Source organism: Ambystoma mexicanum, chromosome 6q (genome assembly GCF_040938575.1).
Source record: "Ambystoma mexicanum isolate Mex_15411 chromosome 6q, UKY_AmexF1_1, whole genome shotgun sequence".
Classification (NCBI taxonomy): domain Eukaryota; kingdom Metazoa; phylum Chordata; class Amphibia; order Caudata; family Ambystomatidae; genus Ambystoma; species Ambystoma mexicanum.
In genome coordinates, this window is record NC_090937.1 from 1,256,507,123 (window position 1) to 1,256,579,211 (window position 72,089).

Genomic DNA, 72,089 nt, shown 5'->3' on the forward strand with positions numbered 1-72,089 from the left:
ACCAGATTCGGATAAAACAGAACAAGATGCTTCAGAGACTCTTTTGGAACCTTGCTAAATCTACATGATTGATCTACCTCTTGATTTTCTTTTTTTGCATAGTCGGTTTCTTTGGTCTTAAATAAGTTTAATCTAAACTTTAGAAATGTAGTTCTTTGTTTATTGCATGGAAATCGTATCATGTATTTCGGTAACATATTCTATTTTTTTGCCTCCGACAGGGCGTTCTTCATACGTTTATGTTGGATTCTTGAGTCATATGTTTCTATCCAATCTTGTTCTAGAAGTTTCTTCTTTACAGCATTTGAGTTTTGTAAGAGTGTATCTCCATATTCAACTGTTCCAGAATTACCTCACAGTTTTGTCTCCATTGGATTAGGAGAGTATCGATTCCAAAACTCTATCAGCTTTTTTAAGATCTTAAATTGGGGTAGATTGTCCACTCCTATCACCTTTCTGTACATGGCCAATGTATTCCATGTCACAATGGCATTAATGGAAGTCACACTCATCTCATATCTCATGCAGGCAGTTGGAAAGCCCTTTGGCAACTGGAGAATTATCTTCCAAATATGTGTTCACATTGCGACCAGAGCTTCTACAAACAGCCAAACAATGCTTCTGCTCAATGTGTGAGCGCTGGGATAACTTTATTTCTATAGAAGCATACAACTGGCTTTATTTTTTGTGTATCGTCACGGCTTGGACAGCCAGTTGTCTAGATTTCAATGCAATTTTTCTTGTCATGGGCTCATCATTAATGTCCGAATTCAATGTAGTTCCTAAGTATTGTGCTTCTGGTACACATTTCAGAATGTCTTTTCCCAGCTTCCATTGAAATTGTCTATTTTTCTTTTTCTGGTTGATCCTTGTAGGTTCTTTAATATGAGGATATCCGTCTTTTGCACATTAATTTCCAGGCCATTAGCATCTATGTATTCTTTTAACTCTGAGATCTTACTCTGTAGGCCAATACACGCCCCGTGATGTATTCATGGGAGATGTCAATTCTCCATTTTTGTCCAAGCGGATTTGTATTTGGTAGTCTGAGTACAGCACTCTTATGGCACTAATTAAACTAACTGGACAACCTCTTTTCGCCATGTTCATCCAGAGCATCTCTCTATCAACACTGTTAAAAGCGTGAGCCAGATCTTTGAAGGCAAGATATATAGGTCTCCTCTTTCTAATTGCCTCCATTTTTAGTATGTTTAAAATAAAGAGGTTAAGACTACACCCCACGCCTTTGACGAAGCCTGTCTGCCACAGATTGACGAAGCCTGTCTGTCAGAGCACTAGACGTCAATAGGAAAGTGTACAGACCTGAAGGAGTGACTTTTACTCTAGCCAGAAGAACGAAGACAGATTCTGCGAGAATAGTCTACCCCTACTTGCAGGAACACCTTAAGTGGTGCTTGGTGGCCTGCATAAAAGAATATGAACATAGGACTGCAGAAATGAGGCAGATGGGGATGATGCAATTGCTTATAGCGCGTAGAAAGCCTCACAGGGCAGTAGAGACAGCTACCATAGCAAGATGGGTGAGGGAAGTGATGCAGTTAGCAGGAATAAATATGTCTAAGTTTGAAGCGCATTCTGTTAGGGGCAGGATGGCTTCAAAAGTGCTAGCACAGGGCGCGATGTTGCAAGATATCATGCGTGCGGCTGTCTGGGCCAGTGGTACTACCTTTAGAACATTCTATTTTAAGCCTGTACATTCAGTGGCAGAGACAGTGATGACAAGCTTTCAACATGCATAATGCGCGCCTCCATCTTGACATAGAATGAAGAATATCCCTGCTAATACCGCAGGGAGTCTTGACTCTATTAAAGACAAGGAGGCGAGCATACTTTCCCTCCCTAGATACACAGGAGAGTTAATGTTGATATATAACAATGTATCTATGGTGAATTTTCTCCCAGAATAAGGTGTGTATCCGCCTCTCTAATATGCTCTGTTGTATCATTCATTAGGAAATGATCAGAAGAACAGTTGAGCCAAGTTATTGAGAAAGACGAGCTGTTTGAGAGCAAGACCGCCAGTTCTAGTGTGGAAGAATTGCAGAACAAGACAGTGGAGAGAACAGAAAACATGTTTGGACTAGTTCAGAGTCTTTTAAAAATAATAATTATTATTCTTTTTTTGAGTTTATTACAAACTTTTAAGAATTCTTACATACGTGTACTTTAATATATTCCTTAATTAAAATCACAATTTAAACATCATAAATTGATTATTCCAAAACATAGTTGATGAATAAACTTAGCATCAAAAGTGCAAGAATTTGTTCTAGGGAGTGTATAGTATGTTCAAATGCTAGTTCAAGTTAGAGGTTTGATGAAATTCAAACGAATGCATCTAACTTAAATTGCATGATAAGCATTGATGGACTTCACTATATTTTGAGCCCATATCAAAAGGCTATTTTCATATGCAGTTGATTAATGGTATGATTCTATACATCAGTGTGTTGACCTTGTTCTCTATTTAAAAATTAACTTAGCAATTGTTTTTTTCCCCAAATCATCAAGATAGAAAGACAGAGCAAACATCAGCTTGTTAGTCCCTCCTTCATGCAGTATCGACCACCAATGTTCTGCTGTTCATGATGAGTTTTTTTTTATTTCTGTCCCCCATTCTTTCTTTAACCAGATTCGGATAAAACAGAACAAGATGCTTCAGAGACTCTTTTGGAACCTTGCTAAATCTACATGATTGATCTACCTCTTGATTTTCTTTTTTTGCATAGTCGGTTTCTTTGGTCTTAAATAAGTTTAATCTAAACTTTAGAAATGTAGTTCTTTGTTTATTGCATGGAAATCGTATCATGTATTTCGGTAACATATTCTATTTTTTTGCCTCCGACAGGGCGTTCTTCATACGTTTATGTTGGATTCTTGAGTCATATGTTTCTATCCAATCTTGTTCTAGAAGTTTCTTCTTTACAGCATTTGAGTTTTGTAAGAGTGTATCTCCATATTCAACTGTTCCAGAATTACCTCACAGTTTTGTCTCCATTGGATTAGGAGAGTATCGATTCCAAAACTCTATCAGCTTTTTTAAGATCTTAAATTGGGGTAGATTGTCCACTCCTATCACCTTTCTGTACATGGCCAATGTATTCCATGTCACAATGGCATTAATGGAAGTCACACTCATCTCATATCTCATGCAGGCAGTTGGAAAGCCCTTTGGCAACTGGAGAATTATCTTCCAAATATGTGTTCACATTGCGACCAGAGCTTCTACAAACAGCCAAACAATGCTTCTGCTCAATGTGTGAGCGCTGGGATAACTTTATTTCTATAGAAGCATACAACTGGCTTTATTTTTTGTGTATCGTCACGGCTTGGACAGCCAGTTGTCTAGATTTCAATGCAATTTTTCTTGTCATGGGCTCATCATTAATGTCCGAATTCAATGTAGTTCCTAAGTATTGTGCTTCTGGTACACATTTCAGAATGTCTTTTCCCAGCTTCCATTGAAATTGTCTATTTTTCTTTTTCTGGTTGATCCTTGTAGGTTCTTTAATATGAGGATATCCGTCTTTTGCACATTAATTTCCAGGCCATTAGCATCTATGTATTCTTTTAACTCTGAGATCTTACTCTGTAGGCCAATACACGCCCCGTGATGTATTCATGGGAGATGTCAATTCTCCATTTTTGTCCAAGCGGATTTGTATTTGGTAGTCTGAGTACAGCACTCTTATGGCACTAATTAAACTAACTGGACAACCTCTTTTCGCCATGTTCATCCAGAGCATCTCTCTATCAACACTGTTAAAAGCGTGAGCCAGATCTTTGAAGGCAAGATATATAGGTCTCCTCTTTCTAATTGCCTCCATTTTTAGTATGTTTAAAATAAAGAGGTTAAGACTACACCCCACGCCTTTGACGAAGCCTGTCTGCCACAAGTCAACCACTCCAGCCTGTTTGATCCATGATGTTAAATGACCTAACAGCTGAGAGGCAAATATCTTTCCTATTACAGTTAGTAGCGCAATTGGGCGATCAGTTTTTGGCTCTAATGTTGAACCTTTTTTGAAAATTGGCACAATTATTGCACATTTCCAAGAGCTCAGTATTCTGCCCTCCTTTATTATGTTCTTAAACAATTTGTTACAGAAGTTGGCCCATTCCTCTGGCTTCTTTTTTAGCATGTGATTCGTCAGGCTGTCGGGCCCCGGTGCTCGGGATGAGCTTAGCCTCTTAATGTTGTTATATATGTCGTCTCTCGGAAGTACAATATCCCATTGCCTTCAAGTTATCAGATCATGTTCAGGGCATGTATGTTGCTTCTGGAAGAGGTTTGTATAGTGTAGAATCCATTGTTCATCAGTCACACTGTTACATTGACTCACATTCTGTGGCCTTTCCATTTCATTAATAATGGCCCAGAAATCTCCGGAATTTGTCTGCCCAAGACTTTGTAACATGGTTTCGGCATCATGTTAGTCCAATGTGCTTTTATGCCACGTAATCCAATGTTTATATTGCATTTTCTTTTTTTTCTTTCTCTTGGTTTAACACTTAATTTTAGTGATGTTTCTCAAGTTCATACGTAGTTCTCGTTTTTTGTTGACTACTTCTGGATCATAAACATGTTTTCTTAACATTGGCTTTGTAGTTCCATTATTTTTTTTCTTTGTATATTTGAAGTAGGGTATCATATTATATAGTGTTCTCTACTTGCCCCCTGTCCTTATCATACAGGGCCTTTGTCAAATCCTAATTTTCATGCAGTCCAATCTCAATCGATTGCCCCCTGGTTCTATATTAACAGGATGGCTCCAGGTTGATGTTGATTTTGTTGTTTCATTTTTGAAGAACATTTTTACTAGATTGTGGTCACTTTGTTTTGTTCTAATTACTCTTAACTCTTTAATGTTCTTTTATCATTTTTTTGAGGCAACAAAATAATTCAAGATTGATTTTTAATACCCCCTTTCCCCAAGTTGCTTTCGGAGGGATGTCACCCTAGATATTTCCATTCAATGTGACCATACTTCTAGCATCCAATTCTTCAGTCCATGTTGTTTTTAAGATGTTTCTTATATTCTTTTTTAGGCTTTCACGTTTATCTGATGATTCTATGGATGCTATATCCATATTGAGATCTCCGCATAAGATGATATATTTATTAGGCTGAGTAGCTACGATATTATCCATCAAGTCACATATCCCTTCTTTCCTGTGGCTTGATGGCGCCAATATACGTTAAGAATATGGATTTTTCAGGGGGCGCTGTTGAGTGGCCTGCAAGATGGCAGCCTAGCTCTCTTGCTCCGTGGCCCAACGGCTGAATATCCACCTGAATCAGCGGTTCCCTGCATCATCCAGAGCTGAGGCCGTGGGCATTGTGCTGCTTACCGACTGAACAACATTTTGGTCTTCGTCGGGGTGAAAATCGGAGCTCTGAGGCCGCTCTGCTCCCGTGCTGGGCGCCCGACGACTAAGGCCTCCTGGGCCGCGTACTCCAGCTGCGACCCCAACCCCCTGTGTCCTGCGAGAGTCCGTTCTCTAATGCTGATTGGCTGCCTGGCTCCTTCGCCTAGCTGTGCGGTGTGCTGCCGCTTAGAGCGGCGGGCCTGATCTCCTCTCTGCCCGGCCCGCTTCGGGGTTCGGCTCTCACGCGCCTCTGGCCGGCGCTTCCTTCCCCAGCCTTGCTCTGCCTGCGGCGGGGTGCACCTGTGCTTGTGGCTAGCCCGCGCGGCTCTCCTCTCCGGCCTTCCCCTGGGGGAACGACGGCGGCGGCGACATCACTCCTGCAGCTGGCGGATCGTTTCCATCACACCGCGGGGGCTTCTGGAGCGGTCCCCCGCAACGAAGACACCGAGTTGGATCCACCTGGCAGCTCCCCTGCCAGGTTCCCCGGACCCGCGGTGGCGGCGGGGGTGGTCCTGCTGCCTCTGGGGCGACGCGGCTCCCCGCTGGTGCCTCGTGGTCCGGCTGCCACTCTCGATTGGGGGCCTGCTGCCACTCTGACTGCTGCCTACATCCTCTGCTGAAGGCTGACACTTGCAGGTGAGGAGCTGGGGGCCTGAGATTGCCGCGCACTGGACCCCTTGAAGACTGGCTATACCTATGGGCTGCATTTACCCCACTTCATAGGGCACCGTTGCCCCCACACTTAACAGGCTGCCTCGGGACTACGTGCCCTTAACCCCAACGAGGCTGCGCGACCCCCCTGGAGGTCTGTGTGGCGCTGCTCCTTTTCTGTGTGTTCCATCATTGCCCTCTCCCTATCGCCCTGCTGCCTGAGGCACCTTGGCAGCTTCCCCAATCTGTGCATCCACCCACCTGTGCCCTGCATCCGCCAGGCGCCCTCTGACTGTGCTGCCCTCCACAGCTGGCACTGATGCCTGCGGCCCTCCTGGCCCTTTGGCGTGCCCTGCCCGACAGTATCCCCACCAGATTACACTGCCGCTTGGGACTGCCTGACGCACTGTCCACCCTTGCACGGAGGCACCAACGCCCTGAAACACACCTGCTGTCATGATCTCTGCTTCCAAAAGATCAGGACTTGCCCGACTCCCTTGGAAGCAGACCCAATACCCCGGTTCCGAGTGCCAGCCAGTCCCAATTGGGACCTTTTGGACCCTGTCCTGGCGCCAGTGGCACCAGGCTCATAAAGATGCCCAGTCCCAGCGCTGGAAGCGCCGGGCTCATAATGCTTGGGTGGACTTACCTGCAGCAGACCATGCTGCTTACTTACCTGCCAGTTGAACCCCTGATCCTCTTCTGTTTGGGACTACTTTTCCTGTTGGGTGGGGCAGGAGCCACTCCCTAGGTTCAGAACACTGGAACTCTTCTGGAAAGCAGGAACTCTTTTCTTACCTAGGCGTGGCTGTGGAAGGAGACACCTAAGCACTACAGGAGGCTATTTAAACCACACCCGATGGATGAATCTTGCTTTGTGTTATTCTGCATTCTCTGCAGCAGAACGCTCATCGTGTCTTCTGCTTCTGATCCTGGGCCTAAGGGAACAAAGGCTTACCATCCTGGAATCCAGTCTTCAGCAGCACCTGTAAAGACAAAGAAAGAACAGGTTAGCACTACGGTCTTCAGTGGCAGCGCATCTCTTACCTGGTCCATCGGCTGTCACCAACGCCTCGCGCTGCATTCCGGCATCTGAAAGACAAAGGCTTACCTACTCTTCGCATGCTCCGGAGGTCTTCGCACTGCATTCCGGCATCTGAAAGACAAAAGCTTACCAGCTCTTCGCACGCTCCGGAGGCCTACGGCGCTGCATCCCGCATCTGAAAGACAAAAGAAGGTGCGTTTAAAGACATTGGGCAACTTTATTACTCACGTGCCATTACTCCTTCCCACGCCGAATCCAGTGGGTATTCCAGCACCCTTCAGCTTCTCTAAAGCTCCGAACTTGTACCTGCAAGATAAAAGGGACAGTTAGTGCGCATCGTGAAGCAGGCTACAAGCGCTTACTTACGTGCTTCCAGGCGCTTCTATTCCTCACGCGGGTTCGATCCTCAACTCTCATCAGCCCGCCATCCGCCATCGCCGGAACCCTGCAAAACAAGAGATATCATTACAAAAGACTTTTAAGACATTTGAAGTGCCCAGAACTTACCGTTCGTGCAGTTAACGACGGACAGCAGTCCTCTGAGGTCAAGAGGCCTGCACCCTTATCCAGTGAAGAAACTGGTTACGGCACCCTGCCCCGAGGCAGATGGAGAGCTCGGCGTTCACTTACCTAAGGTGAGGGCGTTAACCTTTGGGGTACTACAGGAAAAGAGAAAGGGAAGAGGAGAGAGGCACCCAATAACCCCAGTTCATTAATCCCATATTTTCTATCTGCAGACATCTTACTCTTCGAGTCAGACATACAGTTCACAGAGGTCCAGCCCAAAGAGCCAACCGTGTGTTACACATCACCTTTGAAGATACGGCATTCACCCAGTCAAGACCGGCGCCTCTGCGGGAATCAGGTGAGCGTTACAGAACACAAAGCCTACCGCAAAACTCCCACCCAGGCGCTATGGAAACCTCGGATACCGACCAGCTAGCCCAGTTACTTGGGGAACTAAGAGCAGAAGTGCATGCAGCCCGTCAGGAAACTAATGCTCTAAGAAGGGAACTGATTATTTCCAAGGAGCGAACAGACGATCTCGCTAGACATTTGCTACAGTCACAAGCCGGACAAACTCCGTTACCCGCATCAGGGGCAAATCTTCCTTCAACATCCTCTACGAACCCAGTGCAGATCAACCTACCTGGGAATGTACCTCTGGCTCCGCCCGAACGATTTTTTGGTGACCCAAAGAGGTTTGCAGTATTTATTAATCAGTGCCGGTTGCACTTCTTATGCCGGCCAACAGCCTTTCCAACTGATCAAGCTAAGGTAGCTTTCGTGCTTTCGTACCTTAGTGGCAATGCGGCAGACTGGTCGATCCCTCTAGTTAATCAAGATGATCCGGTTCTCCATGATTTTCAAGCTTTTCAGCTCAGTATGGAAAAACTGTTTGCAAGACATTCACAGGGGCAGGCCTTGGACAATGAGCTCCTTTCATTGCGACAGGGTAATCAAGACCTTTTGGCTTATATTGCGTCTTTCAACAGACTGATAGTGGAAACTCGATGGCCTGAGGACAAAAGGATTACGCTGTTTTATAGAGGTCTACGTGGAGAGCTCAAAGATGTGTTAGCCCAAGTAGTGAATCCCCCGCAAGACTGTTCGGACTATATTGACTTAGTCGTTCAAATTGACCACAGACTGCAGAACAGGAAGGCCGATCGTTCCAAGTTTGATGCTCGAGTATTTTCCAAACCACCAACTCCTACCAAAGGAGTAGACTCCGGGGAACCCATGCAAATAGGGGGCCTGAAAGGACCACTAACACAAAAGGAGCGGGAAAGGAGAAAACAGCTGCAATTATGCCTCTATTGCGGAAAATCGGGGCACTTTCTTCGAGACTGTTTGGTGAAACCAGCCAAGAAGGCAGTAGGAGCTGCAGTTACCAGGGTCACAAACTCTGAGCAGGGAAACAACCTCGCCTGACAAGAATAGAGGTCCTCTTGCCGAGCGTTAAAACCAGTTCCGTGACCTCGCATTTCGTGATACCTATGGTCCTCATTAGCCCTGAACATCCGGATCGATTACATGCGATTGAAGCTTACGTCGACAGCGGTGCCATCGGCAATTATGTGGATCATGAAATGGTTTTGAGGATGAATCTGACTCTTTGTCCAAAGGCTGTAAAGGACGTCATTACTACGGTGGATGGTACGGAGATAGCCTCCGGACCAGTAACGCATACCACCCAAGAAGTGACGCTAGTAAGTCAAGATGGACACTGTCATGATCTCTGCTTCCAAAAGGTCAGGGTTTTCCCAACTCCCTTGGAAGCAGATTCATAACCCAGGTTCCGAGTGCCAACCAGTCCCAATTGGGACCTTTTGGACCCAGTCCTGGCGCCAGTGGCACCAGGCTCATAAAGATGCCCAGTCCCAGTGCTGGAAGCGCCGGGCTCATAATGCTTGGGTGGACTTACCTGCAGCAGACCATGCTGCTTACTTACCTACCAGTTGAACCCCTGATCCTCTTCTGTTTGGGACTACTTTTCCTGTTGGGTGGGGCAGGAGCCACTCCCTAGGTTCAGAACACTGGAACTCTTCTGGAAAGCAGGAACTCTTTTCTTACCTAGGCGTGGCTGTGGAAGGAGACACCTAAGCACTACAGGAGGCTATTTAAACCACACCCGATGGATGAATCTTGCTTTGTGTTATTCTGCATTCTCTGCAGCAGAACGCTCATCGTGTCTTCTGTTTCTGATCCTGGGCCTAAGGGAACAAAGGCTTACCATCCTGGAATCCAGTCTTCAGCAGCACCTGTAAAGACAAAGAAAGAACAGGTTAGCACTACGGTCTTCAGTGGCAGCGCATCTCTTACCTGGTCCATCGGCTGTCACCAACGCCTCGCGCTGCATTCCGGCATCTGAAAGACAAAGGCTTACCTACTCTTCGCATGCTCCGGAGGTCTTCGCACTGCATTCCGGCATCTGAAAGACAAAAGCTTACCAGCTCTTCGCACGCTCCGGAGGCCTTCGGCGCTGCATCCCGCATCTGAAAGACAAAAGAAGGTGCGTTTAAAGACATTGGGCAACTTTATTACTCACGTGCCATTACTCCTTCCCACGCCGAATCCAGTGGGTATTCCAGCACCCTTCAGCTTCTCTAAAGCTCCGAACTTGTACCTGCAAGATAAAAGGGACAGTTAGTGCGCATCGTGAAGCAGGCTACAAGCGCTTACTTACGTGCTTCCAGGCGCTTCTATTCCTCACGCGGGTTCGATCCTCAACTCTCATCAGCCCGCCATCCGCCATCGCCGGAACCCTGCAAAACAAGAGATATCATTACAAAAGACTTTTAAGACATTTGAATTGCCCAGAACTTACCGTTCGTGCAGTTAACGACAGAGAGCAGTCCTCTGAGGTCAAGAGGCCTGCACCCTTATCCAGTGAAGAAACTGGTTACGGCACCCTGCCCCGAGGCAGATGGAGAGCTCGGCGTTCACTTACCTAAGGTGAGGGCGTTAACCTTTGGGGTTCTACAGGAAAAGAGAAAGGGAAGAGGAGAGAGGCACCCAATAACCCCAGTTCATTAATCCCATATTTTCTATCTGCAGACATCTTACTCTTCGAGTCAGACATACAGTGCACAGAGGTCCAGCCCAAAGAGCCAACCGTGTGTTACACATCACCTTTGAAGATACGGCATTCACCCAGTCAAGACCGGCGCCTCTGCGGGAATCAGGTGAGCGTTACAGAACACAAAGCCTACCGCAAAACTCCCACCCAGGCGCTATGGAAACCTCGGATACCGACCAGCTAGCCCAGTTACTTGGGGAACTAAGAGCAGAAGTGCATGCAGCCCGTCAGGAAACTAATGCTCTAAGAAGGGAACTGATTATTTCCAAGGAGCGAACAGACGATCTCGCTAGACAATTGCTACAGTCACAAACCGGACAAACTCCGTTACCCGCATCAGGGGCAAATCTTCCTTCAACATCCTCTACGAACCCAGTGCAGATCAACCTACCTGGGAATGTACCTCTGGCTCCGCCCGAACGATTTTCTGGTGACCCAAAGAGGTTTGCAGTATTTATTAATCAGTGCCGGTTGCACTTCTTATGCCGGCCAACAGCCTTTCCAACTGATCAAGCTAAGGTAGCTTTCGTGCTTTCGTACCTTAGTGGCAATGCGGCAGACTGGTCGATCCCTCTAGTTAATCAAGATGATCCGGTTCTCCATGATTTTCAAGCTTTTCAGCTCAGTATGGAAAAACTGTTTGCAAGACATTCACAGGGGCAGGCCTTGGACAATGAGCTCCTTTCATTGCGACAGGGTAATCAAGACCTTTTGGCTTATATTGCGTCTTTCAACAGACTGATAGTGGAAACTCGATGGCCTGAGGACAAAAGGATTACGCTGTTTTATAGAGGTCTACGTGGAGAGCTCAAAGATGTGTTAGCCCAAGTAGTGAATCCCCCGCAAGACTGTTCGGACTATATTGACTTAGTCGTTCAAATTGACCACAGACTGCAGAACAGGAAGGCCGATCGTTCCAAGTTTGATGCTCGAGTATTTTCCAAACCACCAACTCCTACCAAAGGAGTAGACTCCGGGGAACCCATGCAAATAGGGGGCCTGAAAGGACCACTAACACAAAAGGAGCGGGAAAGGAGAAAACAGCTGCAATTATGCCTCTATTGCGGAAAATCGGGGCACTTTCTTCGAGACTGTCCGGTGAAACCAGCCAAGAAGGCAGTAGGAGCTGCAGTTACCAGGGTCACAAACTCTGAGCAGGGAAACGACCTCACCTGACAAGAATAGAGGTCCTCTTGCCGAGCGTTAAAACCAGTTCCGTGACCTCGCATTTCGTGATACCTATGGTCCTCATTAGCCCTGAACATCCGGATCGATTACATGCGATTGAAGCTTACGTCGACAGCGGTGCCATCGGCAATTATGTGGATCATGAAATGGTTTTGAGGATGAATCTGACTCTTTGTCCAAAGGCTGTAAAGGACGTCATTACTACGGTGGATGGTACGGAGATAGCCTCCGGACCAGTAACGCATACCACCCAAGAAGTGACGCTAGTAAGTCAAGATGGACACTGTCATGATCTCTGCTTCCAAAAGGTCAGGCTTTTCCCAACTCCCTTGGAAGCAGATTCATAACCCAGGTTCCGAGTGCCAACCAGTCCCAATTGGGACCTTTTGGACCCAGTCCTGGCGCCAGTGGCACCAGGCTCATAAATATGCCCAGTCCCAGCGCTGGAAGCGCCGGGCTCATAATGCTTGGGTGGACTTACCTGCAGCAGACCATGCTGCTTACTTGCCTGCCAGTTGAGCCTCTGATCCTCTTCTGTTTGGAACTACTTTTCCTGTTGGGTGGGGCAGGAGCCACTCCCTAGGTTCAGAACACTGGAACTCTTCTGGAAAGCAGGAACTCTTTTCTTACCTAGGCGTGGCTGTGGAAGGAGACACCTAAGCACTACAGGAGGCTATTTAAACCACACCCGATGGATGAATCTTGCTTTGCGTTATTCTGCATCCTCTGCAGCAGAACGCTCATCGTGTCTTCTGCATCTGATCCTGGGCCTAATGAAAAAGGCTTACCATCCTGAATCCAGTCTTCAGCAACACCTATAAAGACAAGAAAGAACAGGTTAGCATTACGGTCTTCAGTGACAGCTCTTCACTTACCTGGGCCATCGGCTGTCACCAACGCCTCGCGCTGCATTCTGAAAGACAAAGGCTTACCTACTCTTCGTGCGCTCCGGAGGTCTTCACACTGCATTCCGGCATCTGAAAGACAAAAGCTTACCAACTCTTCGCACGCTCCGGAGGCCTTCGGCGCTGCATCCCGCATCTGAAAGACAAAACAAGGTGCGTTTAAAGACATTGGGGAACTTTAATACTCACGTGCCATTACTCCTTTCCACATCTAACCCAGTGGGTATTCCGGCACCCTACAGCCGCTCCGAACTTGTACCTGCAAAATAAAAAGACAGTTAGAGCGCATCGTGAAGCAGGCAACAAGCGCTTACTTACGTGCTTCCAGGCGCTTCTATTCATCACACGGGCTCCATCTTCAACTCACTTCAGCCCGTCATCCACCATCGCCTGAACCCTGCAAAACAAGAGACATCATTACTAAAGACTTTAAAGACATTAGAATTACTCGAAACTTACCGTTCGTGCAGTAAACGACGGACAGCAGTCCTCTGAAGTCAAGAGGCCTGCTCCCCTTATCCAGTGAAGAAACTGGTTACAGCACCCTGCCCCGAGGCAGATGGAGAGCACGGCGTTCACTTACCTAAGGTGAGAGCGTTAACCTTCGGGGTCCTACAGGAGAAGAGAAAGGGAAGAAGAGAGAGACATTCAATAACCCAGTTCATTAATCCCATATTTTCTATCTGCAGACATCTTACCCTTCGAGTCAAACATACAGTGCACAGAGGTCCAGCCCAAAGAGCCAGCCGTGTGTTACACATCACCTTTGAAGATACGGTATACGCCCAGTCAAGACCGGCGCCTCTACGGGAATCAGGTGAGCGTTACAGAACGCAAAGCCTACCACAAAACTCCCATCCAGGCGCTATGGAAACCTCGGATACCGACCAACTAGCCCAGTTACTTGGGGAACTAAGGGCAGAAGTGCATGCAGCCCGTCAGGAAACGAACGCTCTAAGAAGGGAACTGATTATTTCCAAGGAGCGAACATATGATCTCGCTAGACAATTGCTACAGTCACAAGCCGGACAGACCCTGTTACCCGCATCTGGGGGAAATCTTCCTTCTACATCCTCTATGAATCCAGTGCAGATCAACCTACCTGGGAATGTACCTCTGGCTCCGCCCGAACGATTTTCTGGTGACCCAAAGAGGTTTGCAGTATTTATCAATCAGTGCCGGTTGCATTTCTTATGCCGGCCAGCAGCCTTTCCAACTGATCAAGCTAAAGTAGCTTTCGTGCTTTCGTACCTTAGTGGCAATGCGGCAGACTGGTCGATCCCTCTAGTAAATCAAGATGATCCGGTCCTCCATGATTTTCAAGCTTTTCAGCTCAGTATGGAAAAACTGTTCGCAAGACATTCACAGGGGCAGGCCCTGGACAATGAGCTTCTTTCGTTGCGACAAGGTAATCAAGACCTTTTGGCTTATATTGCGTCTTTCAACAGACTGATAGTGGAAACTCAATGGCCTGAGGACAAAAGGATTACGCTGTTTTATAGAGGTCTACGTGGAGAGCTCAAAGATGTGTTAGCCCAAGTAGTGAATCCCCCACAAGATTGTTCGGACTATATAGACTTAGTCGTTCAAATAGATCACAGACTGCAGAACAGGAAGGCCGATCGTTCCAAGTTTGATGCTCGAGTATTTTCCAAACCGCCAACTCCTTCCAAAGGAGTAGACTCCGGGGAACCCATGCAAATAGGGGGTCTGAAAGGTCCTCTAACACAAAAGGAGCGGGAAAGGAGAAAACAGTTGCAATTATGCCTCTATTGCGGAAACTCAGGGCACTTTCTTCGAGACTGTCCGGTGAAACCTGCTAAGAAGGCAGTAGGAGCTGCAGTTACCAAAGTTACAAACTCTGAGCAGGGAAACGACCTCGCCCGACAAGAATAGAGGTCCTCTTGCCGAGCGTGAAAACCAGTTCCGTGACCTCGCATTTCGTGATACCTATGGTCCTCATTAGCCCTGATAATCCGGATTGATTACATGCAATTGAAGCTTACGTCGACAGTGGTGCCATCGGCAATTATGTGGATCATGAAATGGTTTTGAGGATGAATCTAACTCTTTGTCCCAAGGCTGTAAAGGACGTCATTACTACGGTGGATGGTACGGAGATAGCCTCCGGGCCAGTAACGCATACCACTCAAGAAGTGACGCTAATAAGTCAAGATGGACACCATGAGAAGATCGTGTTCGATGTGATCAAGGCCCCTCAGTTCCAGATTATTCTAGGAATTCCTTGGTTAGAGAAGCACAATCCTCGGATCGATTGGCGAGCAAGAACGGTTCAGTTTCCAGAATGTGTCTCTACTTGTCACCCTCGACCTGGTGTTGCACTGGCAGCAATTTCCTCGGAGGCTCCCCAGTTACCTCCTGAATACCTAGAATTCCAAGATGTTTTCCAGAAGGATCAGGCTAACTCTCTACCTCCTCATAGGTCTTATGACTGCCAGATAGACCTGATACCTGGATCTACTCCTCCTTGTAGTAGAATTTATGCCCTCACCGAGCCTGAGAATCTTCACCTCCGACAATACCTGGATCAATACCTAGCGAATGGGTTTATTCGTCCTTCCAAGTCCCCTGCTTCCTCAGCTTTGTTCTTCGTTCCAAAAAAAGAAGGGGACCTTAGAACTTGTATAGATTATCGCGCCCTGAACCAGATCACCGTTAAGGATAGATATCCGTTACCTTTGATCCCTGAACTCCTGGACCAAGTCAGAAAAGCATGCATATATACAAAGCTGGATCTTAGAGGAGCCTACCACTTGGTACGAGTAAAAGAGGGCGATGAATGGAAGACGGCCTTCCGCACCAAGTATGGGCTATTTGAATATCAGGTCATGCCCTTCGGACTTTGCAATGCCCCGGCCGCCTTTCAATATTTTATGAACGATGTCCTCAGAGAGCTCATAGATGTGTGTGTTGTTGTTTACATTGACGACATCCTCGTTTATTCTTCATCGGAAACTGAACATCGGAAACACGTGAAAATGGTCCTCGAGAGATTGCGTCAACACAAACTTTTCGCTAAGTTGGAAAAATGTGTTTTCAACGTGACTGAAGTTGAATTCTTGGGATTCATATTATCACCTAGCGGAGTGCGTATGGATTCAAAGAAGGTCGATGCAATTCTCAAATGGCCATCGCCATCCTCCGTAAAAGGTGTTCAAAGCATGTTAGGCTTCGCTAACTTTTACCGCAGGTTTATCCCCGAATTCTCTCGAATAGTCCAGCCCATCACCGCCTTGTTAAAGAAAAACAAACGTTTTGAATGGTCTACCGAGGCGGAACAAGCTTTCCAGAATTTGAAGACTAGATTTATCTCTGCACCGATCTTAAAACATCCTCGCCCAGAACTCCCCTACATCGTTGAAACCGATGCTTCCAACCTTGCCATGGGGGCAGTTCTATCACAAAAGGACCCGGTAACCAATCAGTTGCATCCCGTGGCATTTTGGTCCCGCAAATTCTCGCCTCCTGAAATCAATTACACTATTACTGATAAGGAACTTCTAGCTATCAAGTCCGCCTTTAAGGCTTGGCGGCATTATCTTCTGGGGGCCTGACACACCGTTACTGTGATTACAGATCACCGAAACCTGCAATATTTGAAAACCGCAAAAGCTCAATCCTCTAGGCAACTCCGTTGGGCACTATTCTTTGCCGAGTTTGACTTCATAATTACCTATCGACCTGGTACAAAAAATGGTAAAGCTGATGCCCTTTCTCGGATGGGAGTGGAAGAACATTTGATCAATCCTAAACCTGTACCTATCATTCCCGAACAAAGAATTCTAGGTGTAATCGCCACACAATCCATAGAGGAAGTTAAGGATAAAGCCAGGCTACTGGTAACTCCAGCAGACATACAGAATTGGCATCTGCAGGGAAAGGACTTTACGGTGAAGGACAACCTATTATATTTCCAAGAACGGTTATACCTGCCCAGCACAGATTTATAAAAAAAGGTAATCTCTTGTTATCACGATTCTTTAATGGAAGGACATCCCGGTATGACCAAGACCTCGGAAAAGATCAAGCGCTACTTCTGGTGGCCGTCTTGGAAAAAAGATATCAGAGACTTTATAATGTCCTGTGGAGTATGCGCCCAAAACAAGAGTCAAAAGGAAAAACCAGCCGGCCTCTTACGCCCTATTGACATCCCGCCTCGCCCTTGGCATACGCTTTCTATGGACTTCATCACCGATCTACCTCCATGCTCCGGATACAATACGATCCTAGTAATCGTGGACCTATTCTCCAAGATGGCACATTTCATTCCACTCAAAGGCTTACCAACAGCAGCAACTCTGGCCCGAGAATTTCTCGAAAACATCGTCCGACTGCACGGTTTTCCTTCAGTTCTAATTTCGGATCGAGGTAGTCAATTTATTTCTCATTTTTGGCGAAGTTGCTGTCGGTCGGCTCAAATTGATGTGAGACTTTCGACCAGCCACCACCCTCAAACCGACGGACAAACCGAGAGGACCAATCAAACTCTAGAACAGTATTTGCGCTGCATGCTACAACAAACTGAAAAAACTTGGAAAGATATCCTTTGGATAGCCGAATATGCCTACAATAACTCTGTCCACTCGGGAACTGGGAAGACCCCGTTTTTTCTTTTATACGGTAGTCACCCTCGAACCTTGGAGTTGGATCCACTCCAAGATCTTGGAACACCAGCAGTAGACCACCTGCATTCTACAATCACCCAAGCCTTTAAGGAAGCCGTTTCTCACCTTCAAAGGGCTAAAGAACAATACAAGAAAGGAGCAGACCAACATCGGAAGGAAGCCCCCCAATATCAAGTAGGAGATCAAGTCTGGTTATCCACCAAATATCTACCTCTAAAAGGACCACGCACATTCAACCCAAGATACCTTGGTCCCTATTCCATCACTACCATAGTAAATCCAGTAGCGGTCAAGTTGGACTTGCCCCCTCACATGAAGATACATCCGGTCTTCCACATCTCTCTATTAAAACCCGTGCAACCTCAAACCCGACTAACTACATCTCCAAAACCTATTCTAGTTGATGGAGAACTCGAGTTTGAAGTCAAAAGCATCCTGGATTCCAAGATCTCCAAATCTAAACTATTTTACCTGATTGACTGGAAAGGCTACGGTCCCCAAGAAAGATCCTGGGAACCTGCAGAATATGTCCACGCGCCTCGTCTAATCAAAAGATTTCATCGAACATTTCCTAACAAGCCCAAACCCCCGGAGAAGCCCGGTTTGGGAGGGGCCTTGAGGGGGGGTGCTGTCATGATCTCTGCTTCCAAAAGATCAGGTCTTGCCCGACTCCCTTGGAAGCAGACCCATAACCCCGGTTCCGAATGCCAGCCAGTCCCAATTGGGACCTTTTGGACCATGTCCTGGCGCCAGTGGCACCAGGCTCATAAAGATGCCCAGTCCCAGCGCTGGAAGCGCCGGGCTCATAATGCTTGGGTGGACTTACCTGCAGCAGACCATGCTGCTTACTTACCTGCCAGTTGAACCCCTGATCCTCTTCTGTTTGGGACTACTTTTCCTGTTGGGTGGGGCAGGAGCCACTCCCTAGGTTCAGAACACTGGAACTCTTCTGGAAAGCAGGAACTCTTTTCTTACCTAGGCGTGGCTGTGGAAGGAGACACCTAAGCACTACAGGAGGCTATTTAAACCACACCCGATGGATGAATCTTGCTTTGTGTTATTCTGCATTCTCTGCAGCAGAACGCTCATCGTGTCTTCTGCTTCTGATCCTGGGCCTAAGGGAACAAAGGCTTATCATCCTGGAATCCAGTCTTCAGCAGCACCTGTAAAGACAAAGAAAGAACAGGTTAGCACTACGGTCTTCAGTGGCAGCGCATCTCTTACCTGGTCCATCGGCTGTCACCAACGCCTCGCGCTGCATTCCGGCATCTGAAAGACAAAGGCTTACCTACTCTTCGCATGCTCCGGAGGTCTTCGCACTGCATTCCGGCATCTGAAAGACAAAAGCTTACCAGCTCTTCGCACGCTCCGGAGGCCTTCGGCGCTGCATCCCGCATCTGAAAGACAAAAGAAGGTGCGTTTAAAGACATTGGGCAACTTTATTACTCACGTGCCATTACTCCTTCCCACGCCGAATCCAGTGGGTATTCCAGCACCCTTCAGCTTCTCTAAAGCTCCGAACTTGTACCTGCAAGATAAAAGGGACAGTTAGTGCGCATCGTGAAGCAGGCTACAAGCGCTTACTTACGTGCTTCCAGGCGCTTCTATTCCTCACGCGGGTTCGATCCTCAACTCTCATCAGCCCGCCATCCGCCATCGCCGGAACCCTGCAAAACAAGAGATATCATTACAAAAGACTTTTAAGACATTTGAAGTGCCCAGAACTTACCGTTCGTGCAGTTAACGACGGACAGCAGTCCTCTGAGGTCAAGAGGCCTGCACCCTTATCCAGTGAAGAAACTGGTTACGGCACCCTGCCCCGAGGCAGATGGAGAGCTCGGCGTTCACTTACCTAAGGTGAGGGCGTTAACCTTTGGGGTTCTACAGGAAAAGAGAAAGGGAAGAGGAGAGAGGCACCCAATAACCCCAGTTCATTAATCCCTTATTTTCTATCTGCAGACATCTTACTCTTCGAGTCAGACATACAGTGCACAGAGGTCCAGCCCAAAGAGCCAACCGTGTGTTACACATCACCTTTGAAGATACGGCATTCACCCAGTCAAGACCGGCGCCTCTGCGGGAATCAGGTGAGCGTTACACCTGCCTAGTGCATACCTCACCCCTACCCCTATACAGTGGTCGGTCCTGTGTTGGATGGGAGGTTAAGATCCCCTTCCCCTCCTGATCCTCTTGCTCCCCAAGAGCCTGTGGCACCAGTGCTAACATCCTACAAAGTCTGCCCTGCGGGGTCTCATTGTGTCCCCAACCATGTCCGGCAAAGCACGCAGGGCCAACAAAACGGGGGCAATGGACAAGTATGCCAAAACACTTTCTAGACAAGAGCAGGGGGGAGCTGCCCTGCCTCAAGACGATCCAGACACACCCTCATGTCCCCCTCAGCTGGACCTCACAACACTAATGGAAACTATGGCAAAGAACTTCGCGTCATTCCACGAGAAATTGGATGACATCAACGCTAGTGTGGCCTCAATGCGCACCAAACTGGATCAGCACGGTGCTAGGCTGGTGGAGGCCGAGACCAGGATCGGTTCCAATGAGGATGAGGTGCACGCGCTCCAAAACACTGTCTCAGACCTGTTGCGCGATATGAAACAAGTCAAGGCGAAGTGCGACGACTTAGAGTCCAGATCCTGCAGGAACAATATCCGCATTTTGGGGGTCCCGGAGATGGCCCTCAAAGGCAAAATAGAACTAGCTGTTGAAAACCTCCTGAGAGACCTCTTGGGCAACTCTCAACTCTCCCCTTTCTTCACGATTGAATGCGCCCATCGGGCGTTGGCCCCCCGCCCTAGGCCAGGCGATTTCCCCAAGCCGATTATTGCCAAGGTCCTCAGCTTCAGGGATAGGGATCACATACTGCGCTTGGCCCGGGAGAGGGGTCAACTGAAACTGGAGTCTCAGACTATCCGAATCTTTCCCGACTTCTCCGTTAATGTTCAAATGGAGCGCAGGCAGTTCAACGGTGTGAAAAAGCTGCTCAGAGAAAGGAAAGTGTAATACACCATGCTGTTCCCTGCAAAGCTGAAGCTCTCCCATCGCAATAAGCTATATTTCTTCACAGTCCCGGAGGAGGCGGTAACATTCATTGAATCCCATATTCCCCTTCCTGGCCCGGTGGACGCGCCATTGGACGATGGTTGAGGAGGCCCGTCTTGACCCCTGTATGTGGGCCTCCTTCTGTACCACCGGCACACTTGACATCTGCATTTTCCTTGCTGAACTCATGGATCCTTTATCTTGTATATCCATTGCTAGTCGTAACTTGTTGAAATGTCTCCCGGAAACTTAACATGTGATACCGCTGTACGATCTACGGTGTATTGCACCAATCACTAATTTAAGTCGGGTTCACGGCATCAGCGACCCCCGCTGCAGTTGCAATGCCGAGGTTGGCTTGTTATGATCACTGGCTGCGTCCCAGTTGGGCGTACAGGCGAGTGTTGCCCTGTTGGGTTTCGCACGCTTGCATTAGGTCATCGGGTGGGTTTCTGAGCACTGCTGTGTTGGGGGGGGGCACTAAGGGTGGGGGTGTACAGTTGTGGGATGTTATAACACAAATGGCAAGGTAGTAGTGGCTCAGGGCGCGAGGCAACGCGCCATTACATTGATAGCCAACTCATGTTCAACAAACAATGCCACACGCTGCTGGGATGCCCCCTGAAAACTGCAAAATGGCTGTTAGGCTAATGTCTTGGAACGTCAGAGGGCTTAGCAACTTCACGAAGGCCTGTAGGATAACTGCGTACGCCCAGAGGCATGGGGTCAAAATACTACTCTTGCAAGAAACCCACGCCCTTGCAAACCTTTGTCCTCTCTCGCTCCGGTATGGGGCCCCAACAAATATTAAACGGTTTACTCCTCCCAGTCCAGGGGTGTCCTCACCTTAATTCATAAGTCTGTGGAATTCTCCCTCCGCACTAGTCACATAGATCGAGAGGGTAGGTATGTGATCCTCCACTGTCTGCTCGCTAATACCGAGTGCCTTCTGGTTAACACATATGCCCCGAGCATAGATGCACCTGATTTTTTTGATGACATCAATGCCCTGCTCCAAAGATATGTTGGGGTCCTGATCATCTGGGGGGGACATGAATCTCATATCAGACTCCGAGTTGGACAGATCAGGCGCTGCACCCAGAACAATGTCCAGGGCCGCTCGCCGGCTCCACGCCCACATGGTCCCTGCTGGTCTAGTCGACGGCTGGAGAGCGCTCCACCCACTGACTAGAGAGTTTACATTCTACTCTTCTGTGCACGACAGTCATTCCAGAATTGATCTCTTCCTTCTGTCAGATGGGCTCATTGGGAAAACCCTCGACACGCAGATACTGCCGCGTACGCTTTCCGACCACACCCCGGTCACACTGGACATAACTCTGTAGTCTGCCCTCCCCTGTCACTCCAATTGGTGCTTTAAGTCAGAGGCACTACATGATATAGTCTTCAAGGCCGAAATCCTTGCAGATATCACCTCGTTTTTTGATAACAACAAACGCCACGACACAACAGATGGGGTTCGCTGGGAGGCATTCAAGGTTTTCATCAGAGGTATGTGCATCTCCAGGGAAGCCGGGTTCCTCAAAGATATTAGGAACTCCTTACGATGCTCCGAGACCAGACTCAAGGAATTGAGCGCGAGTACGCTTCCGTCCCTTCCCCACCCAAGTTAGCACAGATACGAACGGAACTGGACTCATTTGAGGCCCTCGCCCTCAGTGAGATAAGATACTACGCCCGACCCGTTGCGGCTCGGAAGTATGGCGAAGGAGAAAGGCCTGGTCGAACTCTAGCCTGACTGGCCCAGATCGAGGGGGGCAGAGCCCGGATTGATAGTATTATCGACAAGAACGGAGTGCGGCATTGGTCCGACCAACCCATTCTCGAGACGTTGGCAGATTTCTATGCAGCCCTCTACGCTCAGCAGCGCGAGCACAGCCCACAGGATCTGGATCTCCTCCTTGACCGCATCCCCATGTCCCTTAAATCTCAAGCCACTAAAGAGCAATTAGACCCACCCTTCACCCTTGACGAAATCGCCGTGGTCATCTCGGCCCTCCCTAAGGGAAAAGATCCCGGTCCAGACGGCCTAACTACCGAATTCTATCAGGAACTTGTCGCCCTACTGGCCCCCCCCCTGCACGAGGTGTGGGTTGAGTCGCTACGCCTCGCTACCCTCCCCCAGTCCCTGCGCGAGGCTGTCATCACTGTGCTCCCCAAACCGGGTAAGCCTCTTGATGAATGCGGCTCCTACAGACCTCTGTCCCTCATGAACACCAACACCAAAATTTTCGCCAAGATCATAGCAAATAGGTTCCTCCCCATCATGAAATATTTGATCCACCCGGATCAAAGTGGTTTTCACCCCGCCCGCTCCACTGCCTTAAACATTCAGCGACTGTTCAATGTCATCTCTAGGATTGACCCTAATGCCAATGCGGTTGCTGTGACACTAGATGCCCAAAAGGCGTTCGACATGGTTTCATGGCAATACCTGTGGGCGGTGCTTGAGAAGATGGGAATCGGCCCGTGCATGCTGTCCTACATTAAACTGCTATATACCAACCCCGTGGCCAAAGTCCTGGTTAACTCTCATCTGTCAGCTTCCTTCTCCCTCCACAGAGGGACACGTCAGGGATGCCCATTCTCTCCCCTGCTGTTTGCGATGGCTATCGAGCCCATGGCGGATAGTGTACGGGACAACCATACTCGCAAGGGGATACGCCCACGGGATACCCCCGAAATTATATCACTCTATACGGATGATATACTTCTGTACATCAGGGACCCCTCGGTCCATCTTGACCCAATCATCTGCGAAATAATCAAAATTGGTACATTCTCGGGCTTCACCATAAACTACACCAAATCAGAAATCTTCCCCCTGACGCCCGCAACTTCGCAACCGGCATGCGAATTCCCGCTCATTTGGGCCCCCGGGGGCATCAAGTACCTGGGGGTCCAGGTATCCCTCTCGAAATCCTCTTTACTGGCTGACAACTATGGGGCTGCCGCGCAATATGCTGAGGCCAGGATGAAGAGATGGTGTAACCTCCCCCTCTCACTATCAGGGAGACTATCGCTAATCAAAATGGTCATAGTTCCAAAGCTCCTATACATATTTGCTAACGTCCCACACTGGCCCGGGAAACAATACTTTGCGGACCTGCATGCGGGGTTCGCCCGCTTTCTGTGGCATTCTGGTGCCGTGCGCAGGAAGTGGCAACATATGACACTACCCTATGAGAAAGGGGGCTTCAATGCACCGGATCTAACCCAGTACTGGATAGCCGCACAAGCTCAGCACGCTACACACTGGTACCGACACCAGGACCCTAACCCGCACGTTAAGCTTGAGATCCTCGCGACTGGGGAGGTAAATGTTATGTCCCTGATCCTCTTCCACTCGTATCACTCGGAAGCCCCGGCCGACCCAGTGGCCGCCACTATTAGGGCATGGAAACAGGGTCTGCTAGCCCGCTCTGAAATCCCTCCGTACTACAAATGGCTACTCTTGTGGTCATACCCGGGCCTTGCCCCCACACAGGGTAAGCTCCTTATGCATCACTGGCTGGACCTGGAATATCATTCACTCTCCGACTTGTTCCCCGAAGGGAAATTCATCACCCCGCAGACATGGAGGCCAGGGCACTCCAAGTCCTCACTGGAGTTGCTGGAATACTCAGATCGGCAGTCCAAGACATGTGCCCTTCGTATCCGGACGAACCCCTTAAGTCCCCCGAGATCTGCTACATTGGCAATTCCGCAGGGGACAGGGGCATAGTGTCCGCCCTGTATAAAATGCTGATGGCACAAGCTGTAGAACCTCCCCATACGATCCGGGGCGCTTGGAGCCGGGAGCTGGGGTTGGACATCACTGATGGTATGTGGGCAAAAATGTGCATACACACACGCAAGGTCTGCCTCAATTCTAGATTTAGATGTGTGCAACACAAGTTACCTAATCGCCTGTACTATACTCCTCACGCGGTTGGGAAATTTGCACGCGATCACCCCCACCCCTGCCGGAGATGCAGATCCAGCGATGCAGACCACGTCCACATGTTCTGGTCCTGTGGGACACTGGCCTCATTTTGGGAGGCTGTGCTTGGGGCCCTCTCAGAGATGGTGGGGTTCCGGATCGTCTCTGACCCCCTGGCTCTATTGTTCGGGCTGTGGGAGGGGACTGAGGCAAGGCGTGTCGCTAAATTCATGAATGTGGGGGTGATAGTGGCTAAGAAATGCATTCTGCAGTGCTGAAAGCGGCGGTCCCCCCCCTTCACTAGAGATGTGGTTAAAGGCTCTTACCTGGACGCAAATGTGTGAAGAGGACTGTATTAACACGCTGCCTGTGAATGCTCGCCCCAAAAACGTATGGACAGAGTTTTGTAGCTATCTGAACAGCAGGGCTGACCTAGAGCTTCTATCTTCTCCTCCATCACTTGAGCAGGCAACTGGGCGGGCTGAATTGTGAATGGCCTTGTAGTATTTAATCTGCTCCTATGAATGTACGCGGTCTGCTGTAGAGAATTTGCATTGTTATCCACGCTTCAAATATGTAACATGAGCTGTTGATGTAATGTGTAATGCGCCAGTTACTGCTTCTTGCAATAAAGAAAAGTAAAAAAAAAAAAAAAGAATATGGATTTTCATGTTATTTTCACTCATGTCCAGTCTTGACTCAACTATGGTCAACTGAATATAGGCAGATGGATTATTGTTGCTTAACATTCGAAAGCCACTTTTCAATTTTATCAAGGTAATTAAACCCGACATTGGATGTCCTTTCGATTGTGTAATTGCAGGATTGAAAGCCATTTAATTTCCGTCTAAATACAGTGGTTTTGCTAGCCATGTTTCCTGCAAACATATAATATCTAATGGTTCCAGGATCTTATACGATTACTCAATCAGATGGGCAAAACCACCGGTGTTCCATGATCCCATCTGTTTAAGTTGTTCGACTCGTTTTTCTGGACATTAGCTGACATTTTGGGGATTTAAAGCATTGGCCATCCAGCTCCAGTTTTCTTCTGTTTACTTCTGAATTTTATTTTCATTGTTGTTAATGTTTGCTTCAGTTGAGTGATTATTACTCAAAAATGTAATTTGAATTAGTTTTTATTGGTCTTGTACTTTCTAACGATATGTTTTCTTCGTTCACTATGTCGTTTTCAGCTATCTGCGCCTCCATATTGATAATTTCCTCTTTCTTATACTCTTTGGCATTTTCTTTCACTTTATTAGATGTGTACTCTTGATCTCTTTTTTCAAAACATTTTGTTTTAATGTGAATATTGGAGGGAGAGACTTTTGACTCTATTTCTTTTTTTGTAAATCCCAAATCCCAGAGATCATAAGCACAATCTATAATAATGTCACGAATAGATACGTATCAGCACTCGATCAAAGGTGGACTCAGAGATGAATTCCACACTCTTGATGTCATTCGAGATGGAGTTCAGAGCTGGCAGATGATGGAATAACTGTAAGACGTTATATCTATTCAGGATCAAGCCATATCTACTTGGTGTATTTCTTTCTAACAGCAAACAAAAACTATTATCTTTTTTTTTGTATCTTCGCGTTGTCCTTAGCCCGAACCGAAACTCTACGAAGTTTGTCTGTTCTCCAGGCCTCCTCTTCCTCATGTTTGTTTGTCATCTTTCTTTTATTGCTCTGGTTTACAGGAAGAGCAACTATCGATTTCTTCTCACTGTCCATATATTTACTGCAACTTTGCCATTTCTGTTTGGTTGAACCTTTCTGAGATGTTGTTGTCAGTTTACTTAGAATGTTTTTTCTTCTCTCTTCAATTGTGACACACTTGTCCCTTTCTTGGGTCATTTCACTCACTTCCAGGGGGCGGTTCAGTGGTTCTTTGGGAGGGGATGGCATAGAGAGCACTTGTTTTTTTAGTTTTAGTTTGTCTGTATGTACTACGGACTCCTGATGAGGATCTACATTCGACTCTGCGTCCGGTTCTACCCATACTATAACTCTCTTTCTCTATGTTTTTAGGAGGCTTTTCGCCCTTGTCTTCAGTTGTATCATATGTTGAAAGATTTAATATTTCTTCAAATAATATGACATCTTCTTTTTCCTCCTCTGATATGTTCTTCGCTTTCTCACATCCTTCTTCACTTTTATCATTTGTTTGTTTAATGACCCTTTCTTCTTTTTCTTTGCCTTTTCTGTTGTGTTCCTTAGTTATTTGTATTGTTACATTTAGTGCTTTGATGTTTCTCAGGAATTTGCACGGGTTTTTTGCATTTATGTTCTTTTGTCTTGTCATGTTTTTTTTCTTTCATTTTCATATGCTTCCCTGGTTCAATGCTTTGCGTTTTATTTGTTTGTTTGCCAACTATTTCTCTCTGTGCTGGCCCATTTGCAGGCTTTATGCCAGTCCCTTCTGCATTTGCTGAAGTGCATGGTAGGGCCTCTACCCCAACAACCAATGGCTCGTTGATGGTTAAATCAAATCCATTCTTAACTATATTCTCTAGACCTCCCTTCGACGTTTCTATTGATTCAGTCTGAGCCGTTCTTTGGCAATTGAATGTTATCATCACTGAACTATTTTCGGGGTTACACTTTCGACAGAAATTTCATGAAGTTGAACTCCACTGCACACTCTAAGCACTAGGTTGATATCAAATTGTCCCGGCATGTTTCATTCCGTGTGGCTACTGCTTCCACATTTGTGGATGTCAACACATCTCTTGCTGTGTGATTTCTTTGTAGTATCATTAAAGCTTCTTTTGCAACCTCCACAAGTAGTCTTTTGTCATCTCCATTATTTCTTATTGATTTTTTTAGAAAGTTCGTTGTTTTGTCATTTTTATATTTGTCATTGTGTATTTGATTTTTCAACTCTTGTAAGTTCATCTCCAGCTTGGTCATTTTTGAATTGATCAAAGCAATAAGAGTGTTGTGATCTCTATAGCTCTCATTATACTGTTCATACATTTTGGACAAAGGGCCATTGGCGGTGGTCATTAAAGACATGATGTTCGGTCTCAATTCTCCCACCACTTTTTCGACCACTTCATGCATAAATTTACATTTATCTGAATCCTCTTTGACGATAGCTTGTCGTTCAAAATCACTTCGCCTAGATTTGATCTAATCTTTATAGGCGAGAGACGAACAGAATGACGATTCTTCGGACGATGAGCTCACACTTACACCAATCGTATGCAGAATTCTTGCTCTGGCTCTGGCTCTCTTCGTAATATGCCCTTTCTTATTTTCATTCAATGCATTTCCTAGGGTATTTCTTTTTTGGGAGCAGCAATTCATGGGGATCGGACTAGAATCCACCCGTCTTCTTTTTGCAGGATGTCTTTTGCCTTGAGTCATTTATTCAGTTTTCTCCACTTTTATTTCAATTCCATGTCTGTCATCAATTCTGATGTTTTCAATTATTTTTTCTGCTAGTAGCACCTCATTTTGTTTTTGTGATACTGTCTCTGCATTAATACAGTTTACTTTGGCATTCAAGACTATTAAGTCTTTAATTAGTTTGTCAGCCACAGCAATGGAGTTGCGCCGCAACTTTCTCTCCATGAGAGTCTGTTCCTCATTATGAGCCTCAGGCCCTCCAAATAAATCAATTGGAGATTCTCTTATGGTTGCAACGGGTGAGGGCAGTAACCACCCCATTTCCTTGCTTAATGTTCTCTGTCCAATATTTTCACCCTCATTTTTTATCATAGTGATCCTTTTCACTGAAAACATTATCTTCTAGGTCAGTAGTGCTTTTCACATTTTGCCCGCTTATTGTGGGATAGCTGCTTTCATCACTGACTCTTTGTTTTAATATCCAAACCCACTTTTTGTTCATTTCTAATGGCTGGCGCATGACGTGAATCTCGACTCTCGATTCAGGGCCTCCTCAAGATTCCGATGGCCCGCACTAATTGGATCCATTTTCCCAGACGCCTTCACTGAAGTGATCAACGTTTCACTTTGTGAAAGCTTCTCCCCACAATTTGAGGCTGCAGGGGCATTAGATGGACAACCAAATTCCATTATCCTCCATGCTAGAACTCGTAAGGAGGGAATTTGACCAGTTTTTTCCTGATTCACTTTGAGACTTTTCATCCAACATTGACTAGCGGCTGTCTGCAAAGTCTCACTCCCTATCGGCCCACATTTTTGCCACACATCGTGAGCCGTGCCGAGCTCCATGTCCTGAGCCGATTAATTTCTTTCTCTTGATTATGTATGTGAAGTGGAATACTGGCCTGAATACCCATGATATCAGCTTGTATCAGCGGTCTGTTTTTACAACACAGAGCAGCCATGTAAATGTCACTTTCACTTTCATTCTTCTTCTCACACTGCACAGCCCTACTTACTTGCAAAGCATCTGACGTCTTTCCTTCCGTATGTGGCGCTTGCATTTTCGGGTTCTTACGGGTGCAGACTCACATCGCTTCAGTTGTGATCGTGTCAGGGGCTAAAACCCTGCTCTTTTTGGGTCCATGTAAGCTTATTAGGATTTCTCGCTCCGTGTCCCACTTTGCCCACACGGAACACACAGAACACTTCCGCGTTGGAATTCTCCTCCTCCAAATGGTAGCAGTAGAAAAAGCACTGTGTCAGTCTCCAGCACCGGCAGCACGACCAAAACACAGAACACTTCCACAACACTCCGCAACGGAGTGTAGCTTTTTGTTGGAATTCTCCTCCGATCTTTTCAAAGTCAGATTAAACAAACCACTCCTCGTTCATAGTACACACACCATATGTTTCTTTCTTCTGCAGCCAAAAACCAACTCTCAAAATACAGAGTTCAGTTCAAGTTGGCCTACAGTTAAGAGCAGTCAAGAAGAGGGAGAGAACAGGAAGGGGAAGGACTAAGGTCATGTGGCCAGGACATTGGGACTACAGTTGGCCTGGAACAAAAGAGAATTTAGTTTTTTTAGTGGAAAAAGTAAAATAAAAAATGTTTTTCCCATTTGGGAAGTTACAAAATATGTTTATTGTTGAAACTGCTGGAGACAGAAATACATTGAGGATGAAGCATAATGCTTGCCTCCTTGTCTTTCAAGGCTCCCTGCGCTATTAACAGGGGTAATCTTAATTATCAAGCGCATGTTTGGAAGGCTCTAAGTGAGCTGTATCTGTCACGCTCACCTGGACTCCACAGGGGCGTAGCTCGTGCCCAAAGGATGATGTCTGCACTGGCGTTGCGCTGCTTAATGAGGATGCCAGCCTGTGTCTTCCCTTCGTTCTCACCTCAGGAGGCGTTTGCCTTGGGTTTTTTAAAAGGGAGCACTCCGCCCTGCACACTCTGGCAGGGACGCGGTTTGTACAGTCTTTACAAAGATCAAGTTACTCCACTGATCCGATGGAGGTTGCTGATTTGGAAGAACCAGAGTAAGCAGGTAAGTCTCTATCCCAATAGCTTCTTGGAATAGATGCATAAAGTCTTTCCCACTGAAGTTTAACTAATGTTGGTTCTTTTCTTTCAGGCGCGGTGTTGAGCCGTTTTTGGATAATGGACTGACTCTCCTTACAATGATGAGCAGGTTTCCTGCAGGTGAGTATAGCGCTGTGCGAGGAGCGCTAAATGTTTTTTTTTAATAGCTTTCCTTTGCTGTGCGTGACTACCCTGCTGTGTCTTTTCTGTTCAGCAGGTGTGGCGCAATTCCAGAAAGAACATGGAAGAACCGCTCGATGGAGTTCCTGGATGATGTTGAGGTGCGGCGCAATTCAGGATGATGGAAGAACCGCTCGATGGAGTTCCTGGATGATGCCGACCCCAGGTGAGTGTAGCTACCTGAGTGGGTACCTTCTTTTCTGCTTCTTCTGCAGATGCGGCGGTCCGTGAATAAGCGAAAGGCGAGGCCGGGATGTTAGACTGCAGGTAAGGCCTTCGGTGCTTTAATAACTCCTGTTCTTCTTTTTTCACAGGTGTCGATGGACAGAAAACTCTGGAGGGCGTGGCAGAAGAGGTGCAAGAGCTGAACAGACACGGTGAGCGTTACGCTGCAGGAGTGCAGAATAACGCGAAGCGTGTTCTGTTTGCAGCATGCGGTTTAAATAGCCTTGCAAGTAGTTCCAGGAAAATAGCCATCTTAACCGTATCCTGCCTCTTCAGGTAAAGTAGTCCCAAGCCACACCCTGCACTGAAAGGCTCATCCTCCCTAAGCTGAGAATATAGTCTCATGAAGTCAACACCTACTATGAGCCAGGGCTGAATCCAGGTGAGTCTATTTGGGGCTTGATACGCCCTTAAGGATGCCAGTGTCAGGGATGGGCTCACCAGTTTCAGGGGTTTGGGAGCATGCACCATGACAGCACTCCCCCCCAATGCCCGCCTAATGGCGGGTTCACCCATTGGTCCTGGTTTGTTCCGGTGATTGCGATGGAACCTTTTTACTAACTGTGGAGCATGCGCATGTTCGCTAGGTTCACACGATCTTTCATGTGGTCCGTATCCTTTCCAGTCTATTAAGTAAAATAGTTTTGATTTGGTGATTTTTGAGTCCAGGATTTCTTTAACCTCGAATTCAGTTTCCCCATTGACTGTGATCGGCTTTGGTGGTTTTAACTCATGTTCCAGGTTGCACTGGTTTCAAAAGTGAGACATGAAACACAGGATGAATCTTCAGGTGTGGGGGCAAGTCCAATTTCATAGCTACCGATTGATAATGGCCTTAATGGTGTATGGACCTAAATATCTGGGGTTGAATGTACATTTTCCTTTCACTGGTATGTGCTTTGATGCCAACCAGACTTCATCCCCTACCTGGTATCTCAGAGCTTCACTTCTATGCACGTCAGCCTATTTCTTGTATCTTTCCTTAGCTTGTTTTAGATGGTCCGTTGCTTGTTTAAAGGCTTGAGTGATGGTAGAGTGCAATCTTCTCACAGCTGGCATTTCCAGAAGTTGCGGAGGGTCAAGATTGGAAGTTCGCGTGTGTAACCCGTATATTGTATTGAAAGGACTTTGACCTGTGCTGGAATGTAGGGAGTTGTTATAGGTATACTCAGTGATCCATAAAACATCCTTCCAGCTGCCTTCAGTTTTATGTAGAATACACCTGAGACATTGCTCCAAGGTCTGGTTTGTCCTCTCAGTCTGACCATCAGTTTGGGGATGGTGACTGGTGGAAAGTCTTACGTCGATTTGAGCTAACTCACAACATTTCTTCCAGACGCGTGAGATGAACTGGCTGCCACGGTCTGAGATCAGGATGGAAGGAAATCCGTGTATTTGGACTATCTGTTTCAGAAATTCTCTAGCCAGGATTGAAGCTGAAGGCAACCCTTTTAGTGGGATGAAATGGGCCATCTTTGAGAACAAATCCACCACCACTAAAATTGTGTTGAATCCATTACAAGGAGGAAGGTCTGTTATAAAATCAAGAGATAGGGTATGCCAAGGTGTAGGTAGAATGTCTAATGGCTGTAGCAGGCCTGGTGATTTTGTTTTTTGGGCCTTGTTTTGAGTGCAAACTCCACAGGATAATACAAACTGCTTGATGTCTTTACGCCATGTTGGCCACCAAAAATACTGTTTGATCTTGGCCTCAGTCTAAGCGATTCCATGATGACCTTCTACTAACGATTCGTGGTGGTTTGAGATGACATGTTCCGGTAGAGACGTCCTTGAAAATATGGTAATTGGTTTGAGACTGAGTGGTGAGCACTTCTGGTCGGCCAATTCTTTAGGGTGTTGGAATCCATGAGATGTGAGATTTCTTCTTGGATGTCATCTAACGTTAGAGAATTAGTAATTCCAAGAATCCGTGTTTTGTTTGCAGGGTGCGGTTTAAATAGCCTTGCAAGTAGTTCCAGGCAAATAGTCCTCTTAAGCATATCCTGCATCTTCAGGTAAAGTAGTCCCAAGCCACACCCTGCACTGAAAGGCTCAGCCTCCCTAAGCTGAGAATATAGTCCCATGAAGTCAACACCTTCTATGAGCCTGGCGCCAGCGGCGCCAGGACTGAGTCCAGGAGAGTCTATTTGGGGCTTGATAAGTCCTTAAGGATGCCAGTGTCAGGGATGGGCTCACCAGTTTCAGGGGTTTGGGAGCATGCACCATGACAGTATCCAGGCACGTCAGACATGGGGTCTATCTTGGCTAGCAAAATGAAGCCTGACGAGGATCCCGCAGAATACATAGTCCATAAAGGAAATGTGGGTGCAGGAACCTAAACAGTCATGGGACGAAAAAAATAGCTATGTTTTACTGCAACCTAGTCAGGGGGCTCCCCACGGATGTGCAGGTCTCTTTAGAAAAGATAGCGGGAATTGAGGTAATGGGGGGGTCCTGAGATACTGATCAGAGCGTTCTAATAGCATTGTATGTATGCCCAGAGGAGTCCCAATTGTCATCAACTGTCTATTGCCCACTGTTGAGAATTGTTTACCATTGAATCCCACTGGTGATAATGGCATTTATCTTGAGAATTGCATTTTGGCCACTGTTGAGAAGTGCGTTTAGGCCCACTGTTAAAAATTGCAACCATCCTGAAAACTGCATTTAGGCCCACTGTTGAAATTTGCATTTATCTTGAGAATTGCATTTAGGCCCACTGTTGAGAAGTGCATTTAGGCCCACTATTAAAAATTGCACCCATCTTGAAAACTGCATTTAAGCCCACTGTTGAAAATTGCATCTAGGCCCACTGTTGACATTTGCATTTATCTAGAGAATTGCATTTAGGCCCACTGTTGAGAAGTGCACCTGGCCCACTGTTGAGAATTGCGCTTAGGGCCCCTGTTAAAAATTGCACCCATCTTGAAAACTGCATTCAGACCTACTGTTGAAAACTACATCTAGGCCTACCACTGACAACTGCATTATCTTGAAAACTGCATCTAGGATCACTGCTGAAAATAGCATTTAGGCCCACTGTTGAGAAGTGCATTTGGCCCACTGGCTGCAACCTGAACAGCCAATCCTACTGATGTCCAGTACTGCACTGGAACAACAGGTAACTTAGCAAGGCGCCTCCGCCTCAACCCCAGCCACACATAGCCATTTTAGGCTGGTTAATCATCATCATGTTCCCCTTTTGTATTATTCAGAATAACGTACCCTGCACAGGAAGTCATTATGTCAGCTATAAAATCCTCTATCCAAACTGGCCTGCCTCCAGCACCACCCCATCTCCTGCCCCACCCCCTTCTTACCTTCTATGTCCCCTTTTCTGGCCATCCCAGAACAGTCACACCCCACTAGGTCCAATAACAATACTCATGGTGCAGAACTCCCCACCCACATAATGGAGCACCCACAGACCCACGACTTTGCTGAGGAACCCCACTCCCATCCCATCCTGGGCAAGACCAGACGCTACCGTCTATGATCATGCACCATGCATCGCTCTCACTGACTCACATTAGCCACTAAAACACTCAGGCATACACCGCCTAAAATGCACACATACTATTACAAACCCAAAACAGATACCAATCAAGCACTCGCCACACCGCCTTTAGAGACGTCCACGATTGTAGCTACTCCCAATCAGGGCCCCCCAATTGGTTTCAAAGGTGCCCTCATCAACGCCCGATCTCTAGGAGCTCACGCCATTGAAATACATGATCTTATCTCTGAACAAAAACTAGACCTCCTATTAGTCACAGAATCCTGGCTTCACCAAGCCTCAGGGCCTCTGTTGACACTCGCCATTCCACCAGACTATACCATCCTCAGGACTGATAGAGTCCACTCTCATGGAGGCGGTGTAGCTATCATTGCTAAGACAATACTGCAATTAAGAGCCTGTCCCATCGAAAGCATAGCAGGGTATGAGCTACTACTAGTTATATTTGCCACCAATGAAAAAACTATGATTAACCTTGTGGTGGTCTACAGATCACCTAACTCCAACAGCCATCCTGCAGTAGACATTCCTTTATTATTAGCTCCACTCATCAAACCCAAAACCAAATGCATTATCCTTGGAGACATGAATCTAGGATTTAATGACATCTAAGACCCCAAAGCAGAAGCCCTACACTCTTAATTTAAGGATATGAACTTCACATAACTGGTGAATGTTCCCACTCACAGTAAAGGGAGAACACTAGATTGGATCCTCTCCCTCAACACGGCCATAACCGTTGATTCCATCTCACCCCCAGACTGGACTGACCACCACAGCATCAAGTTCACTTTCTTCTCCGATGGACCAGGCCCCCTCAAAACAAATGTAACAAACACGTACGAAACCAGAAACATGCGGAAGCTAACACCTGATAATTTTGCCCCCATACTTAGTAAAGCGCTAGACACTATATCGATTTCCAGTGACAACCCCTGTACCCTTGCAGACTCCTACCATGAATGTCTCACCTCCACCATCAATGCCGTAGTGCCACTAACCACCAAAATGTGACGCGCCGATAAGCGCACCTGTTTTTGGTTCAACGAAGACCTAGTATTACTAAGGAGAACTAAACGTGCTCTTGAACATGTCTATAGAAGACAATTCACTACCGAGTCTGAAATTGCCTTCCAGCCGGCAAATAAAATCTACAAAACTGCCATCATTACCCATAAAGCCAATGCATACAATACGCAAATCAGTAACGCTGTGTCGGGCTGGAAAACCCCACCCCAGCCACAGCCCCTGCCAACTCCAGTAAAGAATGCTATACCACCATTCAAGATGCCCTAGCCACTAAAATTGCTCTTCTGTAAAACAATATAATATCAAAAAGGCAACTACTAGCTGATAAACCTGTTACCAGCAACCCCCTCACGAAATCCAACGACAATACTAACCCACTATTTTACTTCACTCCAGTCACCCCAGAAATAGTGTTTGACACTATTACCAAACTCAAAGCCACAAATTGCAAAGGAGACTCTGTCCCAGCACAAGTAGTCAAATCATGCGCCCATACCCTCACACCTATTATAACCAATTTTTTTAATTCATCCTTCAACTCTAACTTGGTCCCAGCCAGCATTAAAGAAGCCTGGGTCACCCCTCTCCTAACAAAACCTACCTTAGACCCTTACCGTGCCCAAAAACTACCGGCCAATAACGACAGACCCATTTTTGCTCAAATTCTTAGACAAAATAGCCTATACTCATGTCCAAGCCCATTTGGAACATACCCAGCTCCTTGGAACCAGACAATCTGGTTTCAGGCCTAACCACAGCACGGAAACGGCCCTCCTTGATTTGAAAATCCAGATGGATACCATCAGGGACTCAGGTAAACTCTGCATTCTCCTTCTGTTGGACTTATCCGCAGGGTTCGATCTTGTGGATCACAATAAACTGTGCTCCACCTTAGCTAAAGATTTCAATTTCTCCAATGGTGCTACCATGTGGGTGAAAGTTTTTCTAGCCGAACGAACATCCAGAGTCTCTATAGGTAAAGAAGCTGCAGACCCCATCCCAGTCCCCATTGGAGTACCGCAAGGATCATGCCTCTCACCAACCCTCTACAATGCATAAACAAAGCTTCTCTTCTCGGCTTTAGATGACATGGGTGTCATCTACACCAACTTTGCAGATGACACCCAGATCCTTATACCCCTCTCAGGTAATTACGTCCACCCTGACCATGAACAAAATCTATGCCATAATACAAAATTGGATGACCCTGAATAGCCTCTGCCTCAACGATGAGAAGACAGAGATCCTCATCGTCGGCTCCCAAGCTAAAATAAGTGCTCTCCACCCAGATTACTCAGTCATTAACATCGACGGCACGACGATACCCGTACTTAAGCATGTAAAAACCTTAGGAGTTTACCTTGACGCTAACCTCACAATGTCCAAACTGATAAGCACACTCTCATCATCCACCTCCTATACCGCTATATTAATTGCCCTAAGCCGCCAATTCCTTACACCGACCAACTGCATCACCCTGGCCAGAGCTTTGATTTTATATTGGAACATGCTGCTACTCGGAACCTCCAACACCAACCTCAATAAATTACAACTAATACAAAAGAAAGCATTACGGGCTGCATTAGGAATAAAGAAATTCGATCACATCTCCAAGACAAGGATAGATACCCATTGGCTGCCTATCAAAGCAAGAATTACTTTAAAACACTATGTATCACCTTCAAATGCCACCACAAAAAATCACCCACCTACCTGAACAATGCCATAGCTAAAAAAGAGTCCACTAGATCTTTAAGATCCAATAACCACCTACTTATGGCAACTCCACGCTACAGAATTACCAAAGCTGGGGGTAGTAGCTTCCAATGTCTAGCCCCAAAACATTGGAATTCCCTCCCGCTCAACATAAAAAAAGAGGAATCCTTCCTTGGTTTTACCAAAACTGCAAAAAATGTGGATTTTCAACCAATACCAATGAAGTCGCATTCCCAGAATTTGTAAATAATGCTTTACATCTGTTGTATAAAGGATCATTGTAATCCGGCTGTATCAATGCTTACATGGTGTATATAATTGTATATGTATATATGTTAAAATGTTCTCCTGACCAATTATTACCAAGTTGTCTGTAACCTTGCCGTGATACCTCAGGGTCTGGGCGTGTAATAAATAAATAAATAAAAATACAAGCAACAATTGTACACTATTACAAAAGCAAGCAGGAGAAGGAGAATGAGACACTTGATAATGCTACCAGGGCAGAAAACAAATAATTCCAGAAAAAACTGGCAAAAACACACATGGAGGGAGCAGTACTCACAGGACCAGTAATGGTTCCACAAGCTCAGCAAAGGGGACTTGCAGTGGCCACAGCAATGCAGCTAGGAAGTTACACTCAGGTACCACCAAACCAACAGTGGGGAACGGTACAGATGCAGCAGCAACCCGCATTCATAAACGTGCAGCAGCAGCAGCCAGGGGTTATGCAGGCAGACAGAGGGAATGGGTACATAAAACAGTATCAGACGGGGAGAGGATACCACGCACATGGAAGGGGAATGGGATACAGGGGAATGACTCCACGTTCCAGAGTACAGTGCTTTGCTTGTGGGAATGTGGGACATTTTACATGAATATGCTCGCTCATTGCACAGGCAGAACAGAAACAACAGACATACATGCAGCAGACTCCACAGCAGATGCAGGTAATGCTGCAGCAACAGCAATTGCAGATACAGCCCGCACAGGCTCAGGGTATTAATACTCAGGGACAAGTGCAGGTACAAATTGGAGAAATGACAGGAACTCAAGGTTCAGTAAGAGTACTTCAGGCACCAGTGCAGACACAGATACCCGAAGGGATAACAATACTGGGACAGAATACCATAACCCAATACACTAGAGTGACAATGGTGGGTGGTAACCCATTTGTGTCATCCGCGAACACTTTTTCCCAATAGGGGTGCATACAGGGAGTGCAAGTGTGTCCTGTTCTAGCAGTAACTGAAGACCCTGAGGAGGAACCGGGGGAAGCAGTTGAGATATGAAAGAGGGGATTTTCCTTTCTTTTAGATACTGGGGCAAGCAGATCCTGCATCAAAGAAGAATGATTTCCATTATCTAACAAATGTTTGGACACACAAGGCTTGTTGGGGCCAATTTTGAAAATTCCTATGACAGAAGATTTACCCTTGATGATAGGGACGCAGCCTATTGTAGCACCTTTCCTGTATTCAAAAGACACTCCCATCAATATTCTGGGGAGGGACCTACTCAGCATATTGAATGCCACAATTTCATTCTTGGACAAGGGGATGGTGTGCACCACACCCGGGATGTATCCAGCACTGATTCAGGCATACTAAGTACTCAGCACATAGAGGTGTTTGTGTACGGGGTACAGGTGTTGTTGGGATGGGTGCCAGAGATTGAAGGGGAGGTGTTCCGCCTGTGCAACAAATTGTTCAGGCCTCACTGTCCCTCCTCAGTTAGTTCAGGGACACACACTCTACTGTACTTGGAAGACTTGGAACATGTATTGTTTGCCTGCTGGAGAAAAAAAAAATCAACACTGACAATTCAGAGGACTTCAGGGTACAAGGTAATACTAACCAAGCCAGCAATAGAAGTGATGAAGTGCAAGACAATAAACCCAACAGAGTTAATTTGCAGAAAAAGTAGAAGAAGGAGATTACATGCATGACTGTGTAGCATGCATAGATAGGAGGTAAGGTAACCCCCTAGTTAGGGAAGACGTGATTGAAAGGGGGGGACATGATTTTCATTGATGGGAGTTTCAGCACTGATCAAACCATGGGGCAAAGGCACTCAGGGTGCACAGTGGTTGGGTATGGACAAGCACTAAACATGTCAGAAGGCCAAGCCATGAATATTTTCTCTCATTCAACCTATGTTACCTCTACAGTGCACTCAGGACTAGCATGGTGGGAAAGGAGAGGGTCCAAAAGAAGTGATGGCACTCCCTTTCAGCATGCAGCATTACTGAGTAAACTACTAGAAATGTTACTGCTCCCAGTAGAACTAGCATTAACAAAGTGCAACACCCATACAGGAGGGCAAGATTTTATCTCACCAGGAAATGAAAGGGCACACACAGCAGCAAAAGAAGAAGCATATATGCCAGAGGATATGTGCCAGAGGGATCACATGTGCTGCACCCTGGCAAGGAAGAAAAAATACACCTAATAGCAGTACTGAAAGTGAGCAAAGAGAAAGACGCAGAATGTTTCAATGCAATCCCAAAATTTTAGATAATCGAGTTGCAGGGAGAAGCATCAGATGCTGAAAAAGAGCTGTGGAAAAAGAAAGGATGCTCTCTGTCCCCAACTGATTTGGTTTGGTGACATGACAGCACAGGAAAGGTTGTTATGTCCAGGAAATTGTTCCATTTGGCATATGAACAGCTTCACGATCCTTCTATGTATCGAAAGAGCATGTGGCTGCAGGGATAAGTGAAGACTGGTTTGTGCCAAATCTGTATGAGTGTGTTTCTGAATATGTAAGTAACTGTATGATCTGTTAGAGGTTTCAACCAGGTCACACATTGAGAGTTGTACCGGGAACATTGCCGCAACCGGAAGGCCCCTACCAACACTTGATTATCGATTACGCTGATATGCTTGTAGTGGTGTGTCCAGTCTCACGTTGGCTTGAGGAAGGTCCTTGTGTCCACAATGATGCCCACTCTGTGTCTAAATTACTGGTGAGGGATGTGTTCCCGAGGTGGAGAATTAAAGATGATTTTTGCTCTGCTAATGGGCAGCATTTTGCTAATGATTTAATAAAGGAAATTACATTTCTCCTGGGGATAAAGCATAAACTATGTACGGTTTACCATCCTCAAGCCAACGGTTGGGTAGAGAAGATGAATGTACTGCTGAAAATGGGACCATCATCACTTAATTCCCCATGTGATTGTTATACGACAGAGAATGCATGTGCCAATTCCACCATTGCATACAATCTCTGATGATCACTCTACCTCTACTATTCTGGGGGGGACTTTGATCTGTATCTTAGAGAATTTACCACGTCCCTAACCCATATCATCTTGCAGAGGAGGCCTAAAAAACAGTCTGGACAATCAAGTGATCCAAACGAACATTTCCACCAGCAACACCTCTTTTTCTGGCTAGTATTACAGAGTTTTCTTTTCATTTTCTAACAGCCCTTAGAATTTATGAAAAGCCAGCGAAAGAGGTAACTGAAGAAGATTATAATGGAAAATAGGTGACAAAGACAAATAAATGTTCAGGTTTTTGAAGTGTAATGATGTTAACATGTTTTAGAGTAGTTTTAATGCTTTAATTTTATATGTTTTTTTTAAAGAAAAAAGTGAAACACAATTAAATTCAAAAAGAAAAATGGGAAAAAGAAATGTGATTAATGGGGATGGCTTCCACCATGGCACTGAGGAAGAGCATAATTCATTGACAGGCAATATCTGGTATGATGAAATGATGCATCTGGGAAGAGAGAGAGAAAATGGCACATGCTATATGTGCTCCCTCATTCAACACGTAGTTGGAATGTCCAAAGTTCTCCTGCCCCAGGCTGTGTCCTATGAGGAGGCAGGATGCCTAATGCACCTGTCTCTCTGTAAAACTGTAAGTTTATTCCAGGGGAAAAAGTAGCAGTTCTCTAGGTGGATGAAGGGGAAAATGTATATGAAGACAACTACGTAAAATTAACGCAAATGCTCCAAAATCAGGAAACAAGTTATATGGTCATGGAGTATGTCACTGAAGGTCCTAAAGAGGGGGAATCACAAATAAGAGACCAGAAAAGGTTGCAATGCACAACTAAAGAAGGGCTGAGTGTCCCGTGTGTCACACGAGGCCACTGATGAAAATGGAGGGAGCAGTTTAGTATGGGGACAAATGGGATGGGGGAATAATACAGTGTCATGCTGAAAGATTAGTGGGTTATGGGCAAAACATGGTAATCAAGATTAATGACAACTGCAGATCAACTTGGGGAAAGTATGTTCATGCCTTAACATGGTTACATGAAAAACATCAACCAGTTGACATAAGGAGCTTTACACAATTTCCGTTGTGTTTCAGGTCGATAGGGTCAATTATCCTGTAGACTAATTTGGGATGTTTCAAGGTCATACAGGATGCAGCGCTGATGCGGAGAACAGCAACAGTGATGGACTTTTGATGGGCTTGCGGATCCAAAGCATATGCCCAACCTCTGCCTCACTGGAATGGAATCTGCACACTCGTCACTTTGCACAGCCTTGTGCTAGCAGTACCGCAAAATAGCACTGCCATGAAGATGGCACTGCAGGGAAAAATGGCACAGTACAATGAGCAGCAATGGATAATGAGAAGCAGAACGTGAGAAAACAATTATTTCTCAAGGAAAAGCGCAGATAACCTGGTGGCTATCCCAGATGAGTTCTGAATGTTTTCCACGGCTGCTCCCTTTTTTGCGTCTCTGGTGTTTCTAGGAGTACAGGCTGCAGCTAACCCATTATGAGCAATTTCAACTGACTAATTCAATAGCAAAAAGATTAAATGCAATCCTGGAAGAGATGAGGACTTTGCGCTTGGTGGCCCTTCAAAATAGGTTTGTTCAGGACCTCCTAACAGCCATTGGAGCAGGTGTCTGCACAAATTTGGGTCAAGTTGCTGCACAGCAATACCTGACGGAGATGCCTTCAATGAAACTCTAAGTGGAGATATACAAGAGATACGGACACTCCAGGGAAAGATGACAAGCAAGGTTATTGGAGTGCAAGCAAAAGACTGGCTGAACAGAGTATTCACATAGGTGTCCACCTGGCTTTCTGGATTGTTTTGAGTGACTTTCCCATTTAGTACTGATTTGCATCACCATATTTGTTTTTAAGAATATTTATAAAGTATATTTTAACAAACAAGGACTTTTGATGTTACCCCTGAGTGTTGGCAAAACTAAATTTGAAATGAAGAGCAGGAAGAAAATAATGAGGAAAAAGGAGGGGCAGGATCTTGATGGATAGGAGGAGACTGGGGGAGACAAGCCACGGTTGGAGAAAATATGGATACATAAAGATAAATAATGTAATAAAAATGCAAGTTCAGCGCGGTATGTTGTAACGCACTTATCAGCTGTGAGAGTATTTATTTATTTATTGCATTTGTTATATGACCAAAACCGGGGGTATCACGGCGTAGGTTACAGATGACTTAATTATCTGGTTACAGTGAAAGAATAGATTCTTTTCCTACATATATGTTAGGATTAGCTAGTCAAAATACATCATGGGTTACACATTTGAATCTCTAGTTACAGTGATGTTGTTATAAGTAGTTACAGGAGAAGTGGGTCGTGGAGCAGATCATGTGTGGTCAGGGCTATCTGGTTCATCAGGACGGAATGCCTGCCTTTGATTAGTATTTATTAAAAAGCCTGGTTTTTTGCGACTTTTTAAATCCCTGGTGGGAAGGCTCATTTCTGGTGTGCACGAGGACTGAGTTCCAGAGTTTCGGCGCCATCACCGGGAAACTGCTTCCCCCTGCCCTTGTGAATTTGAATTCTGGAACAAGGTGTTGGGTTCTAATGTTGGTTCTCAGTGTTCTTTTTGCCCTGTTGTGGGTGAAGGCATTGCTAAAATAGATGGGTGCTGCCTTAGTGCGAATATCTAAAATGAGGAATACGTGGGAGGACACAATCCATTCGAAAGTCTAATTTAGGCAAGATGAGCGCTTGGGCCAGTTGATACAGTTTTGTGGAGTCAGGAATTGATGACTTAACGCGATGTGCTTAGTCATGTAGGAGAGGTGGCTGAGGATAGGGCATTTACCTGTTTGGTCATTGTGAGGTTGGTATCTAAATAGATGCCCAACATTTTGACCTGCTTGAGGACTGCTATGGGTGTTCGATCGATAGTGATGGATGAATAGTCAGGGTGGAGAGATTTTATTTTGGCATGGGATCCCACAATGAGAATCACAGTTTTTTCATTGTTAAGGCATAGACTATTTGTAGCCATCCAGTTTTGGATTAAGGCATACATCTTATTTAGAGTGATTGTGTCTTGCTCATGGTTGCCAGTGATGGGGATGAGAATCTGGGTGTCGCCCATGAAGTTTGTGTAGATAACACCCATTGCGTCAAGGGCTGCAAATAACAGCTTTGTGTAGGCATTATAGAGGGTGGGCAAGAGGCATGAGCCTTGTGGTACTCCTATGCGGACTGGTATGCGGTCAGCGTCTTCCTTTCCTATTGAAACTCTAGAGGTTCATTCTTAGAGAAAGGATTTGACCCAGAGGGTGGCTTCATGTGAGAAAATTATGTTTTCTGAGAGTGTATTAGAAAGTTTGTCATGGTCCACCAGATCAAATGCGGCTGGCAATTCTAATAGAAGTGGGATACACACTTTCCCGGCATCTCTCATGGAGCCATCTGGATTTTGAGGTCCAGTAAGGCTGGTGCGGTGCTCTAGCTGGCCGGGAAGCCAGATTGTCTGGCTCCTTGGAGGTGGTTCGGTTCAAGATGGTTTTGTATTTGTGAATAGGCAATTTTATAGATTATTTTGAACAGAAAAGGAAATGTAGTTATGGGGCAGTTATTCGTGGGTACTGTTGGGTCTAGTGATGTTTTTTAAGGAGTGGGGTGACCCATCCTTCTTTAATACTGGCAGGGACAACATTAGAGCAAAAGGAGGCATTGACGCATTTGGTTATGATCAGAGTTAGTGTCGGAGTGCAGAGTTTGACTAACTGAGCGGGGAAGCAGTCCCCTTTGCAATTGGATGGTTTGAGCCTAGCTATGGTGCCCAGGACCTAGTCTTGGCTGATCTGTGAACATTTGAATTGTGTTGCTATGTTCTCATGGTCTATAATCTGAGATGGAAGAAATGAACTCTTGTCGGTAAATCATTTTCTTTTGGCTAAGATTTTGTCTTGGAGTGTATCTATTTTTGAAGCAAGTGCATTCTGTATAGTGATGCACCATACTTTGCTTGTGTTAATAGGAGTGATAGTTGGGACAGGGATTTCCAACTCTTTGAGAATGGTGAAGAGTTCTTTGGAATTAGAGGATGCATTGTTTATGCAGGTGTTTAGGGCATTTGCTTTGTGTGCAATGATGGCGGATTTGTAGTGTTTGTTCTGCTTCTGCTTTAAACATGTGCAAGCATTTTGTTTGTGGTAAAGGCCGCTGTAGCTGGTGAATTAGTGCAGAGTTTGCAATCCCAGGCCAGCGCTGCGGGAGGAACTCAGTACTTATAATTTTTCGAGGTCAACAGATCAGAGCTCACAAGATCCGCCAGCAAGTAATGAATACATGACCATTTTATAATATAAAATCATTTATGAAATATGATTTTCTAATGGGGCCGTCAGTTTCAATTTGTCCCATAGAACGTTTCCCTGGGAAAAGGGTTAGAGTATCCCCGATATGCAACATTTGTGAGGCAGTATGTCTCTGGTCCAAGGCTCTGGTGGTGAAATGGTGGGTAGCCATTCTCATGAGAATCAGGATGAGGCGACCAGGGCAGATTATTAAAGTTCTGCTGGTTTTCTCAAATGTTTCAATGACTTAATTTTGTGCTGTGGGAATTGGGGGTGGATTGCAAACTCAATGATTGTTAGTAATGCATGCTTTTCTATATGGGTTCAAAGTGCAATGTCCAGTCAAACTTGTGTTGGGAGTTTTTCATGTAGCATGATCGCAAAAGGTAATTATTTTGTTTTCTATACAAGTTCTCACATGCAGTCCTGGTACACAATCTGTTTGAATTTTCTGTCCCAGCAGCGCCTGGGGCACTGAATAAAATTGCGTTACTTATTGCACAGGCGTACACTCCTTTTTGACTACTTGTAATTTTTTGGTGAGTTCTACGAGGCGACCCTGACAATCTCTTCAACCATCTCTCACCCGATCTCAATATGGGCATACCTCTCCACTAAATCAACCCAACTCGTGCCCCCGCCATTTCCGCAATCTACCTGTCGCACCACCTAAGCATGCCAATTTGGTGGAGGAAACAAAACAGTTTCAGTTTGAGTAACTGGGTTGAAGTATTGGTGGCCCTAGCCTTGGGCAGGGTTACGGTCACCATGGCAGGAACTGTTGGTACCTGGGCAGAGCACCAACACAGGATTAGTTGGCAGGAGCAAAAAAGAATAAGTAAAAAGACAAAAATAGGCATCATAATCTTCACACCAAAGCTCAACCAGGGAGGTGCCCACGAGAATAAAGAATCAATCCATGAGTCGTCGGTGATCCCAGCCTTGGTTTCCATGATCACTTTCAGTTTATACCAGGCAGCAATAGTTCTGGTGAGTTTGACATTTTTAGTGTCATTGGGAGGCACACATGTGCAGCAGGTACTCCTGATCTTCCAGCATATTCTGCCCTTCATTTCTGTCAAGAGATCGAGTATGTACCGGTTTTGCTAAATTATTAGCCTCAGTGCCTATAATTCTTCCTTAATGGCACTAAACGCTGATTCGGAAGTATTTACGAAGAGCAAGAGCTCATACATGGTCACCTGGAGCCATTTGGCATTTGCCACTGCTTGGATGCCAGGTGCCACGAGGGAGGTGAAAAAAGTCTTGGTGTGGCTAAACAGCCGATATCAATCAGGAATGTCTGTTAAGGCCTGTGATGATGCTGCTGAGAAGTAGTTGGACCTTTTCCTTCAGTGTAGTTGTCCAGGATTTTCACCATCAAACATAGTCTCCGATGTGTCTGTATACAGTGGTGAAGGAGGCGCAAGGGGCACAGGGGATGAAGGGGATACAGATGTAATCTTGGGCATTGGATGGGCCAAAATCAGGTGCTCTTCAGGGATCACAAGCATGAGCACATGAAGGGTAGAGAGACTGCACACACCTCGCCAGGCTGCTGGCAACTGGCTGTATGCACTCTGTCCACAGATCCAAAAGTTGTCGAGAAGGGCAACCACACCTCGAGCCAAATCTGCAATGCGCAGAGTGTAACTGCAGTTCCCATTTGTGCCAATGGGCACCATGCCATCACCCTCAAAACATAGATAAAAATGGGTACGTGTCTGTATCTTAACAGGTTTTTCTGGCTCTTTGAGCCATGTCAGGTACTGCAAATGATTTCTCCATACTGTCCCACACTCTTTGTTTATTTGTGCCACCCTTTCTACTGAGAATCACCTCATTCCTCCAGCTGTGTAACTCTTCACCCCTTGCTTCCATAATTTTCAGAACAAAATATGCTTCTTCTAAGATCAGTTTGGACACTTTGACTATACCCAATATATTTTTCCTGCTTGGCCATTGAGCAATGATCATCACTTGGTATGATTGATGCTGTAATTGATTGCCCTTTAAAGAAACAGCCCTCAACTAGACGTAGTGCATCTGCTACCTCTATTTTTTTTATTTTTTATTTATTTATTGTGCATTCACTTTTATAACAAGGTAAAACCTTATGCAAATCATCATAGAACAAACACATTACATTAATACATTTCTGCTTAAATGTTCATAAGCCATACGATAGTTTAAAAAGTCCCATAAATACATCAATCTTAAAACCTAAACCACAATATTCTTTATATTCCTATGTCCTATTCTTTGGAAATATCATACCTACACATTTATGGACCGTTAGATTTCTTCTAATCTACCAGATTTACCATACACAGAAATTGAATTAGTGCCAGATGTGAGAAACCTGAGGGCATTCTCCCCAGTGGACATCGAGAATCCTTGGGAAGGGCTGGCGCTCTCAGATCCCAACCCTGGGGGTTGACAAGCGAGGGAGGATCACCTGGCAGAGGAACCTAAGGTTATACTTGGGAGAACGCCACAGGTGAGAAGTGGTATGACATCAGAGAGGAAGAAAGAGAGGAGCACGAGATCCCTAAAATCTTTATGGGTTATAATACATCTGCCTCGCTTCCTCCCATTAAAACTATCCTGCCCAGATCCAACAAACCCCCCCGTGCATAACCAAACCTTTCAGGACCCAAAACTGGTTGCACCCAAAAAGTATGTATCCAGGAATCCCTGTTTCCCTCTTATGTACCCGAATACTCCTGATCCTTAATTTTCACATCCCTCTGGTTATTATTTCCAGACCTCCCAGTCTACATGGACTAAATGCTACCATTCCCATAATCCCTCCTGTTCCGTTCACGATAACAATCCCGGTCATTCACGTCTGTCTCACAAATCCTATCAATCTCACCCTTCTAAGTTTATCAAACCCCTTGGTATAAAAGCTATAATTCCATATGACACTTTTTCTCCATCCTACCATGCAGAACACTTAGAAACTCTACCTTTATCCTTTCCAACCTGAACACTTTCTTACACGCTAACAGACAAAGGACTAATGATAAACCGTTTACCTGGCATGTCCTGGCGCAAAGGTCAGCCAAAGTCAGGCAATTGACCTAATTCACACACACACCTGACAGCCCTTTCCTTTCCCCACAGGGAATAAAGATGGAGCAATAGAGCACAGTACGATCAAGGCAGACCGCACGACGAGACAGCTATCCAGGCCCGGCAGTTCAAGAGGAGGAGAAAGGCGGTGAATATCGAGAGGATAACAAGAGGAGACACGACCTTGCCATTTTCTACGCAGACCCACATAACCTCTGCAGAAAGAATCATAAGACCAAGGACAATAGCCCAAGGGTTTTGCAGCAGATGTCTACAGGACATGGAGTGTGCATACGCTGAGAAGAAGGAGCGAAGGAAAGTCCTGCTACCGTGGTACCAGCCTTGACTCTAGATACAAGGAAATCCAAGTGGTTAATCACAGCCAGTGAGTCGAAGGGCAGGCCGATAAAAACCGAACCGTGTTGAATGAAAGTTGCAAAGTGGCCATTTGATGAAAGTTCAAAGAACTGTATAGTGTAACATGGAAAACCAGCTGTAGAGGGAATTGGCACCACATGGGTGCTAACTTGAGAGACTCTGGTCAATCCCATGTTGAGTAAAACTACAAATACCAGAGGGCAATAGGAGAGCGGCCAAGATAGGTCAAAGTGGTCATACAGGAGGTCAAGCAAAATCCCTGTACAGTGCAAAGCCTTTGACCTAAGAACTGTAGAGAAAGCAAGGGAAGTGGATCCTGCATTGAAAGAAAGCAAGGGATGTGAATCCAGCAGGCATTGAAAGTAAATGTAAATGTGAAGTTGGCAAGAGTGAACCCGGAAGAGGGATGCTAACAAAGAAGGGGCAAAGTCTAAAGTCCCTAAAAACCGTGTGTTGACAAACGTGAATCCGGTAGGGGGATGTCCACGGTGAACTGTTTATAAAGACAATTGGTGAATGCTAGAAAAACCATAGTGAACCCGGTGGAGGAAGGCTGAAAGCAAAGAGGGGTCTGCGTTCAGAGGAGGGGGAGCCAGGGGTGGAGCCATCACCCGATAAATACGTAGAACAGAACTTTGTGTTTGTTAGTAATTATTTTGTAAACCTATCAGGCCCTCGGAACCAGGAGACTCAACTACTGAATACCTTGATATCGATAGGTGCTGTTTTAGAATCCACCCAGGAAGAGGGAGATCCAGGGGGTGAAAAACTATCACCCAACACCACGAGGAACAAGGGTCAGCGCCCAGAAGAGGGGGACCCTGGGTGAAGAATCCTCACCCCAAGTAAAACCAGGAAACAAAGCTTCATTTTGGTTGAAGGAACTTTTGTTTTGTTATTTGAATGTGTCAGGCCCTCGAAAGCTAGAGACTTTCAAGAGAAACGAGACTTGGCCATCGACGGCCCCGATAGCTGTAAGTGGAACTGTCGTCTTGGTCTGGGGAAACTCGAGAATTTACTGTGCTCCAAGATCCCACCTTACCCCGTGCTCAAAACGTGGGGAAAGGAAACCCAAGCTACCGCATCCTGACATATTATTTGTGAACACTTCTTTCTTTTTTTGACTACCCTATCCCACACTCTTTGTATTTAGCGTAAGGAATTGGCCATAGGTTTTTCTTATAATAGGCTCCTTTATTTTGACACAATGCCACTGGGACTGCCTTATTTTCATTTGATGGTTGATGCTTGCTCCCATCTTAGATTTAGGTTTAGTTTAGGTGTTTTTCCACCCTGCATTAACAGTTTAATAAACACCCTTGAACTGTGATTCACTTGTGTCTGCCTTTACTGTTGCCACAATGAGTTCCTTACACTGACTTATTGATAAAGCAAGGTTGACCTGCACAAATTCCATACCAAGGGCCCTGTATTACACCCAAACCTGTTGATATATTTTTCAGAACAAGTTTGCCTCTGATCAACAAGTGTCTTCCATTCTAAGCATAGATGCTGCAACGTCTCGCTGTGTTCTAGACAAAATCTTCCATCGAATGCAATTTGCCCTTGTGGGTAAGATGTCCAACCTAAACCTTAATAAAGTGAAGCCAATTTTCCATGATGGATATCGACAAAGATATCACGCTCCCATTCCTAACTTTTTAGGGCTGTCATTAATCTATTGTATCGATTGCACCCAGCCACAGAGTCTTAAGTGCGACACTAGTCTGTAAGCCACAGACGTTGCGTATATGCTCCTGGGTTCTCATTTGAGGATTTTCCACACAGGCCCCATTCTTCCAATTTCTCCATTGCTTGGATAAGGAGAATATTATTCTATTTGGCATCCTTTTCCTTAAAGTCCACAAGCAAAGAATTTTCTGGAGGGATTTTAAGTTTATGACATAATTTAAACGTTCTTCCATAAAGTATGTGCTTCCAATGACAACAACCCTAATTCAAATCTGATTACATGTATGGATATTGACATTGGTAGCCTTAAAATTCTTTTCCATATAGAACCTTCGAGATGTTTAAAGTCCTCATCCAACAACCTGTGATGTATTGTAACTCCATAAATCAACATAGGAATGACTCTTGCTCTATAAACATTTATTTATTTATTTTGTTGTAATGTGGTATAGTTTTATCTAAAACTTTACACATGAGCAAAATACAATCATAAAATTCAGCAGTATCATAATACTTTAGAAATAAAATAAAATAAAATATATCAGCATATATACATATATAGCCCATTGAATGGAAAGGAACATTAATAAGACTAAAACTAAATAAACTAAGGTGAAGTGAAGTAAAAGGCGAGCAGACATAGTGAAAATAATAATCATGAGCATAAACATAACAAACCTAATAAGGCTCTAAAAAGAAAAGAACAATATATCAGCAGCCTGCAGTGTAACATGATCATGAAATCTCCCGATAAATACATTATGATGTTGGCTGAAATTAGCCATAGCTGATGGCTATTACTGGTCTTTAGTTCAATGTCAGACATAGGCCATACATAAGTCATACAGGATCTATTGGCTGGGATTTAGCCTTTGCTCGACCAAGAGTTAACTCTAAGTTCGCTAGTTTGTCTGCATCATTCCACACTCTAAAGAGAGCCATCTGTAACTTAGCGCTGAGGGTATTAACACAATGGTCCCAGAAGGTTTTTTACCTGATGCTGTTCATATTATGTACATGTATCACATAATTACTTTCGTAGCTGATGGCCATAGCTAAACAACTCGTAAGTATATGTCTTGCTGTTTCTGTTTCGGATTGTTGTTTGCAGAGCCTGCAGTGTCTATCTGCAAGTGGGATTGATCTCTCAGCTCCTAAATTCATAAGTGTTGGAAGGCGATTGATTCGTAGTAATAGTATAAATCGCCAAAGGTGTTCCGAAGGGCATACATTCAGGTATATTTGAGCTTTTGTGTGGGTATGTATAACATGTGACACAAACTCATAACTTTTTAGACTTGCCAGATGAGAATAATTCTTCTGCCAGTCCCATAGTTTTGTGCATATGATATTTTACATATTCAAAATCCTCATCCCAGGGTAATGTCCAATTCACTAGCTCAAAAAGCCTTCTCATTTCGATTGCTAAGTTGGATTTTAAACCGTCCCCCAATGCCTCATTTAAAGATTTTAATAGGGCTATGTTTGGGGGATATCGTATTTTGAGATATAGTTCAGCTCTTTTGCCCAAGACAATCGATTTCAGGGACGAGATCCCCAATTCTAAGAGGAGAATAGCCATAGGCACACATTGGGGGAGACCCAGCAGTCTCCTCCAAAATTTGCCTTCTACAATCTGTAGCCACTCGGGATTCATAGTACTCAATGATTCCAGGCTGTATGTTATCATGGGCACTAAACACTGCATGTACAGATGTCGTGCATCCCATATGGAATAGCCACTTTGATTTTGTGTGAACTTATAAATCATGGCTGTTAATTGTGCTGCTTTCACCTTGCATTGTTGAATGCATTGCTCGTAGTTGCCTTTATTTTCAAATTCCACTCCCAGATATTTATAAGAGTGCGTATATTTGATTTCAGTTGTTTCCACAAGCATTCGCGGGAGAGCAACTTTTCTAGAGGTGTATAGCATAATTTCTGTTTTACTGTGATTAATTACCAGTTCATTGTCTTTGGCATATTGCCATAGCTGGGTAGCTGAATTTACTAGACCACTGAATGTATGATCAAAAATCACGATATCATCAGCGTATGCCATAACTGCACATTTTACGGTTCCCAACTTAGGTGGGCAGTTATGGGTGCCCTGGACAGATTCTGGAATGTCTGATACAAAGAGATTGTAAAGAAGGGGGGCAGTTGTGCATCCCTGGTTTCCACCTCTATTCTGTTTAATCAGACTACTTTTTGACCCTGTGTAGTCCAATTTTAACTGGACTGTGGTATTGGTATGGAGAAGTTTCAGATAGTAGATTAATACCTCAGGGCAGTTCATGCTGCTCAGTTTATGCCAAAGCTTTTCTCTATCCACTAAGTCAAGCGCTGATCGGAAATCGACATAAAGTGCGTATAGGGGGGACTATTAGGCTTCAGAGCGTTACTCCTTAGTGTGTCCATTATTATCAAGTTATGATATGTGGAGTAACTGGTTCTGAAGCCACTCAGGAAGCGGTCAAGAATCCCAGCTTGATCTGCCCATGCTTGAAGTTCTTTTAGTAACAGGGAAGCAAACATTTTCCCGGTACAATCAAGCATGGACAGCAGGTGATAACTGCCCGGATCTGTTTTATTTCCCTTCTTGTAGACAGGTATTAATATTGCAGTTTGCCATGTTCCTGGGATTCTGCTGTCTCTTAGCACTTTTTCGATTAGGATCTTCATTAGACTTGACCAGAATTTAGGGTTGCCCTTCATAATCATATAAGATAGTCCGTTAGGTCCTGGTTCCCTGGATGACTTCAGTTTACTAATGTTAATCAAGAGTTCCTCACTGGAGACTGTGAAAGGCCGAATGGACTGGGCATCTTTAATACTTTTCCCCTTTGGTACAGAGTCCAGCCCCTTATGATAAAGAGTGATGATAGAGAACTTTCCATACCTATAATTACAATTTCTCAGTTGTGCAACTGCAATGAAAGCTTTATCATTAAAACCTTCCAGAGGGAGGCTGCGGTTAGTTGGATGAAGGCAAACAGAATTCCTTATTGGCTTAGTCTTATCTTCAACACTGAATGTTCATGAAGATGGATAAGTATTGTTAACAAACCCACCGGCAATCCCCATTTCTATAATTTTGATGACAATTTGTCTCTATTTACTAGATGAAAAGCGAGAGAAAGATCTACTGTGACAACAAACACCTGATTTGCCACACCGTCCTGCTACTATTGCTCCCACCCCCATTCAGAAACCCACTTGATTGGGCTTTAGGATGCCCTTTTCATTCACCCACTCTTTAAGAGCCACAAGCACGACTGACGCAATCATTTTAGAGTCTGCGTCTAGTAAAGCCATTGGCCCATAGTTTAAAGGAGAATCCCTCTCACCTTTTTTAGAAATAGATACTATATGTACTACTTTCCAAGTCAGCAGAGTGAAAAAAGCTACACGAAATTCCTGCCCACATTTCGGGATCTCCTTTAATTACTCTATTACAAAGGCTGTTTGGGCCAAAGGCCCTTGAATTACTACTATGTTTTATAATATTTTCAATTTGGCTTACTGTACGTTTCAAGAGCCAAGCTTCTTTCTTCAAACTTTCCCAGTCTAATAATGAGTCTTCAGGTTGTTCGTATAATTGTGCATAATGCTGTGCCCAAGTAGATTCTGAAATAGGATTTGATTGGGTTAAGCGTTGGAATTCATCTTTAGTTTTAATTAATTTCCAATAGTTTGTTTCCACTTTTGCCATGATACAGGAGAGCATTTTTTCCCCCTTCTTTGATATGTCAATCCCCCACGAAAAAATGTTCTAACTTCATTCCTTTACCATTCCTATACCGTATATATAATACTGAATAGCCACTTCTTGGATTATCTTTCAATTTCCTCGGTACTAAAAGATCTGTTTATAAAAATCGGAAGATATTGCACCTTGCAATCACACATTGTTGTTTCTAACAGGTCCACCCCAATTCTCATATGAAACTCACAAAGGTCCCTATGTGCCCAAATCAGTTTATTTTTTTCCCAAGAGACACATTGACCATGGTAATTATTTCCTTTCATAATGCTTAAGTATACAACAATGGGCTTCCAATCTTCCTTGAACACTAGAGAACCCATCATGTATTTTAAAATAGTTATCAACCACCCACAAATCCACTGAATCAATTATAAAATCAATAATGGATCTATTATTCCCACTTTTCCAAGTGTTCCCATAATATACTCCTTTAAAATGATTGCTCAGCACTATACAAAGATTCCAATTGTGAAAAAATTTATTTTTCTGATCTTGAACCACTATTAGCATTAGCTCAGGAATTTTATAGGGATTTAAAAAATGTGTATTACAATTGCTGGCTAGTATGACTGACCCGAGGGTGAATAATTCCAACCATTCAGTCAGGATCCCATCTATTTGCTCCATCATAACATTTTGGAACTTTTCTAAATAATTACAGCATACATTAATTATCAACAAATGTTGACCCTCTCCCTTCCAAATGACATGCATTGCCAAAACACTGTGGATCAAGCATTCCAGAACTTTTATACTATGTGTAACGTCTGTTCTTACCCCAATCAATAAACCTCCATTTGGGCGGCCCGATATACCTTTGAAGTTGTTTGTTGGCAGAGAAGATAACCATCCAATGTGAAATTCTCTGTCAAAAAATGTTTCTTGTAGTATGATATGGTCGTGTTTACTTAATCTCTCACATGAGTCCCCTGGATTAAGCGAATTCTGGAATCAACGAGAATTCCATGAGCAAACGCTAAAAACCCTGCCTTGACACTCTACCCTCCTTCAAATGACAAGGTAGTGTTTAGGACAACCACAACCAGTCCTCCCCCAAACTGCCGTTGTCCCCTCTTGAGCATCTATTCTCACCACATGGGTTTTACTGCAATCTGATTGGCGGGTAATGGTAATTTCTGACCGAGCCTGCACTTCATTCCCATTGGAATGATTTGCAATTTGTAGATGAACATTAGGATCACACAGGGTAGTATAGATATCAAAGCCCTTCTGTCTGATGTTGTACACTGATGTTAAAATGAGGACTCTAACTAGACAGGAGCTTATGGTAACAACCACCAAGTCCCTCCTTTTCTCATCACATAATAAAATTAAGTCAATGTCCTTTGATGTAATCGCTTTTAAACATGGAATGTCATGCTATATGGCCAAAACCATAGTTCTGATCAAAACCCCGTCCTCATAAGTAAAAATTGCTTCCAAATAGAAACTCAAGGTGTTATTTTTCTGAGCAACTGAGCTGATATGTTTGTCCCACTTAAAACCCAGGTCCTCTTGTTTTCCAATGGTTACTTATGCACTTCTTTGTCTCTGGCTCATTTTGTGTTGCTCCTGGGCCCCATCCCGACCAAGAACCCCACCCACAAATGTTTTGAATAGCATGATACCAGAACTTCAGGTTCTGCTTGGCATGTCCTAGTTCTCCGTATTTGTAAAACTTCAATGGTACCCATATCTGTACACTCCCGACGTACAAAGGACTGGGTCCCACACTCTTTGGTTTTAAGTTCATTGTTCGTATTAACTAAATCATTAGAAGTAGGCTGTAAACATGGCACTACATGGTTGCTAATTGAACTCGCCACTGGCTCTACCCGATGCTTTCGAAGAAACGTGTTGTCTACGATATCATTTAATTAATACTGTGAGGCCATTTGAACCAAGGCCTTGGGCTTCTGGGTGCTGCTACAATTTGGAAATATTGGAGCAATCTTCAACCCACCCTTGGTGGCTCAATTACTAGAGGTTATTTCCTGGTCTAGTTGGAGATGTAGTGTTCTCACACATTTTATAGAAGAATTACTGTTCACTTTCTTCAATTTTATTTTTTTTGTCTTTTTGTTCTGCTGCACAACTTCATTTTTTATGAGATTCTTCTCCTTTCGTTTCCTTTTCTTAGGAATTCTTATTTCGCTTATTGAGGCCAATGATGAATCCATTAGGACCACTAATTGCTCCAACCGATCCTCAATTGCTCCTAAACGCAGAAATTATCCAATTACCTCTTTTGTGGGGGGGAGTGTCCATAAAGGAGAAATCCTGCAACCTACGGACTGGGTAGTGAAAATTCCATCCATTTCCTACCTCCCTTAGCTTCAACTGGTCCTCCACATCTACCCTATCCACATCTATTAAATCGTTTAACTGTGTGTTCACTGAGCCTTGATGAAAACAATTTGCACACGCCTTTGTTTTGTGCACACTTTAGCTTAACACGAGTGAAATAGATTTTTGAATATCCTCTGTTTTTCCAGCAATGTCAATCACCTTCTCATGATAGAGCAAAGAACTAAATTCCTCTTGAATAGACACCAATTTCGTCACAATGCCTAAGCCTGCGTTTTTGAAGAAGCATCTAACTTCTTCTTTTTTAGGCATGAAGCCCAATGACTCTTGGATTCCCAACAGTTTTTCCTAGTTACCTGGACCTCTTCTTTCAGTATATCTAATACCTTTACCCAAGATGGTAGGATTTAGTTAGAAGCTGCCAAAGTCTGCGCGCCCAAATGTACTCTAGGGGGATTTGAATACTCTGTTGAGCGGAATAGAATTGAAGAATCATTTAATGGTGTATCAACCTCACCCAATGGAGTATCAAACAACTCTGATGTGTTTGACAAAGAATCTTGAGACATACAAGTTTCAGGTTGGTTCACGCTTTCTCTCTCCCCTTCCTTCTGTTCATGCTCAATTTGCAAATCCCTCAAAGCAGAATCTTTAGGGTCACTCACGCTTTCTGAATTAGTGGTTTTAGAATTTTCTGCAAGCTGTTGCAAATCCATTTGTTCCACATTTACGCACAGAAATAATTCCACACTTATCCTTTGGATTGTAGTGGCATTAAGTGTAAAGTCCAACCCAGAAGGGCAGTCAAGTAAAGCTGAAGATAAGCCCAGGGCCAAACCCTCTGTTTCACACATAATGATTGAAATGTCCTTGCTTCCCGCAGGAAAGTCAAGATCATTACAAATTAACTCCATTCCGTAGGATGGCAGGGAGCAAGGTGGATTTGGTACAGCTGACAAGCCTCCTCTCTCATGGCTATGGAGATTCATACTTTTACAAAAAGGGAAGAAGAAGCAAAGTTTGTGCACTCACCAAAGCTTCCCTCTGATGTAGAATCAACGTTCCGATAAACCTCTTTGCTTCGGGTCTTTAAACCAGAAGGTTCACAAGAAACTTTCCAGCAAATTTCAATAGCACGAAGCCGGAAGTCGCAAAGACACAAAACACAGAAACACACTGCTTACACACAATGTGCACTCAGCGCGTTCCATGGGTATTTAAGTCTTGTGCTGACTCTGCCTCCTCCCGAACACCAGCAACAAAGGAAAGACTTCCATGGCCCAATGCAAAAGAACTCCCCACGGGCAACACAGAAACACACTGCTTACACATCTGCTACCTCTATCTCACTTTGGATAAGCACCCTATGAACGCCAGAAGCATGTGGGATGACAGAGCAGATGTAGCAATATCCTACGGATCTCTCTCTCCCCACCTTCCTCAAATGGCCACACCATACATTGTCAGCTGACAAACCATGTGCATTCATTAAGGGATTTAACTTATCATTATCATTATCGAAAAAATCATTATCAACATTTCTGCATCCTCTTAACATTTTCTCTTCAGACTTCATAAGATTAGACAATTTTGAGTTGGCTCCATTCATACTGTTTGTCATCTTCAGACCTGATGACCCAAGGACCAAAGAAAACACAAAAACATTGATTGTTAAACAATTTACAATCTTAAATATTCCTTTTCTTATACAAAAATTATTTAAACTCCAGATCTCCATTTGCACCCTCCTTTGCACTGAAACAAACAGTGAATCCCTAGGGCGTACTTACATTTCTATGCCTGCATTTGCTTTTGTGCAGGTCGAGGGCTGCCGGTATCCCTTTGAGTGTCTTTCAGGTAGATCTAACTCTTATTGCCCTCCACATTCAAGGCAGTTGGAGTCACGTAGACAGCTGTAAGGGGCCCATGGAAATGCTGCTCATTCTAGCAACGCACAAAGACTCTCTCCCCAGGGAGAAGCTGCATTTTGTGCTGATTGTCAGTAGTCTCTCCGCTTTCTCCTGTTGTCTGTTGGTAAGAAGACACAACCTGTGCTGATATAATCTTAACACTTTATGTTAATGCTGTAAGATATCAAACTCTTCTCCTAAGATCGCTACAGTTTTGTGTGCATGGTTCCATGTGTTATTATCCCCGCAAAAATATCTCCATACTAAAATATCGCCATATTTTTGCGGTGATATTAAGGCATGGGACCTGTGGGCGACACCACCGCAACCCCTGCATTGTTTTAAAAGGAGCGGGGGACACCCCCAAAATCCCTGCTCTCAAAAAGCCCCAAAAGTATCCCCCAAAAAATATTGCCTATGGCCGTTCCAGATTACCATATATACGGCAATATTTTTGGTGGGGATAATATGTAATGATACCATATGCATCTGATGTCATACATGTCGGTGAGAGGTGTATGTAGCCTACTCCCAGTCACTATTTCATGAGGGCTCAAATGGTGGTCCTTCCCTGTTTGATTTTGTATGGAAAATAAAGCTGGCGGGAGACAAATGAACCATGATTTATTTAACTCTGCACACAATTTGGCTAACAACACCTTAAGGACCCCATTAAGCCTAGCCACGACCTAGTTGGCCTGCGGGTGGTACACCAAGCACAACCAATGCTTTATTCCTAGCAGCAAAGTGATTTCTGCGAACAAGGCATTGAAGAAGTGGTCTCTGTTGATGGATTTTAGAATTTCACAAATTCTTGGAAATACCTCTCTCAGCAGAAATCTCCCTGCAGATTTAGCATCAAGGTGTACGCAGGGACCAACCTCAAGCCACCGGCAGGATGGACAAGCCACCACAATACAATATCTGAAATCACTGCAACCCGTTATCATGTCCACAAAATCGATGTGCAGCTCCTTGAATGGAGCAGAGAGCCAGGGCAAGATCCCCCTCACTGACCTCATGGTATTTCCGGGATTGAATTCCTTGCACACTACACAATTTCCTATGAATCTACTTACCTGTTCTTGTAAATTTAAGATAAACCAATCCTCCTGGAGCTCTGCTGTGATTTGTCATCCATAAATATGAGGCGGGTAGAGAAGTTGCTTTATGGCCAAAAGAAGCAGATCTACAGGCATTACTACCTTCCCCGTCACATCCTGTCTCCAAAACAAATCTGTGGGTGGGAAAACACGTTGGGCCTCATTACGAGTCCGGCGGTAACCGAGGCGGTAAAACTGCTTGGTTACCGCCGGACTCGTATTACCATTCCACCTCCGTGACTCCCGGAAATACCAGGGCATTACGACCCTGTTGTCCTGGGAATTCCGGAGGCGGAATTCGGTAAATCCCCATTCCCATTGAGCCCCATAGGACCCAATGGGAATGGGGAAGTAGAAACACCAGCACCATCTCGTGATGGTGCTGGTGTTTCCACGTCCGCCTGCAGGCGGGTGGTGTTAAACCCGCCAGGCCAGACTTGGCGGGAACATCACCTCCCGCCTGCAGGAGTCGGGATCGGGCGGTCCGGAATTAGCAGTGGTGGCGGGTTTACCACCACTGTTAATTCCGGACCGCCCGAACTGTAATGAGGCCCATTGTGTCTTTTTCCAGAGCTCCTGTTATTCTTTACATATTTTTCCTTGCATTTCTATTATCTGGAGCACTGGGAGTGCGGTGTACGGGGCTGGTAACTTTACCTGTTGGAACACGGTTTCCTTTTCCTGGGAATCTGTGAAAGGCAAATGCACTGCTTCCTTTGCCTTCTTGTCTGCTGCATCATTTCTGAGAGATATTGAATTAGTGCAGTTAGTATGGGCAGTAGACTTCGCTAGACCTATCTCTGCTGGCAAGGTTAAAGCTTCAATCATCCAGGATAGCAACACAAAATGCTGGACAGGGGACGCATCAGACCTCCTAAATCTTCTTCTGTGCCATCTTGATAATCCAGAATGGACGGTGGAGGTGACGTTGGCGGATTCAGAATAAACAGTGACTGTTTTCACCTTACACATTTCTAGAGCCTCTACTAGAAAGTTGTAACAAAGATGAGAGCTGGTGCTCTGGTATTGAAAAAGCCCTAGTGGACAAAATCACCCTCCTACAAACTAAGATCAAAACAAAAGAACCAGCCTCAAACCTGCCCAACCAACACCTAGCCCTATCACTTACAAATCAGACGCGCTATTCAAATTTTCACCTGTCTTGAATACTGAAACTGAAAAAATCATCTCTAGCCTCTAACCCTCAAGATGTCAGGGTGACATCTGCCCGGCCACACTGATTAAAGACTGCACATCTGAACGGACCCCTTACATCACTAGATTAATCAACGCATCCTTTGAAAGCGGTACTGTCCCATCCAATCTCAAAGATGCCTGGGTCCTCCCGCTCCTAAAAAACCTTCTTTAGACCCCAATACACTAACTAACTATAGACCTATAACCACAGTACCATTTCTCTCAATTATTCTAGATAGAGCAGCTTATCTACAGACTCAAAACCACTTGGAAACCAACAATCTCATTGGCATCCGACAATCTGGCTTCCGCCCAAGACATGGGACAGAAACAGCACTTCTTGACCTTAAAATACAAATGGATGAACTGAAAGACAATGGTAACCTAGCACTCCTCCACCTGTTAGACCTCTCTGCAGCGTTCAACCTAGTCAATCACAATATACTATGCAATCACCTAGCCTCAGCAGCCCACTTCTCACCTAAAGCGATCCAATGGTTAGAATCCTTCCTCATGGATAGAACCATGAGCGTTTCCTCACCACCCTCAGTGGCTGCACCTGCCCTGGTTACGTGCAGAGTACCCCAAGGCTTGTGCGTTTCCCTGACTCTGTACAACATATTCACAAAGCCTCTATTTGACCGACTTGACAAATAAGGTGTCACCTACACTAAGTATGCAGATGACTCCCAAATCCTCATACCTATCACCGGCTTCCATGACATTGACTGGGAATCCCTGAATAAAATCTATCAAACCATCCAGGCCTGGATGGCCTTACATGGGTCATGCCTCAACGATGATAAGACGGAACTCCTCCTCATAGGATCCCAACACCATCTCAACAAACTGCCTAACTCTGACAAATCATTTAACATAGATGGCAACATTATCAAGGTTTTGAAAGAAGTAAAAACCCTCAGTTTTTACCTGGACTCCTCCTTGACCTTAACTCGACAAGTCAACGCCACTGCATCGGCTGCAGCCTGCACATCTAAGCTCATTACTGCCTGTAGACCATTTTTATCACCTGCCAGCTGCATTACTCTAGCAAGAGCTCTCATACTAAATAGACTAGACTATTGCAATGTTCTTTATGCAGGCACTACAGTCCAGAACATCAATAAACTTCAGGTGATCCAAAACAACGCTCTGCAAGCAGCATTGAATGTACCCAAAAAGTCCCACATTTCAGCAACCAGAAGTAACACTCACTGGCTACCCATCCAAGAGCGCATCCTTTTTAAAACACTTGCCATGACTCACAAATGTCTACACAAACTAGCACCCAAATATCTCACAGATAAATTCATACCCAATTACTCCATCAGGCTCACGTGCTCCGCTTACGCTGACTGCCTCGTAACACCACGATTCAAACAGAAGAACGCCCGTGGCAGTAGCTTCCTGTGGTGGCTGCTAAACAATGGAACAACCTGACAGCAACATTAAGGTCTGAAAGTTCCTACTGGACCTTCTGTAAGCACCTCAAAACATGGCTCTTCACTCAGGAATTACTAAAAATAACCTCCATGTTCACCCTCACTGCATTCTGTACCACAGATTATTGTAGCTACCTCTTATTATTGTATTGTAATCCATCAATGACTAGAAACTACCTGTTTCACCATAGTAACTTGCGACATGTAACGTAACTCATCATAATCACTAAGTACTCTATTGTATCACATCAATGATTAGAATAACTTGACTTGTCATGATGTTGTATTGTACTGCTTTAAGGACTAGAACACTCATGTAACCTTGTAACCTTTGCAACTCGCCATGCTTGTTGTCTGTCAAGATAAGCGCCTAGATGCCCTTGGGCTTGGTGTGCTATATAAATCACTAAATAAATAAAATAAGTGCCACCAGTACTACTGCTTGTGCAGAATAATGAGAGGGCAACCGTCTATTCAGTCTGTACTAGTACTCCCCATCCACAAGACCCAATACACTGCGCCCATATGCTTCTCATCTGTCTCTTGGTTAATGGTCAAAGACCCATCAACAAAAATCACCTCAGCCCTCTCTAGCGACTCCTCTTTGACATTTACCCTCTCTTCATCTTCTCCCTCATACGTGGTACAATCATGAACAATATCCTTAGGCTGTGCCAGCTCTGCTACAAATGTTGCAGGATTTACTAGGTGACATCGCACGGGATGAATTTATGAATTTGATAAGATGACCTCGTACCCTGACACTCTCTGAGTCGTCAATGTGGATTTAGAATTTACTAGAATCACAAAGACTGCATGCCCTACGTACAAGGTTACTGGGCAACCCATAATAATGGTTGAAGACGTTTGAATTGCAAAAGCCGCCAGAGCTTGTTCACAAGGGAACTGTCTCTGCATCACTGGGTCTAGGAGTCCACTGTAATCTGCTAAAGCTTGGTGGACTAGCGATGTTTGCTGGGTCAGGACCAATGTCATTAACTGCTTGTTTGAATGGGAAAACAGAAAGAGTGGCTGCTTGTAATTTGGGGTCGCCAGGACCAGAACATTGCTGATCGCAGCCTTGAATTCCTGAAGGCAAGTCCCCATTTTCGCAGACCACTATATCAGACTTTTTACCTTCTGTGCTTCCTTTAGGCCCTGCAATAAGGGACTCACATAACTAGAGTAATCAAAAATCCATAATCTACAATAGTTACAGAGACCCAAAAACTGCTGTGTTTGTTTCACTGTGGCTGGCTGAGGGGTATTTTGAACTGCATTGACTCTCTCTGGCAGTAAATTACCTCTGTCTGATAGTATTGAAATTCCTCTTTGTCTACTTTGTACCCCTTCTCTGTGAGTAGGGCAAGGAGAGGTATTGAGTCTCCTCAACACTGCTCCTCTGAAGTGCTGCAGACTAATAAATCATCCACGTACTGACTTATGGTACTGGACACATGTAAACTCCCCAAATCCACCTGAACCACCCTGTTAAAAATATTTGCGATTCACAGTACCTTGGGGCAACCTTGTGTGTTCGAATCTTTGACCACAATATGTAAAATCTGTGAGGTACTAAGAATCGGGGTGCAAGGGAACACAGAAAAATGCATTTTTTAAATCAATTACCGTGAAGTGGGTCGGCCCAGTAGGGAAGTTACACAGAATGGTGGCATGATTGCTAGCACTAGAAATTCCGCCTCAACAATATTATTGAAGAGGCACAAATCCTGGACCATCCTCCAACTGGACCCCTTCGCCTTCTTCACAGGATAGATAGCTGTATTGCATGGGGACACAGAGGGTTGATTATGCCTTGTTTTTGCAATGCCATAATGGTCTCATAAATCCCTTTGTCTGATTCCTTGGACATGGGTACTGCTTAACTTATGGTAATATCGCTCCGGGTTTCAATTTGATTCTAACTGCTCCAACACTTTTTAGCAGCCTGAAATCATGAGGATTGCTGGTCCACAAATGGCTTTGACTTTTCCCAAATCCTCCTTCCAAAACAGCGATGCATTCTTAGCGATGAGCATGGTCTTTGATACTTCCCTTTGCTCTATCGCTATCTGGCAAGGCACCCCAATTTCAAAGACCATTTCCCCTGTGTCTTCAGTGTCTTCTAACAACTACTCATCAGACACGTCCCTTAGCTGTAAGGTTCGACCGATGCACAGAACTGTGTGCAACTCTCCAACTTCCTCATATGTTCCTGAGAGAACAGCCCTGCTCTTTTTAATCACTGCAGCCTCTAAGAGAATTGCAAGAATGGTGCCTGGCATTACTTCCTGTGGCACATCAGGCTGAAATAAAAACTCAAATGGTATTAGCAGGACGGATTTCTGATCCCTGGGACCCAACTCAACAAAACCATCACCCCATAGAGAAAGAATTCTGTATGCACCGGACCCCCCTAATCACACTGTCACTACAATAGGTCTGAAAATGTGCTTCTTCCCTTACCGGATACAACCCTGGGTCGTGCATACAATACCTTCCTATGCGAAGACATTCACAACTTGCTCAGGATGTCCGTTCCCAAATGATTTGCTGGGGTATCCATACAATACAACAAAGGGGCTGATACATTTTGATTACCCACCTTGATACGAAGAGCTTCAGTATGAGGAACCGACAGGACAGCCCCAGAAAATCCCTGTGCATTCATCATTTTGCCTGACTAGGGCAACACACCTTCATTAATACAAGACTTGGTAGCTCATGTGTCAACCATGAATGAAAATGTTTGGTCACCTACCTGCACACCTATCCGGGTTTACACTTCCAGATCAGTGGTAATAGATAGGAATTGACATGTCAGAGATTCCTGTGGGTTGTCCTACTCCTGGTTCATATTAGCACCTGGGAGAGAAAAAGGATTTCTCCTGAAAACATTGCCTCCAGTGTAGTGCGCAACTGTTCCTTGAGGTAAAGGATTCTTGTCCCATGTCTGCACTGATGCTTGTGCTGGCATGGTCGGTGGGATCCCAAAGGTCTCTGCAGCCCCAGTGGCTGGGTTATGTTCTTGCACAAAGCTTGGGGCATATGGCATGGTCGGGCCTGCATCTGTTGAGCTCATATGTTAAAGTACTGTGGCCGTTCACGACAATCTCGTGACATGTGCCACAACTTTCCACACCACCAACACTGAATCCCTTAAAATCCTGAATTATGATTTCCTGGTGGCCCACTAAACCGGGAACCCATTCCTCCGACCCCACCAAATGACCCGCTTCCCTGTGGAAATCCTCCTCTGCCCCCCAGAAACCCTCTCATTGGCCTTGGACTGTGCACATACCCATCCACCGAGTACTGCGTCATACTGTTTCCCTGCCATCCCGGTTGCTGCTGCTGTCCCTCCACAGAATTTCCAATTACTGCCCCTTCAAAACAAATCTTTGCCAATGTGTTTTGAACGAGCGTAACCTCTGTTTTTTGTGCCTGCTCTACATTCTACCTCTCTTTTTCCTTTCTTCTCTTGCAAAAATGCACAATATGTGTCTGAATTTCTGGCCAACTCTTGGCCTCCATCACTACTACTTTATCTAAATCGTGCTGGACTTCTTTTAGAAGTCCTGTCTTCAGCATGTGGTAAAAAATAGACACATTTGTGTGCCATGCTTCTATTGTTTCTGACTGCCACATTTCCTGAATTAACATACCTGTGCTCTAAGAATATTAAAAGCTGCTCCATCATGGGTATTTGTATCTAATTGAACTCCCAGAAACTCTGATCTCTTACAAAACTTGTCTGACCACTCCCCCCATTAGGGCTGTGAATAAGCTCTTCATGTCTCCTATGGCCAACATGACTCCGGCAGTGTTTATTCTATTTATCTATTTTATTGTTTGCTTGTTAGTATGTTTCTCCAATGCATACATCTACATCCCTGCCACTGCAGTGAGCGAAGGGAGTGTTTTCATCAAGTTATTCCGATCCATGTGTGACCACAGGACACAATACGCCCTTCCCAGACCCTTCTGGAGCAACGCAAACTGAGTTATACCTGTTTTTACTGCGGCTTCCCCCATCTCTCCCCTACCATTTACTACAGCCATGCAAATACCATGGCGTGTCCTATGGCTCCATGGTGTGCTTTCTATCACTGCTGCTGCAACGGGAGGTACGGAGGTACACCCTGCTCTCCTTGCTCGACATTCCATTCTTCTTCATCATCTACTCATGCTATTACATCCCCTAAACCTTCTACAGGCACAGAAGCATAAACAGCACTACCATAGGGTGCCATCTCCCATCCTCCCTGCTCAGCCTCTGTACCCATGGTAGCATCCCTGATTTCCATGTCCACCTCAACTGTACTGAAACTGAGTTGTCCAATCTAACAAGAACCGCCCATGTCTCCACCTTCTTCCTTCTACGTCCCTTACCTGACTGCTCACTTCCTCCCTCTCTTGTTCTCTCTGCTGCCGTAACAGCATTACCTCTTTCTTAGCTAGCTGTAGTGTTTCCTTCATCTTTTCCCGTTCTTGTGCATCTACCACTCAATGCAGCCTATCCACTATCCTCACAGGAAAAGGCCTAACCTTTTCTTTTTCTCTCATTTTCAATCATTCCTCCACTCTTCTATCAGCCTCACTCTTTCTTGCTCTTACACCCTTAATCTATCTGCTAACTTAGCAGTTGGGGTAGTTATCCCCTTCCCGCTCTCCGTTTTCAACCTCTCTACAGCGCTAACCATTGAAGGAGTTACCCTTCAACTTTCTCCAAAATCCATTTCTTAGAAATCATACCTGATAGAGGTGTTACCTGTGTCCGTCTTGCAACCACTAAAGTAGCTGCTCAGGAAAATGGTGGTAAGAACTCAGGGTCTGTGTACGCCTCTGTGGGCGATAAAGGATAGCACCCATATGGTGGTGGTACATGAGAAATTCCTGCACCCTCCTTTTTTGCCCCCCCAATTTGAACAGTATAGCCCTTCCCACTTTTGTCATACATCCTCCATAATTCCAAGATGTTTAAATGCTTTTCTAACTTTGAGCACTTGTGCTTTTTAGTTAAAAAGGTATGCAGGTCCTCTAATATCCCGGCATCATTGGACCCCTTAATAGGCCAAGAATTAACCGGGCAACACATGGCACAAATAATTCAACGCAGTCTCCATACTCCAACCCAAGTTATCAAAAAATAGTTTCACAAAAATCCAATACCGAGTCGAACCTGCAGCTAGACATTTTTTTCACGTAAGAGCTCCCTTTTTACGCTTACCCAATTCCAATTCCTTAGTCGCACTTCACACTCATTCACCACACTTGCCTATACCACAATTACGTCACTTCACTATTTACTCCAATTCTACTTCTCACTCATACACAGAAGACATCATCTTATGAAAAACACTGTCCGGACAATATTTCAGAGATTTCCCCACCACTCAAGCATAGGAGGGCGCAATGTTTTCCACTAGAGCACCGCTGCTCTCACTCTCTTCATCAGTAGTATGATTTTCTCTATTTCAAAAATGTATTTTCCCTGACTACAAGAAGTTTTCCTTCTCTACTTCGACTAACCATGGAAAATTTAGGTGAGGATCTCTGCCCGCACAGCAAATACAAAAGAATGTCAAGTCCTACTTCAGAAATTTATCTACGGTTCGACTTACCCTAGGATACCACCCCACCTTCAGGTGAGAGCCCCAGCCAACCAGACAAGCAAGCTAAAGGGTACCAGGACAAGTTTCACTTTGGTCATGCAGGGTAAGGTACCCCCTCACACCTCTAAAATAACAAACTAGGTAGAAAATAGATACAAAGGACTTACAACACAGAACAGTTCAACCACTCTATCAAAAAACATACATTTTTCCAAACCCTCAACCACAACTAATTTCACACCCACACTCCAAGTCTACCCTTACTCAAAAAAAGAAAAAACCAACAAAAAAGGTACATCAAAGAAACAACCCCTTTCCCCCCTTGCTTTATACACCCTAACATGTACTCATGTTAACCTGAGGTGCTCCAATGTGGTGCTTCATCAAATTGTTCCGCACAGCTAAGCCGTGGCATCGCGTCTCCAGGGAGCAGATGTACCTTTAACCAATATGGCATCCGCAGACCTCTTTTTCACTGTGTACTAAAGACTGGTCCCCGTTGTGAGATGTTGTAGCTGAGAGGTGTGGACAGAAGACCCCCAACATCTCGAAACGCATGGGCTCCTACCCTAGCTCGCCAAATGTTGGGATAGGCCTTTAATCACCTTAACCCAAAACAGGCCCACCACTTACAAAGTGAGTACACTGTTGTACATAAAGCAAGTTTAGTGTACAAAGCTCCGGGGAGCGGTTAGATGGTGTTATAGGACCAAACTAACCCATGTCTCAACAATGCAACATCTGTTTCCATCTTATATTCTTTTTGCAACATTTTAAAATACTCCCAGATACTTTATTAAAATCTACCCCCCAAACATAATTGGACAAAACCTCTTCAAAGAAATCCGATCTTTCCCAATTCTTCCATTTTCATTGGAAAGTCTTATCTTGATTATCATCTTCAGATCATATTCAAAACACACCTCTTCTTGGGATTTGTCTGTAGTAGGTCATGACGTCAGTACATGGTTAAACATTGGTATTGAAAACATAATTCATTGCTAGCAATAACTGGCTTAAGGCCTTTAACTTTAAGTGTGACTGGACACGGTCCGCTTACGTATTTTAGCAAATAGTGGAAGGACTGCATAAACAAGATCTTCTTTGAACAACTGATTGTGATCTCAGTTCTTCAGACTCTGGCGCCTCTAAAAGACCTTCTAATTTATGTGGCAACATACAGCCTCTGATGACCTGGTAAAATACTTAACCAAGGGATAACCTTGCCTTGGGCCTCATGTTCATTTCCGCCAAATAAATTACTAACCCCTTCTAAAGACTTTAATACAAAAACCGAGATAACATCTGTTCCATTGCGGGACTGTAAACCTTGTCCTGTTCGTACACTGACCTTCTTACTAGGTAACTCATTCTTCTTTCTGTCAAGAATGTCCCTGATACTTAGAATTAATGTGCAACATCTAACCGTGGTGCAAAGCACCCCATTGTGTGGATTGTGTTTGTGTTGCATTTGCAGTTTTAATATTGTATCTTTCTACGTGAATGAAGATCTAATATGTATACATTCTAAATGATTGTAACACTGAAAGTAACATATCCCATCCATAATTAACTCCAGTCGATTCATATGGATTTACAACACTGTCCCAATTTTCTGCTATCCCCCGTCATCAATATGGTGTGCACTACATGAATCCCTCGTAATGATGGGGATCCTCCTTGCTTCATTGGGTTGGAAAAATAGTATCTTTCTCTTTGTGATCCAACAGTTTAACTTGCAACGCATCAATGTGGAGAATATCTTGTAGCTAGTATCTAACATCACCAGCTATTGCACAATTCCGTGCTCTCTGCTTTTTTAAATAATGATGCCAATGCAGATTTACCTCAACTCAATGGAATATTACATTTCTTCCAGATAGATTTGAAAAAAATAGAGAAGCTTAGTCAATTTCTCTGGATCATTCATGACTACTACATTGGCTATGCGATCCGGGCCGTGCTCTCTTGACGTCTTAAGATTGACGATTATTTTAGAGATATCCTCCAAATCAAATGGGAAAGATCCAAAGCTGCCATGTTGCATAGTTCCTACTCGGTGTGATTCATATATATCATTTTGATATATCTTTTTGATTGATGTAAGGCTCCCACTCAACCTCTGCTATAGGATTAATCTCTGTGGTTTGCCCTTCCGACAAGTGTTGTCTGTATAGGTAGCAACTTTTCCTATCCTCGTGAGATTTAAGCATACCAAATATAAGACGCCAGATGGTGTTAACTGTATTGTGTTTATAGGCTTGCAGCCAATTCCTATATTTAGTACGCTGCTGTATCAAAACACTGGTCTTGGCTGCAAAAGTAAGATGAACACAGCTTCTAATATGTCAAAGAGCTTTCCGATGAGCCCGCCTTTTCCTCTCGATAATAACATCATATATGTTCTGTGTTTTTTCTCCATAGGAAAGGTAGCTTTACATTTTTGCAACATTGTCTAGCAAATAACGATAGCTCTTGGTAAATATCTATATAATTGGAGTCAGCCAAGTCTTCAGAAAATAGCAGGCAGGCCATGAATCTGTGGAAATTAATCTCAGTCCATAATATTCTATTTCCACTGGGCTTTGCGTGCAGTACACCATATTCTCTCAAGGAGGATTTTCGATTATAAGTGCCTAACATAAGTTTCAGGATGGCATGATCACTAAGTGTAGTTTAGTTTTTTATCATAGAGAACTGTTCCAGGCTTTTTTCCCACAAACATATCCCCAATACGGGTAGAGCTTCTACTATTGGTCCAGGTGTCCCAGTTTGTTCCAACATTATCAAATGAGGGGTTTATAAACACTCTTGTCAAATCAGCCCATTCTGTATTTGTGCAACATTGAATAGAGGCTCATTCCAGCCATCCTCCTGTGTTGAGGTACACCTGGGTGAAGGCCCAGTGGCATCATCTCCCTGGTGGCACTCTAACAATGGCCTATTGAAATACCAGTTCAAATCGCCCGTCACTAGAATTGTAGGGCTGGGATTTTTAATCATCCATTCATTGATCATTCTCCCCATACACGTGTGGATGTATATCGTATATTGGCCACTTGGTGGTCATAGATGTTGAAAAAGAGTATTTTGTCTATTGAACCTATACCAGATATGATTGCACACAGTGCATACTGAATTTTCCCATATGGATTGTGTTCACAGATTAAAAGTGGGATTTGAGGGGATAGTGCACTTCGCTCGGGCCGATAACTTGGGCTGCTGGGCTATTATCCTCAGTTACAGGCCTTGGAACGGGGGATGAATCCCACATTAATGTCCAGTTGTCATGACTGTAAAGTTCAGGAAGCTCAACCGAAGAGATGTCCGCTGAAGAAATATCTCTAAATTGTGGTATCGTATGGAGAAGTTCCAGCACCCTCTTATGATTCAAAAGAGGGCTTTCACTTCCAGGGAACAATTAGATGATTTTAACATAACAACCTAACTTTGCTTCTCTACCTGTTGACCAATTGATATTGAAAGCATTGGGTTCCGAAGGTCTCGGCACACAGGGTTCATGACATGGTAACTGCAATAGTGACTGAGTGTTTGCCCTATTCAGGGCGGCTTCATCACAAGGCTGTATTCGAGACCTATTGACCTCTCCTGTGCGTATAATCAAATTTAGATGCGATGTCGGTAGATTGCTTGGTCCCGCCCCATTCACGATTTGCTCTGCTGTCAAGTTTTTATCTCACAACCATTTGTCCAGGATCTGGGTGATCTGTTCGCGGGCAGACTAACCACAGTAAAACTCCTTGGGCCCCCGTTTTGTCCATTCATTGGAAATGGGGGCCCAATCAATTTTTGTCCCCCGCCTCCATTGTTAAGGATGCGGGAGATACCCCCGCAACTCTAGAGGTTGCAGATACCGAACATGGGGAGTGGGGGACACCCCCACAACCCCTGCTCCTCATGTTTGGTATTTTTGGACCCAAACCGTTTTTTTGAACAATTTGTTTAATAACTTTGACCAGAGGGCCTCTTATTTGCCCATTATGTTCTGATTTCTCTAAATCATTGGAGGGCTCCTAGTTCGTAATTAGAGTCATAGTCAATGCAAATAACGTCAGCCTCAAAGGTTTCAGCCAGCGATGCAGCATTCATTTTAGTAGGTTTTCCTGGTTGTAAGTCGATTTTGGGCACTCTTTGGGTCTTAGTCTTGACCCATTATTTGTTTTGTCTCTTGAGGCATGGTCTCTTTCGTCTGCCGTATGTCATACTACGCACTATATCCGAGATAGGGTCCGGGCCTTTTTGTGCTTCTGCAGTACTATTGTCTCTGTCATCAGCTGTAAATTGGGTATGCGTAGTGTCAATTACACTAGGCTGTTTATGAATAATAGTTGTTGTTTGTTCAGACTGGCTGCTATTATGCATGATGATATCCATTATTTTGGCAACTGTTAAATTAAGGTCTCTATGCTCTTTCATTAATGAGGAGCATAGGCCAAAAACTGCATCGAGTGTCGCTGCAATGGCATCCAGTTTCTGGTGTGAATTCTCGGTCTCTATATGCATGGGAAAAGAACTGGGAAATGAGTCGGAGTTGTCATTAGTAGACTAACTGTGCTACAAGCAATTGATGTACACTTACATGGCAAATACAGTAAATACTGCCACTATCAATCTTACAAAATGCATAATAATATATTTATTGTAATTTAGTTCAAATTGAAGTTTACACAAGAATTCTCAGTATGAACTTGAAGTGTAGCATTTACATCGAGTATGCTGCTAAATCCTCCACCTTAAGGCCATAACTCGGCAGATCTACCCTGCATAATTACTGCTCACATGGACACCAAAAATGGGGATTGGGGAATTACCGTCAAACTCAAAATGAGGCCCATATATGTAGATCTGCGTAGTTGACTGAAAGCATCACAAACTAACTCACATATATACAGAAGACACTTTCATGGGTATGTGACCCTTCCCCTGCTTGTCAACAGCACCAAATCATGTATCCAGTTAATAAAGGAGGATCTCATACTCACTTTCCAGCATTTCAGAATCTACCTTGTTGCTGGAATATGGTCTCGGTATCACAATTCGTGAAACTTGGCATTTCCAAGGTCGGTGGAAGTACACCATGAAGAATGAGCTGGGTATCCTGAAGAGGACGGCATACCCGAATTTATGAAGTCTGTCACATTACTAGAAGATATGGAGGAGAGTTCCCCTTCTTTGAGTTCCAGCACTGATCTGAGTTTCACAATTTGAACTGGGACATTCGATCAGGACACCAGTAAATGGGATCATGTAGGATGTTTTAATCATGTGAAATCTAATTCAGGGGAACTACCCACCCAGCCGAAACCAGGCGCCCACAATTTTCCATCAGTTAATGAAGTTCTTTCTATGAATCTGGTATCCCCAATTTAACAGGATTGATTCGTTACCGACACCCTCCTCTTTTGGAACAACAAGCACACAGGGCTTTACAGAAGGTATATTTATTCACCAAATAGAAATAATTGAATCAGTTTAAAGATAAACAAGTTATGCCTTGAGG